This window comes from Monodelphis domestica, chromosome 1, assembly GCF_027887165.1.
Source record: "Monodelphis domestica isolate mMonDom1 chromosome 1, mMonDom1.pri, whole genome shotgun sequence".
Classification (NCBI taxonomy): domain Eukaryota; kingdom Metazoa; phylum Chordata; class Mammalia; order Didelphimorphia; family Didelphidae; genus Monodelphis; species Monodelphis domestica.
In genome coordinates, this window is record NC_077227.1 from 499,400,618 (window position 1) to 499,472,706 (window position 72,089).

The 72,089-nt window shown below is 37.8% G+C and overlaps 1 long non-coding RNA gene across 1 annotated transcript; it reads left to right on the top strand.

The window, feature by feature from the left end:
• The first annotated feature begins 2,597 nt into the window (after positions 1 to 2,597).
• On the top strand, positions 2,598 to 35,189 carry LOC103101459 (uncharacterized). Its single transcript, XR_001626901.2, has 3 exons — positions 2,598 to 2,772; positions 18,606 to 18,755; positions 34,711 to 35,189. It is a non-coding gene; the product is annotated as an uncharacterized LOC103101459 (long non-coding RNA).
• The last annotated feature ends 36,900 nt before the right edge of the window (positions 35,190 to 72,089 follow it).

The following is a 72,089-nucleotide window of genomic DNA, read 5'->3' on the forward strand; positions in this document are numbered from 1 at the left end:
GAGAATCAGAGGTAGTTGGTCTGGGTCCTTCCCCAAAGTGGAATAAACTCACCAATTGGAAAAGGGAGGCAGGAGGCAGCTGGAGTGTGGTGGCTCAACCAGGGAATGAGGTAGTAATTTGAAATATAAATAGAAAATGGAATAATTGGGGTTTGAACCCATGTTCCCTGAATTCAATGCAATGTTCTTTCTATAGCACCTCAATGACAACATAGTAGGCATTCAATAATATAAGCTCATCAAATTGAACAAAAAATTTTGTACATTTTTCCTACTATTCCAAAGAGAAACAAGTCTGTTTGTTTCTGTTTGTGCCTGATAAGTCTAAAATGTTAAGTCTTTGACTTTAAATATCCTGTTTCAGATATGAAGGATCTTTATTTATTATCTAACAGGGGTTATCAGGGGAGGCCTCTTGATCTTCTGAATTGAGGTGTTTTCTATAAAACTGAGCCTCCATGGTTCCAGCCTATGCAGGGAGAAGAGGAAGAAGTTCCATACCATGGAGTTCAAAGGAAGCCAGACCTGTACTCAGGACCATTTCATGAACAAGCTCTTCCAGTGACACTGTGGCCCCTTGTCAAAGAGCATGCTTGACCTGAAACTCCTGGTTGGTTCCTTGGTGCCAGTGTGTATGTGTCTGTGTTGGGGAGGAGATGGAGGGATGGTGCTAAAAAAGATTGGTAAATCAGTCAGGAGAGAGGCACTCCCTCCACAGGCTTCAACTGAGAAAGAATATCTGCTCTCAAACTCCCTTCCTTCCTCACCTTGGAGCATGGAACTTGGGCAACCTTTTCTTCAGGAGATACAATAGAATGGTAGGCTTTAAGGTACCATCAGTGAAGTGTAATATAACAAGCATTAGATGTGGAGAATTTGAATCATGACCCTCTTTACTATCTATCTGTGTTTTTGTCTCTGGATTTAATCTTCTTTAATTTTTTAATTTTAATTTTTTGAAATTTTTATTTAGTCAATTTAGAATATTTTTCCCTGGTTACAAGAATCATGTTCTTTCCCTCCCCTCTCCCCACCCCCTCCTGTAGCCAGCATGCAATTCCATTGGGTCCTTGATCAAAACCTATTTCCATTGGATTTCATCTTTTTTTTTAATTTAATTAATTTATTTTAAGAACCACTGGACTAAATCTTACCTTCTCTGGACCTCAGTTTCACCATCTTTGAAATAAGGGGGTATGGTTTAACTATGTATAAGCTATTATCCACATCTAAATCCTACAATCTCCCAAATTTCAAAGTACAATAAAAATTAAAAAAACAGGAAAACAGAGGAGCAAGTTTTTCTATTAGACATCACTAGATACTGCTTCAATCTCATCCCCTCCCCCAAATCAGACAGCTGAGTGGTTGGTTGTTCCATAGATAATAATAATTATACCTTAACATTTGCTTTTTTTTTTTTAAAGCACTCTCACAAACAATAAACCAAACACATTTCCACTTTTCAACTGGTAGTTTGGATCCTCTGTGGACACAATGTGAGACAATGGAAACTAGTCTAGTCATCAGAGGAGAAAAGCAATCAGTGACAGGCCTGGATATAACCAATAGTGCTGAGACTGGGCCAGATCCTTATCTCCTTGGACCTCAACACCCTGCCCCCACCCGAGCACACACCGAGTAAGGGAATGAATGAGCTCCTTTGAAAAGTCTAAGCCCTGAGGTGTTCATTACAGTGAGGCACATCCTAAAGCTTGTACATCTGTATCTATTTTTAAATAGATGGACTGGCTCTTCCTTTCTTAAGGCCCCCTCATTTTTAAAAAAGGTGGAACATGAGGACCATATCTATTCTGAAGTTTTCTGATTCTATGGTTTATTTTTGAAAACGATAGCAAATTGGAATGTAAAATTCCTGCAAAGGCATCGGATAAAAAAAGGATACTGAAGAATACATTTCTCCAGAGAGAATGTTTTATTTCAACCAGCCACAGAGGAGATGCCTAACCAGCTGTTTTCCAAGATGTCATTAACTTAACAGAGAGAGAGTTATAAGTTTTAAGAAACCGTTTGTGTTTAAGATCGAAAAAAAGGGAGTCTTTAGCAACTGTCTAGATAATTACATTTGGACACAAATTGCTCCCACCTTTAATCTTACTCCTACTTATGGGGTGAAGTATAAAGGGGAGAGACCTAAGCATAGAGAAATCAGATACAGATTTGAAGCCTGTGCCACTTACTAGCTACATGTCTCTGGTCAAGTCCTCTTCCCTGGATAAACCTGTTTCTTTAGCTATAAAATGAAGACATTAGTCTGGGTGATTTGTCAAATCCCTTCCAGTCCCAGAACCTATGATCTCAAGTGTTTTCTACCTGGGTTGGAAGGCAATCAGATTCATCATACTATGTCAATGGAGCAATAAACATTTAATGAGCACTTCCTGTATGGCAGACTCTATGTAAGCCCTGAGATACAAAGAGAACATGCTGCCTGCTCTCAAGGACCTCACATGCTAATGGGAGATAACACACAAACAACTAAGTGAATACAAGATAGTATACTATGCGAATAGGAGGGAATTTCAGAAAGTGGGTGGGGAGGAGGGGGAGGAAAGGCCTCTTCTACAAGGTGGAGAATTCAGCTGTGTGGAAGCAAGTCAGGAAAGTGAAGAGGCAGAGATGAGAAGGGCGAGAGCATTGCAGCCATGGAGGAGAGCCAGTGAAAAAGTCCTGTGTGAGGAATCCCAAGAAGGCCAGTGTAGTGGATTGTAGGGTGCATGGAGGGAACTGAAGTGTAAGAAGACTGGAAAGGTAAGAAGGACCCCGTTTGGGAGGGGCTTTAAATGCCAAATAAAGGAATTTATATTTGATGGATAGGTAATAGGGAACCACTGCAGTTTAATTAGGAGGATCCAATCTGAATTTTAGGAAAACCATTTTGGCAACTGAATGGAAGATGAGTTTGAGTGGGGAGAGATTAGCAGCAGGGAGACCACTCAGGGGACTATTGCAATAGTCTAGGAGAGAGGACATGAGGACCTGAACTAAGGTGATAACTATGTTAGTGAAAAGTAGAGCTCCTCAGATTTAAATCATTTTTAAATTTTTTTTAATATTTTAATAGTTTAAAAAAGGAAATAATAGAATCTTGATACCAGCAGTTTAGAAAAGCCCAAGAATGGGAGGAAAATGGGGAATCCTGACTCATGCTTAATAGTCAGACAAGTCTGAAAACTTTCTGGGCCTCAGTTTCCCCATCTATAAAATGAAGGCATTGGATTAAATGACCTCTAAGGTTTCTCCCACCTCTAAATCTGTGATCCCAGGAACAACAACAGGGAACCTTTGAAACACTGAAGTGTGAATGATTGATCCTCTGAGCAGGGGGCAAACGGTTTTATTTGGTAACCCGATTCCACCTCTTGTCCTACAGGGAGGAGAAGCTGAGATGATTTCCCAACTGATGATTATTAACTAATCAATCTGAGGCAAGAGCAGAGAATTTAGCTGAAGCCTTTCTGAGAAGACTTGGCCTTTTCTTTCCTTTTGGCCTCATTCTGGATGGCCCTTTGGTTTTGTTTGCTTTTTTTTTTTTTAGAGAAAGCCTGTCTCCTGCTTTCCCTAGCCTAGGTGTTAATGTAAAATTCCTTAATGAAATCTGACCTGTCGCACATGTATTGCATCACATTGAAGCTATTTTTACTTGGCACTGTGAGTCACAGGGGCATAATATTCCAGTGCTCAGTGTGGCTGAGAAAACAGGGGGGTACAGTGAGGGCAGTGGGTGTGCAGGCATTACTTTGTCTCTGCCTCTGTCTCTCAGTCTCTCTGTCTGTCTCTGTCTCTATCTCTCTTATCTCTCTCTCAGTCTCTCTCTCCCCCTTAGGTGGCCTTCTCTGAGTAAGTTACCACCCAGGCCTTCCCCGTGGACCTCGCTGTTCCTTGTTTGCCAGCTTCCTCGACCTGTTCTGTAGCAAACACAGCATGAAGTGGGGCCACTGGTCCCATTGTGTTCAGAAAATGGGTTTTTGTAGTGCTCCTTTGCTCATTTTGAAATGATTACAATCACAGCTCAGTCTCCAATAAATCTCTGAATCCCAGCAGATTAGACAATGCCCTAAATACAATCCAAATTTATCTACAGTAACGCAACAGGAAGGCTCCAAGGATGATGCAAATGAGTTTCTTAGCTGCTATTGGATTCTAAGCAGATGTGGCAAGAAGTAGGGAACAAAATGTTTGTCTTTTTCATCTACTTTTCTTTTTGAGTGAGGGCCCCACTCTTTCGGTATACCCTCCTTGTTCTCTTTATTAGAAAGCTCGTTTCCCCTGTCATGTTCACATACACACACTTTTTTTGCATAATATTAAGCAATCACCTTTGAGTCACCCGCAACCTGGTATGCACCAGACTCAAGCAACACTTTTTCCTTATTAAAAAAAAAGGAAATAATAGAATCTTGATACCAGCTGACATAAGGTATAAAGTGCCAAAGAGCTTCTTTTCTTTTTTCCTATTTCTTTTTGAAAAGGTATATGATACAGAGATTTAGAGAGCAAATCATCCCTGCTATGTGCACAGAAACTGAGCCACCCTAGAAATGCCATTTTATTCATGACATTGTGCAATTTACAACTTCCTGTATTTTATTCGGAGCTTGTCATATTGGCTTCTTAACTACTGGGAGGGAAGGAGAGGGGGAGGGCTCATTTATTATTCAAAAACTGATGAGAGGTTTCTACTGAAGCTTTTTTTTTTTAACTCTTTATTTGGACTCCTAACTCTTTCAAAAAATAATGATTTACTGTGCCAGTTAGACATGAAACATGTCCCTGCAGTGGATGTAAAGCACAGGAATATGGGGTCCACTCTTTAGAAAATAACATGACATTTTGCCCTTCCCTAATGTACATATCATATAACATCCTGTATCATGGTTAAAACTGTGTTGGTGTTTTATATTACTCCTAGACTGATGGCTTCATGAAGGCAGGAAGTATGACTTATCTAAGCTTTGTTTCTCCCACAGCACCCATCACTACTATTTATAGTGTCCTTCTAGTGGCATCACTTAATAGATCTTAGAAAATAGGCCCCTGTGTTGGTGGGATTGGTGAAAGACAACTGAATTTTTTAAAACTCTTAAACTTGGGAGAATTATAAAATAAAGGACCACAGAACTTGCTGTATTATATTATAATATAATTACAATAATAACATATAGTACTCAAAAGGTTTATATCAGTGTTTGTTCTATCTTTTTGGGGGGGGGGGGAGTGAATTTAGAGCAGCAGGTAAATGGCTCCAAGAAGTTTACCAGCCCATACCAAAGCATCTCAGTCTTCCCCCCAATTCTCCCCCCACAACATTTGTCCAAATGTTAACTGTAATTAAAGCCAAGTTCTGAACCCAAAATGACTCCAGAGGAACTTCATTACCATTCAAAAGGAGAGGTGTGTCAATTGTTTAGCTCACCCAAGGCAGAACAAGTGAAGGCAACAGTAGGGTGTAACAGGAAGTATGGTGAGTGGTCTGGGAACAAGAAGATTTTGATTCTAGTAGTGGCATTGTGTGTTATTTTCTGTCTATAGGCCTTAGTCTCCTATCTCAGCTCATTAACTCTAATTTAAGTTTCTGATATCAAATATCTGATAAGTGAGTCTAACAGTAATGGACTAACCTTAAATCTTCAAAGCATTTATTAGGAACACTCATCCAAAATAATAAAAAGTGTGTGTGTGTGTGTGTGTGTGTGTGTTTAAAAAAAAAAAAACTGCCTCCACTAATTACTATGTGGCACAATGTATAGAATGATGGCCCTGAAGTAAGGAAGATTTGAGTTCAAATATAACTTCAGGTACTTCTCAGCTGTGTGACCCTGAGCAAGTCATTTAACTTGGACTTCAGTTTCTTCATCTGTAAAATGACGATGATAATAACAGCATCTCCATTCCTGGATTATTTTGAAGATCAAATGAGGCAATTGTAAAGCACTTAGCGCAATGCTTGGCTCATAGAAGGTGCCTAATAAAGGTTTGTTTCTTCCCTGACTTCTCCTTTCACTATCTTCTGAACCCTTTATAATATTCTTCCAAAATTATTACTCAATTGAAACTGCTCTCTCAAAATTTATGCAGCCAAGGAACTATTAATTGGCAAATCTAATAATCTCTTCTTAGTGTTTTTTTCTTCTTGCTCTCTCTGCTGCATTTAACATTATTGGCCACCTTTGCCTCCAGCATATTCTCTCCTCTGTAGCTTTTTGTGGCCCCACTCTCTAGCCTGGGCTAGGGCTTTTTTCCCCTTCTACCTGAATGTTTCTTCTCAGTCTCCTTTGCTGCCGCATCAACCATATCATGCACCCAGTATCTCTGGATGCTGTCTGAGGCTGTCTTTCTATGTTCTTTCGATGTACTTTCTCTCTTCATCAAGTCTCATGAGGCTAATTATCAGTTCTACATAGAAGATTCCTAGATGTTAACTTTCAGCCCCAGCTTCAACTCTGCATATTAATCCTTCATTACCAATTGTCTATTCTGACTTTTGTTTTAACCCTTACCTTCTGGCTGTATATTGGTTCCAAGTCAGAAGAGCTGTAAGGGCCAGGCAATGGGGGTTAAGTTACTTGCCCAGGGAAGTGTCTGAGGTCAGATTTGAACCTAGGACCAGTTCTCAATCCACTGAATCACCCAGCCACTCCCTATTCTCTCACTTTTAAGTAAAAATCCTGGAGACCTCTCAAACTTAACATGTCTATATAACATAACTCATTATACTTCTACAGCATCAGTCACATCAGAGGCCTTCTATCTTAACATAGCCATCTCCTTACTTTGGACTCTCATCACCTCTAATCTGTATAGTCATTTTTCAGCCTTGTCGGACTCTTGAGGAGGCCATTTGGGGTTCTCTGGCAAAAATACTGGAACCATTTCCTTTTCTAATTGATTTTACAGATGAGGAAATTGAGGCAAACAAGATTTAATGACTTGCACAGAGTGACCCCGTTAGCAAATGTCTAAGGCTAGATTTGAACTCGGGGAGATGAGTCTTTTTCCTGACTCTAAACCTGACACTCTATCTACTGTAGCACCTAGTTTGTTTGTTTTTTAACCTAAACTATAGCAATGGCTTGGCTCAAGACTTTCCTCACTCCCACCCATCATCCAAGCTGCCAAAGTGCTTTTCCTTAAATGTAAATTTGACCAGGTCATTACTTGATATATTCCATTGGTTCCCTATTGCCTCTAGGAAAAAAAAAATATATATATATATATACATATATATATATATAATCCTCTGTTTAGTTTTTAAAGCCCTCCACAACCTAATCTCATTTTATCTTTGTAGGCTAATGATATACATTGGACCCCTTCCTGTACTCTACAGTCCAGCCAAGGGGATCTTTCTGCTTCTCACACCCAGCACTCCGCTTTCCATCTTTGCACTCACTGGCCCCCTTGTCTGGAATGTACTCCTTCCTCCCTTCAACTCCATAGAATCCCGCTTTCCTACATGACCCAACTCAAATACCATCTATATAAAATCTTTCCTGTTCCTGCCCCCAACTGCTAGTGCTCTCCTGCCCTAAATATCTTATATTTAGCTACTTTGTAATTAGTTCTATTTCTTCTGTATTCTTTTCATATGTATAACTTATATTAGCCACTTTTGTTGTAAGGAAAGTAGTGAGATTTTGCAGGGAAGTGGCATGAGACCAGCAGGAAGATTCTAGAACTTTGGAAGGTGTTTAGGCTGGGAGAGAAAGACAGTTGGGTCTCTGGAAAAAAACTTTCTGGAGGTAAGAGCTGTAGTTTTTCTTGGAGTCTATCCTTTTTCCCTGGTTTCCTGAGTTTCAGTTTTGCTGTTTCACATTGAGGCTATCCCTGGTGAACATGCTCCAGCTACAATATCATGAAATCAAGTCTGAATCCTTTTGGATCTAAGACATTCCCTGGCCTTAGCAAATCCTTCCACAGACCCTTTTCCTTAATTCTATCTAAAGGGGATATAAGTGAGAGTTAGTTAAGATAGGGATTGTAAATTTGGGTTAGGGAGAAGTAGAGTAGAGAATTTCTAAGAAGAAATCTCTTTATATGGATTATTAGATCTGGTGGGGATAGAGTAAATTAGATTAGAAAACCCCAAATTCCCTTTCCACCTTTCCTTTATGTATTAAATCCACCTCTCCAATTTTTATATATTTTGCTTGTGTTTATTAGCTAAGGATCTGGCTCTGCCAGCCCTGAGTTTGGCTATCCTTCCCCAAACCAGCTTACTGGCTCTAACCATCACACATGAACCTAAAAGTTAAGTCAGATATTTAGAAGTAGCATATTAACTATTTCACCTTGTAATTATTTGTTCTGTGTTACTTTCATATGTATGTTATATGCCTTCAATAGAATAAAATCTCTTTGAGAGTAAATGTTGCCTCATTCTTTTTCATTTCCTCAGTGTCTAACAGAATGTCACATGTTCTGTTGTTTGGTCATTTCAATCATGTCCAACTCTTCATGACCCCATTTGGGGCTTTCTTGGCAAAGATACTAGAGTGGTTTGCCATTTTACAGATGAGGAAACAGGGGTAAGTGATTTGTCTAAAGTCATGCAGGGTCATGTAAGTATCTAAAGCTAGATTTGAACTCAGATCTGATACTCTATGTACTGTGCCACCTAGCTGCCCCACCTATAATGTAGTAGGTGCTTAATAAATGTTTCTTGATTGATTGATTGATTGATTGATTGACTCATGACCCCCCCAAATATGTTAAATTTTAGTAGTAACCAGAAGCAATAGTTAAAAATAAAAGCATTTGACGAAATAATGAGAAAAGCAATGAGAGAACATTTCTTACATAAAATTGAGGTACACTCTGACATAAGAACCATCATATGTTGGGTTCACACATTCAGGCACAGATTTAACAACCACATGTAGCCAAGAAACTCTTCCCTGAGGATGGCTTTTGCAACTTATAGTCATAGAGCGTTACCTATAGTACTGAGGCATTTAGTGTTACACTGTTGATATGTGTCAGAGGTGGATTTTCCTGACTCCCAGGTCAACCCTCAATCAATCAACAAGCATAAATTAAGCTCTTTGTGTGTGTCTGACTCTTTCTCTATCTCTTTCTCCCTCCTTGTGATATAGAATGAAAATGCTTTCATCAACAAGAGAAAAAAAAACCAATTAATTCAGTATGCAACTAAAAAAACCCTAAAAAACAAGAAATATATAGCTTACATATGGAAATGCATATATATATATGTATATATATATATATTCTGTAATGATAAACTGATAGATAGGCAGACAGACAAGCAGAGAGAGAGAGAGAGAGAGAGAGAGAGAGAGAGAGAGAGAGAGTTATCTTTTAGAGAGACTAACTCAGTGGGTCATTAGTCCAACTGCATAGCATAACTTGAGCTCTATGTATTATTTATCTACTTTGTTCTTCCAGAATGCTTGACTAGGTCAATGGGATAATTTTAAAAGAAGGCAAATAATAGCAGTATATTGCATTTCTACAACTCTTTGTGATTATCAGTTACATTGCCTCCATTATTTTGTTTGATCCTTACAACAACCCTGTGGCAAAATGATTTCATTTTTTTAGATAAACCGATAAACCCTACTGCAAAGGAGATAAACCGTACTGAACTTCATTTCTAAGAACCATGATGAAATGAAAATAACTAGCCAAGGTTTTCCAGGCAGCATGGTAAAATAAAAGAATTGCTGGATTTTAAAGTCAGAAGGCCTAAGTTTGATTCTGGGCTATATTACTTAAAACCTAAAGTGACCTTGGGCAAATTATTCAACCTCTCTGGGCCTCAGTTTACTCTTTTTTAAATAGGGGAATTTAACTAATTTTGAAGTTCCCTTCTAACTGAAATCTATGAGCTTAAGCTAAAAAATGGTAGTATTTGAACACAGGTCTTCTGCTTCCAAGTTAGATGTTCTTTTGTCACTGCCTCTTTTCATTATTGCTATTATAGGATTTTGTAAGGTCATCTGAATCTTTGGTTCTACTTTTGTAACTAATAAATTCAGTTGTACATTCCATTTAAGTGTAAAGTTGTAAGGATAATATTAGAAAAATAAGTATTATTTTATTAGTTTGGGGATAAAAAGTAGAATGCTGGTGTGAGAAAGAATTGGAGTTTGAGGCAGAGCTGAGAGAGCATGTTGACTTCAGATGGTGACAGTTATAACCATTTTTCTATGTCAATTACTCTCTCTGGCAGTTGGCAGAGATACACACACTCAGAGACTCTCTTTTAACGCTGGAGGAGGTAACATCTTTGCCTCTCTTTCTGAGGGAAAGATCTGAAGGAGCTTAGTGTTTTCCTTTCCCAACTTAAGAAACACTATTGAATATCTATTGTAGTTTTTAAAGATTGTTTAACTCTGAGAAGACCAAAGAAAAACCTTGTCTTTGGTTTGGATTCTGAGTCTTAACAGACTCAGAGTTCGGACTTGTTTCTTATTGAGACACAACCAGCTAGCCTTTGCTATTTTATAATTTGAAGGTGAAGTTAAGACATATAAGGATAATAGTGGTAGTTTTTACTTAGATAGTATAAAATTAGGTTAGTCAGATCAGGGAGGATTAGTGTACCTGTGAAACATGAGAAGTAGTTCCTTGTGGAACCAGGGAGTTTATTTGGGTGGATTTAGAATTAGAAATCCTTCTTTATCCTTATATATTTCAATAAATATTTAATTTTTATAATGAGAGTCTCTTTAGCATCCTAATGAAAATGACAAAGAGATTTTTAAAACATGGGAAATTAGTGCAGGAGAAATCAATGAAGAATTAGAGAATAAGGAACAGAAACAAGTGTTGAGTTTTCCTGATCCTAGTATGTTAGCTCCTGTGATACCTGTCCATTCTCCAGAAAATAGCACAGAACCCCATGTAACCCTAAAAATTGGAACACAAGTTTATGATTGTCTCTTAGATACAGGTACTGCAAAATCTGTGTTGTAGAAATCCCCTGAAGAGCTCAAAGTAGTGGTTAAATGGAAATTGTGGGTGTGATGGGTGTCTATTAGATTATGCACTCCATATGATAAAACCTGGGAATTCAGTTTAGATAAAAAAAACTTTAAATATTAAATGTATTAGAGAAAGAAATCTGGCTGCATTGCTTGCATGTGAAAGCAACAGCAGGAGAACTAATCTGTACATCAGACAACATGGCTGCAATCAAAAAGATATCAGAAGAAGAAATTATTCAAGAAGAATGAAATAAAAACAGATTAAGATCAAGACAAAGGAGAAGAAAACAGAAGAAACATAGATGACAGCAAAAAAGACAATTGAACTGTAACAAACACATTGCAGAAAAATAATCAACATAAAAAAGATTCTTGACTTTGGCGTAAGAAGACTTGGGTTCAAATATCAGCTCTGCTAACTATAACTATGTAATCATTGACAAGATGTACTTGGTTTCCTCATCTGTAAAATGGAAATAACTATTCTTCCTACCTCACAAGTAGGAAAGTGATTTGAAAACCTCAAATGCTAGAGAAATAGGATTATTATTTATTTATTATCTATTTGTTTATTGTTATTTCTCCCAAATAACAGAAAATAGATCATCTCTAACAATCCAAATAGGGTTTGAATGATTCTCAAATAAAAGTGAGGGTAATTGTTTAGCCATTTGAAATGCACAGTGACCAAAAATAATTATTTAACTTGTAAACATTCTATAAAAGAACAAGAGGGACTTTTATTCAAAGTATCCAAGTGTCCTTTTTACATAATAGCCCTTTGTACTTTGAAATGTACATATGTCCATAAAACAGAATTGAACAAGAACAGTTCTAAGGAGTTTCAATTCCATGTTTCCTCTGTAGCAGGGTTGTTAAATTATCATCATTGTTGTTGTTATTATTACTGCAATTTTGCTCATTTAGCTGCTCCCAAAGAAAAAAGTGAATTCTTTTGTTTTAACTCGTCCTCAAACAATCCAAGGGAAGAGGAAGACTTTTTTCTTCTTTCCTTTTTTTTTCTTTTAAACCAAATACAACCTGACCAGAGACTTGAATTCACCACTGGGTAGTAAGCCTCCATTGATGAAGTGAGTTTTCCTTGAAAAGCCCCCAAAAATAAGCTGGCAGGAAGAAAGGATTAGACAAAGGGGATTCAACTTGATTGAAACCTGCTTTCCTAACAGGCAGGAAAACGCCCAAGAACAAAATGTGGGCTTTTAAATCATTATCAGTTATATTTACTACTCCTAAGCTAGCGCTAAAACAACCTCTGACCTTACTTTACAGGATTTCCTTCCTGCCCTGGCTCCTGAATTGTCAGATTAATTAACAAAGAAACTGATTTGTGTATAAACCACATTTCTACATATATGTCCCTTCGTGTTTACAAAATGCTTTCCTTGGAACAACATTATAAGTCAAGAATTACTATCTCCTTTTAGAGATAAGGAAACTAAGGTTCACAGAAAACCACATTTACCTAAATGGGAAATGGCGTATCCCAGGCTCATCATGTTTTCCACCTTCTTCTCTAGTGCTTTCCACAACAGAGGAGGCTATCTCTTCCACTAGCTGTAACTGTTGAAATTAAGTTATCCATTATTTACACATAAAACTAGATTTACCCTTCAGATGAAGTCACAGATTATCAGAGTTGGAGGGGAACCTTCCAATTTAATCCCTACATTTTACATTGGAGGAAACTGAGGCCCAGAGGGGAAAAGAGATTTTCTCAAAATCAGAGTGAGTTATTTGGCTGAGCCAGAGGAAAGAACTAGCCTTTCTGGTTCAGCCCAGTTCTCTTCCACCAAATTCAAATTCATATGTCCCTCCCTTTTCATTCTTTCTCCATAGATGCTTTTCTTTTTAATTATCTTTTTTTGAATTTTTGAACCTTAACATGAACAGAACATTTCCACACACACAATAGCCCTCCAAAAGAGGATTATAATGGTGTCATAAATTTCACCTTCATAATACTTCCTTAAAAACACATGTGGGGGGCAACTGGGTGGCTTAGTGGATTGAGTGCCAGGCCTAGAGACAGAAGGTCCTAGGTTCAAATCTGGTCTCAGACCAGCTGTGTGATCCTGGGCAAGTCACTTAACACCCATTGCCTAGCCCTTACCATTATTCTGCCTTAAAACTAATACACAGTGTTGATTTTAAGATGGAAGGTAAGAATTAAAAAAAAAAGAAAAGAAAAAAACATATGTGATAAGTCTGGACATTAATTTTAAAACCATCCTGCTTGTCTTTGCTTCCCTTTGAAATTCCTTCTGTGCATCTGGTTTTCTTTTACTCTATTATATCCAGAGGAAAAAAAGTTGGGAGCCTGAAAAAAGTTGGGCTTTAGGGAGAGGGAGTAACCAGAGAAAGGAATGTCTAAGAGAATTAATCAAATGAACTTAGCCTGGCTAATGTTTGTGAAAATGAGGCATTCTGCCCTTTCAGAAACTTGGTGGGGCATCACTGCTCCCTAAGAGTGGTGAAGTTTGCTGCTAGAAATTCAGTATGTATTTGAGAAAAAAAAAAAGTTGCCCAACTGGTTTTGTTATTTCAGCTGGTTACAGCCAAGAGAGGCAAACAAAGCCTTATCACTTCAATTAAGTCTAACTCTGACATGATTTTCAAGTAAATATTTATAATTGTAGAAGATGTTCCATTGTTAGTGGTCTAGGAGACCCCTAACTGCCTTTGAGGGGATGAATCACAGACGTCTGCAGATGCATAGTATACTGCAAATAAAGAATCTGTAAAATCAGAGACCCTCTAAATTACCTTCCAGCTTCAAATCTCTGACCCCAGTAACAACAATCCTTTTTCCAGAGTTTTATTAATTTTTTTAACCTTATTTCTGCCTTGGAATCAATATTATATATTGGTTCCAAGGCAGAAGAGTGAGAAGGGGTAAGGAATGGAAATTAAAGTGACTTGCCCAGGATCACACAGCTAGGAAGTCTCTGAGACCAAATTCGAACCCAGGATCTCCCTTCTCTACACCTGGCTCTCAATCCACTGAGCCACCTAGTCAACCCTCCCCCCCCCCCCCCAAAGAGTTTTGGAATTTACAAAGCATTTGCCTCACAATAATCTTTACAGGTAGGCTATATTGTTATTCTAACTTTATAAGTAAGGAGACTGAGTTATCTGGAGAGCTCCAATGTTAATAGAATCTTCTCCGTGGAGGAGTCTTTAGAAACAGAAACAGAATAGCACAGCTGGAAGAGACCTTTTACTTGTAACAAAGAATGTCAAAATTGAAAGACCTTAGAAGTTAAGGCTAGGAGGGACCTTAGAACCCAAAACATTCTAACTAGAAGGGTTGTTAGTGGTCAGCCAGTTCAACTCTTTCATTTTGCAAAAGAAGAAAGTGATTTCCTTGCAAGATTATAACTGAATAAAGAAATATTCTTTCTTTGGTTTCTAAATGGAATAGGAGTTCTGTTCTTTAACATGTCCAGAAAGGCAAAAAATGCCCTAAGGCATATTTCCTCCTTCCTTTTTCTTTTTTTTCCCTTTCTCTCGTTCCTCCTTTCTTCCTTCCTTTTCTTCAGTCACTTTCTCTTTCTTCCTTTGTCCCTTTCTTCCTTCCTCCCTCCTTTTCTCTTTCTTTTTCTCCCCTCTTTTTTCCTTTCCTTTTCATTAAGGAAGTAGATTGCCAGCCCCAAAACTTCTTTCTGCTCCAATGATATGAACAAATACAGAAGGAAGTCAAGTCAAACTTTACTCAGCTTCTTTTGTTCTCCCAACAGGCATTTAGGAAAACAAAACAAGCTCACTATTGATTGTTTTTGTAGGCAGTTCTCAGGCTAAGAGGGCAGAAATCCCAGCTTTCTAAGTGTCAAAGAAGTGGCATAATCAGGTCTCCTGGAGAAAAGGGAGCAAACCCAGTGGTTAGTCAAAAGAGTGTTTTCCTGGGACATTGCAACCTTAGAGTCACCAAGCAAGCACTCTGCTCCCCTAATTGTTGTTCTCTGAGACAGCAGCTGCTGAATTTCAGCCACCAATACAGACATAATCAGAAAAGATGAAATAATGTTCTCCAAGTACACAATAGCTAAGCCTGCATCAGGGCTGCCTGGTGCACTAATTCATGCCCAAGAAAAAATAACAGTAATGATTAATTAAAGGTGCAGTATGCACCAGACTGAATGGAGACAACTTATCAGTTTGATCTAAAGATAGTGCTTTAAAAATCACATATAATTAAGCCCTTAAAATGAATGAGGCTGCTTAAACTTTATCATCAACATGGAGGAGGATTATATCCTTGGGTCTTACCAACAGCTTTGGGGAAAACTGAACAGTTTTCCAAACCAGAGGTACCCGCTGATCTTGCTCCCACACCTGCGGGCTTGAATCTGCCACACCTATTCTAGTCACTCAGGAAAAGGAGCCCTGAACTCAATAACTAAAGGAAAACAAAATGAACATGCATAGCAAATATGTACAGGTGTGTCCTGGAGATAGAGTTCAAGAGCTGAGTTTTTGCTTTTTTGTAACTGGCTTTAAGAGAAAAAAAAGGAGGCAAAAAAAGAGAAATAAAAAAGGGAGGGGAAGGAAGGAAGGAAGGAAGGAAGGAAGGAAGGAAGGAAGGAAGGAAGGAAGGAAGGAAGGAAGGAAGGAAGGAAGGAAGGAAGGAAGGAAGGAAGGAAGGAAGGAAGGAAGGAAGGAAGGAAGGAAGGAAGGAAGGAAGGAAAAAGATGAGGAGAGAGAGATGCATGCTCACATCCCAACCTGATTTTCCTTCATTGGCTATTATTACTCTATAGTAGGTAAAAGGCCAAATCTAGGTAGGAACAGTAAACAGTGAGCATAATGAACAGTGAGCATAACCTCCCAGGTTATGAAAGCTTGACATTTCCAGAAATTGAGCTGTATTTGTAAAGTTGTGTATTTGTCAGAACACGTTTGCTACATTATCTCTACTTCCTCCCTCCTTAGCAATATTAAAAATTGCTTCTGTGACTGTAATTGTTGCTAGTATTACTGAGCAAACAGTGGATAAAAGGAGACTTTAAGGTTACAAAAGCCAACCTTAATTCACGCTTTGGCTGATATTTATTAAAATGCTTGTTTACATGTCTACACTCTGCTGAAAGCCTTAGCCATGTTGACTATTATAGAGGAATGGTTTCCCCCTTGAGCTATGTTCAGTCTGAGAAAGTGATTTGATTTTAATTGGAGAGAGGAGAGAGAAGGACAGACAAAGAGACAGATAGACACACACATACACACATACACACATACACACACACACACACACACACACACACACACACATACTCCTCAACAGAGACTTATTTCAGTGACTCTAGGGCTTATTTTAGGACTAAATTTCTTTATTCTTCCCCTATTGTATTATCTACCAATATTTAGAAATAGAGAGCATTAGAGCTAGGAGCATTCATTAAGCATCTACTACATGCTAGATAATATTCCAAGAGATGATTTAGAAAAATCCTGTCATTTTTCAGAGGAGGTAACTAAAACCAGAAAAAAATAAGTGACTTGGCCAAGGCCACATAGTTGGCAGAGCCAATAACACCTAATTATATCATACTACATTAGTATAAAAGGCATTCCCTACTGGCCCATCTGAATAGAGAGAGGGAATTCAGCCAATTAAAAAAATTTTTTCTGTAGTCATTCTAGGGTCTTAGGTTGTACCCGTGTGCAAGCAACAGCTGATCAAGTGAGCAGAATGACAGTTGGAGCAAGAAAATGGGCAAACCTGTTTGTTCATTGGACTTCTTTGGGCTTTCTTGGGACAATACCAATTATGTACTTTTTACATTATGAAAAAGAAAAAATGAGGTTTCACATGATATTCCAGGAGTAGGAATTTCTAATGTAGATTAAGCCCCCAAACTTGAAGTCTAGAGGCCTGAATTCTCCCTCCCTAGATACCACCCTTAGTTTCTTCTCTGGAACTACTAATTCATTGTATGACCTTGAACAAAAAAGTTCCAGTCTTTGGGTCTCAGTTTCTTCTTCTATAAAATGGAGAGGTTGGCCAAGATGGTCTTTTTGAGCTCTCGTAGTATAAGATTCTAAATTCCTTAATTATGATTTCTGGGAATAAAAACTGACTATAAAAATTACATTCTCCTTAAAGATTTCCTGATTGAATCAAGTCAGAGCAACAGGATTATTTCCTTATGAGCACAATGGACAGAATATTAATTTCTGTGTTCCTACATTAAAAATTAATTGAATGGAGGATTTCTTAAGGTCCTGGAAGAAATGTGCAATAGTATTATTTTTATTAGTGGTACTATTAATAAAAGAGGACAGTATGTGGCACAGTGTGGTTAGAATGCCAGACCAGGAGTCAGAAAGACTTGACTTTAAATCCAGCCTCACATACTAGCTATGGTCCTAGGCAAGTCACTTAACCCTGTTTGCCTCAGTTTCTTGTTCTACCAAATGAGCTGGAGAAGGAAATGGAAACCTTTCTGGTATCTTTGCTAAGAAAACCCTAAATGGGGTCACAAAAAGTCAGATACAACTGAAAGGATTAAACAACAAATAGATAAAGGACAGAGTAATAAAAACGTTATCTCCTGTGATCATATTACATGCATAATGCATTTCATCCATATGTTTCCAAGGAGAACAATGCTATGGTGTGAGATGGAAGTTTTTTCTTCTTTGAGGTCAGACTAATTTCAGGACATGTGTACATTTCCAAGTGAGTGATTCCTAAAAATCTCTCTCATGAATTGATAGTAAAATGATAATAATGATAATGATATGTCTATATAAGAAGTTTAAATCACTTGAGGAAAATCAGAAAAATAAGAAAAGGGGAAAATTTGGATATTAAAGTACAGAATTAAGAAAGAATATCTAGGATTATCTAAAAAAAATTGCAAAAGACTTTAGAGGCCTTCCAGTCTAGCCCTCTTAATAGGTAATGTTTGGCACATTAGTTGCTAGATGGCACAATAGTTAGGAGACTAAACCTGAAATCAGGAAGATTCATCTCTGTGAGTTCAAATCTAGCCTTAGACATTTACTCACTGTGTGACATTGGGCAAGTCACTTAACCCTATTTGCCTCAAACTTCAACTGTCAAATGAACTGGAGAAGGAAATGGCAAACCATTCCAGTATCTTTGCCAAGAAAACCCCAAACAGAGTCATAAAGAGTCAGACACAATGGATAACAAATTAAATATATAATACATATTACATGTATTATCTCATCTGAGCCTCACAAAACAATTCTGTGGAGTAGGTATTCATTTTATAAATGAGGAAACTGAGACTCAGGTAGGGTTAAGTGATTTGACCAGGGTTACATAAGAAATAAGCAATATTTGAACCCAGGTCCTCTTCTTCCAAGGATAACGCTCTCCCCACACCATATTTTTAACATTACTTCAATTCAATGAACACTTTCTGTCTGCCATGTACAGGGATCTGTTCTGGGTTATAAGCATACTCAAAAACGTGTCACACTGATTCTACTTTCAAGGAATTTACAAAGTAAAAGGAGGAATGACAGGGATACATGTAAAGATAATATAAGGGAGACATAATAATTAACCCAAATGCAACAGAGGGATCCAGACAAAATACCTAAGACATTTAAGGACAAAGGGATTATTTTCATCTCACATAGGGAAAAAGTGAGAAAACCAGGGGAGGCTTCCTGGAAGAAGTGGTATCCAAGCTTTGCCTTGAAGGAAAAGACTTCAAAAACTAGAAATAAGAAGGGATGTCCAATGGGGATTGATATGAGGCATAGGAGAACTGCATGAATAAAAGTCAGGTAAGTGGAGAAGGTAAATCAAGAATGAGAAATAAAGGATTGACCTATTGTCTGCAACAGAGTAAACAAAAAGAGATTAATATTGAGCAAAAGTTGGACAAAATGTTTCTGCTGTTACCCCTTTTTCCCAACTGCTTTTTTCTACCCCGCCTTTGCCTCATCTCCACCCCTCCTCTTTTTTCACCACCGAGAGCCCTGGATTCTTTATTTCATTTCCTTGTTTTATATGTGAATGGATGCTTTTTCCTGACACATTTGAGATTTCCAAAATCTTTCAGAAAGTTCTCTTTCCTAAGAATGAATGGTCAAGAGGAAAGAAAGGCCAGGACATAGGAACTGAGAACCAGATGACCTAGATTTTAGCTCTGACTAGCTGTGTGTCCTTGGGGAAACCAATTCACCTCTCTGGATTTCTGTTTCCTTAAATAAAAGGATTACAATGGTTCATATTGGAATTGTTTCCTAGATCTATTTCCTAATTCCTGTTTTCTAATATTCCATTTACGAAGATTTCTTCTAGCTATGTCTTAGATTCCATGATCTTAAAGTTCTGTCTGGAGGCCAAAAATATTTAAGATTCCTTTGTCTTTACTTCTCAATGTTTAATGTTTTTAAGAGGAGTAATTTCATTGAAAGGCAGAACAGTATAAGGGATAGAGACTGGAAAGCAGGGAGAGCTGGGTGTAAATCCTGTCATTGACACTAACTAGCTATATGACTGGGCAAATCATTTAACATCTCTAAGCCTCCCTATGGCTTATCTGTTAATAGCTGGGTGGGTTTCCATCTGCATAATTTCTCCTTCATTGAGTAGGAACTTCTTCCACTAGGTAATCACAGCCCTTAGTAGATTATCTCCCTGGGTCACTTGGGTTGAAAAAACTCATCAACCTTCTGGTGATTCCATTTATTAGCACTCTGTTCCTCTTGAAATTACTTTGTGTTGTTATTGTTTAATTGTTTTTCAGATGTGGACTCTTCCTGACCCCATTTGGGATTTTCTTGGCAAAGATCATAGAATGGTTTGCCATTTCTTTCTCTAGCTCATTTTACAGATGAGGAAACTGAGGCAAGCAGGGTTAAGCTCCAGGCCACACAGTAAATATCTGAGACTAGATATACTTTGTTTATACTTGTATTCTTTAATTACTTATTTACATATTATAATCCCTGGAAAGATACTTAATTTTGTCTTTGTGTCCTGGTGTCTAGCAGAGTGCCATGTGCCATGCCCAAAGTGGGAAGGCACCTTAGATATCATTTAATACAAATCTCTCATTCATTATATGAGGAAAATGTGACCTAGAGGTGTTCCATGACTTGCCTAAGAATATACTGGTGGAGCTGGCTGCCAGATACAAAGTTCTTTTCACCAGACCACATTTTTTCCATGAGACTTTTCCCAGCCTCTCCCCCTGCTCTAAACTCTTACCCCTCTCCCACCCCTTGGCATCATCATCATCTGTGCCCATCAACAAACCAAAATCCTCTGTTTGAGAACAAGACCTGAAAATATCAGTAAATCTTCTGTAAAATGTTCCTGCCTACTCAAAAGAAAGAGCTGCTATGGTTTGTCGGTTAACATTGCTGCCTAAAATAGCATTGAATTTGAGTCACACCTAGCTTGCTCTTGAAGAGACACCTTTCTTGAAAATAGACTCCTAGAATGTTGCATCTGGAGGAACTTAAAATACAGAACATCAAATGTTAGAGCTGGAAGGAAACTGACGTTATGTCAGAGCTGAAATGGCTTTTCAATACAGAATATAGAATATTAGAACTGAAAGGATCTTGAGAACACAGACCATGGAATGTTAGAGCCAAAAAGGTCTTTAGACTATAGACCATAATATGTTAGGGCCAAAAGGGTCCTGGGAACATTGGGCATAGAATTTTAGAGCCAAAAGAGTCCTTAGAACATAAACCATACAATATTGAAGCCAAAGGGATCTTAGATCATGACTATTCAATATTAGAGCTAAAGGGGTCCTTAGAACATACGACTATAGGATGTTAGAACCAAAAGGGGTCCTTAGAGAACATATGACTACACAATGTTAGAGCCAAAGGAGTCCTTAGAACATAAGATATAGGATTGTAGAGCCAAAGAGGTCCTTAGAACAAAAGATATAGAATTGTAGAGCCAAAGGGGGTCCTTAGAACATAAGATATAGGATTGTAGAGCCAAATGGGGTTCTTAGAACATAGACCAGAAGACTTTAAGAGTTGGAAACCTTTTAACACAGTACATATGATGTCAGAGCTAGGAGAGCCTTAGAAAACATCAAATCAAATCAGCTCTTTTTACAGACAATGAACCTGAGGCTCAGAGAAGGGAAGCAGCTTGATAAGCACATACTTTTCTCTAGTTAACGTATAGATCTTTTTTTTTTCCTTAGCGCTCTCTCCACTTCTGTTCCCTGAAAGACAGGAAACAGAAATGCTTCTGGAGAAGCTAAAACATTCTGAGGTCTCTAGTTTGGCAGGTTTTCTCCTTAACTGCTGGGTTCCAGAACCTACCAGTTAGCCCACAGTTCCTGGCATCCATTTGCATTTGTATAACTCTCTAAGGTTTTTACACAGCTTTCCAGACATTATCTCAGTTGATCATTTAAAAGTCAAACCTGTGGGGCTCTCTGGATGACCTTTGGCTAGATGCTCCTCTTAGAATGAATGGATCACAAACTTCCTCAGGCAGTATGGGCAGAAAAACCTTTGAAAATGACATAATCAATTTCCATTTTAAGGCTGAGAAGGGGGGAAAACTGAACGCCTCCCTCCTCTTAGAGGGGTGGGAAACAAAATGGTTCTATTTTTTAAGGGACTCTTTGCAGTTCCATGTAGGACTGTTTTAACCTTCCTGGCCATGTCAGGGTGGGGCCGCTGCTAAATTTTATCCAGTTATTACTGTGCTGCTGATCCCTGATTAAGATTTCCTAGCCAGCAATTTATTTTAGTGCTTTGGGGAAGAAGTGAGTTTCTCTCTGCCACTCTATCATTTATATTATAACTTGATCCCCTGAAGGAAATACCTTTCACATCACAATTAAGACAAGGCTTAAAGTGAAAAGTTTACCATATTAGTAAGGGTATGAAACACTGAGCTAGATTTGCTTCAGAAGCCACCGCTTTGACTGATGGCCAATAATGGATTGCATTTTAGACTTTGCCCAGATCTGCTTTTTTTCTGTAACCTTCTTCTGCTTATCACCTATAAGGAGTTTTCTTGTTTTGTGCACTTGGGTTTTTCTTTCGGTTTCCTTTTACAGTTGGCGTAAGGGGAAAAAAATAGTTTCATTTCTCTAAAGGACTTGTTGAACATTAAAAAGGTGGGGAAAACCAAGAACTGTACATTGTAAATTTCCTTATGATGGTCACTTAGGCTATATACTGGGATAAAAGCATTCTTAGCAATGAGACGAAAATGCCTCAAATCCCCTTTTTTTCCCACTTTGCCAGTAAAGCCCTTTCTCAGTTCCCCAAAGTGGCATATACCTAATTAGTTGTGCCCTAAAAATAGAAATGCACAAGCAGACATGCCCACAAAACAAATAACAACAGCCAAGTCCAGTAATTCTTCACAAGCCTATGACAGGAAACACTTGAGATCCTAGGCTCCATGCCTGGCAAATTAAAAGATTTAACACTTGCTAGGTTAATCTCTCAGGTTTTTGTGACTGTGCTCATTGAAAAAAAAATCAGAGGTAAAAAAGCCCTCAGAACACAAGTCTGGGCTGATTTTTGTCAGTGTGTCTGACTGAAATTTTTTATTGAAGACAAGGAATTCCTACCTCTGCCTGATAAGGATCTGTGAAGGATTTAGAGAAAAAGATGTCACTTCTCTCCTCCCACCCCAAAACCCCTTTTACTGACATTTTAAAAATACCAGTTTCTTTATGTTACATAAGTGTAATTCACTTTAAATTCCTTCCCTCTGTTCCTGGGTCTACATAGACAAAGTAAAGGAATTATTCACTGAATAACCTATACTACTATACTCTTCAAATTATCATGTATAAATTTGAAGAGAGGCAGCTGTTATAAAAGATAATAGCATCAGGCTTTAAATCAAGAACTGGTTTTGAGTCAGGCTTCTCACACCTGTTGTCTATTTGAGCCTCAGTTTCTTTATCTGAAAAATGGGATTAAAAAAAAAAAACTCCTACCTTCCATCTTTGAATTAATACCATGTATTGGTTCCAAGGCAGAAGAGAGGTAAAGTCTAGGCAATGGGGGTCAAGTGACTTGCCCAGGGTCACATTTGAACCCAAAACCTTCCATCTCTAGACCTGGCTCTCAATCCACTGGGCCACCCACCTGCCCCTGAAAAATAGGAATGTTAATATCTGTAGTACCTCCCTTCTAGGGTTTTCTGCATGATTAAATAAGATGATTGATAAGGATCTTTTTGTAAACTCCAAAATACTAAAAAATATTAGTCATTATGATTAAGTTAAAACTCTTTAATAGGGTTTAAGTTCCTTTAGGGCAAGTGTTCTTCACCTGGGATTCATAGACCCCTTAGATTTCAGAGGGTTCATGAACCTGATGGGGAGGGCGGGGGGGAAGGAATCTTTATGTTTACTTATCTCTAGCTTAAGTTTAACATTTGCTTCAATTTTAAATGTAGCCAACCAAGTGTTATCTGGATAAGTAGTTCATAGATTTCACCAGAGTGCCAAGGGGGCCATGACATATAAAAGTATAAAAGAGAGGTTAAGAATCCCTAAATTGGGGCAAGGATTATTTCTGATTTTCTCTTTATATTCCTAGAGCCTGGTCCAATGCCTCACACAGAAAGACAGGTACCTAATATCTACTTATTGAAAAGATATTGCATTAGGGAATGAATTCCCTGGGGCCTAGCATAATGTCTCACACTTTTTTCTTTTTCTTTTTTTTCAGTCCAGATCTATGATTTAATTGGTATAGGAAACTCCTAAAGGAAAAATCCCTCTATCAACACAAATTGCAACTAGCCTATAACTTGTGGCAATAGAGTTGAAGTGCCTTGTCCACAATGGCACAACCACTTACTTTTCAGGGCAGAACTTGTTCACAGGCCATCCTGATTCTGAGGATTCCTGCTGTCTACCACACCACCCTCTCTCTCACTCTTGCACATAATAACAATTGGATGAATGCTGCATTTCATTTGTAGAGACCAGCTGAGGTAGCATGCTTCAGGTGCAAAAAACTTCATTCCAGGGACTTTTTCATGGGTTATTGGGAAAATTATTTGACTGTGCCTTTATATCCTAAAGTAAAAGACACTGCCAGTTAGTGCAGTGAGAAAGGACATCTCCAGCCTAAAAGAAAGAGAGAGATGCCATAAAAATGAACTTCTAAAGGTCAGGGATTTTGGATCCACGTGTCTTGGCCTCTGCAGTAACCAAATCTAGCCACAAAGCAAAGGTCACTGGATAGTGAAATAGATGGATCATTGGATTTGCAAACTCAGAAAGAACTGAGTTCAAATCCCATTTCTGAAACCTACTAGCTGAGTAATGTTGGGCAAATCACTTCCAACTTCTCTCAGCCTCAGTAACCCCAACGGTATAAAGAGAATTAAAAAGTAATACCTCCTTGTGTTGTTAGGTGGATTACATTTTATACATACTCATATATATAAATATGTAAGTATATATGCACTTAATTGACTAAATACATGTAGGTGCATGTTATTATTATATTAATCATACCTAACCTAATTAATTATATTATTCTATAGATCATACTTAATGCAATTAATTATATTATTCTATAGATCATACTTGATATAATTATTATAATATACCAATCATATTTAATATAATTAATTATTATATTATACTGATTGTACCTAATATAATTAATTATATTATTTTAATATTATACATCATATATATGAACTATATATATGAACATATATTCATATGCATATATTGGGTAGGTACCTATCTGTAGGGCACTGGATTGGGCTCTAGAAAGGTAAAGACAAAATCAAAAACAATCCTAGTCCTGATTCATAGGCTCTTAACCTTCATTTCATATGTCCTGGTCCCTTTGGTCATCTGGTGAAACTATGGACTCCTTAGAATAAGGCTCAGTTGCCTACATTCATAATATATGTATTTTTTAAAATTTTTCTTTATTTTATTCCAGTAACAACTTTACACATAAGTTTTCCAAGGTCACATGATTCATGTTGTCTCCTTCCCTTCTTCCCTCTCCTCTCCCAGAGTTGACAAGCAATTCCACTGGGTTACACAAGTATTATCACCCAAAATCTATTTTCTTATTATTCATTTTTGTATAGTCTTTTAAAAACCCAAACCCCAAGACATATACCCATAAAACAAGTGATAAATTATGTTTTTTCCTGTTTCTACTCCCACAGTTCTTTCTTTAGATGCAGATATATGCATGTATATACCATGTTTTGCAAACTTTAAAGCAGTAAACAGATATTAGCCATTATTCACTGTAGAGCATACTACTCAGTTTGCACATGTGTGTGTGGGCACACGTAGACATGTGCACACACCAGTCAATATGCTCATAATGAAAAGAGAGTGTGGTTTAGGATGCAGACTCCACAAGTCTGGCCTGTGACAGATGAATTCGGAAAGATTCCACACCCAGAACAAGATCACATTTTCCCCCCAGCATGTGGCAAACACCTGTGACCTATTGGCCTGGCCCAGTGTTCCAGTGTGGGAGATAGAACCTCACTCTTAACCTCAGGGCCTTCCTCTTCTTCTGTGACCTTCTTTTGAAAAAAAGAAAAAGGAAAAAAAAATCCTGTTATCTGGGACTTGGCTTCTCGGTGAGATTCCAACCGTAATAATTGTAAAATCTTTTTTTTTTTTAATGAAGACGTAAAGACATAAAATCTATTCTAGATTTCTTTCAGGGTGGGCATAAGGTGATGAATCTGGAGAAGCAAGTGAGCAAACAAATAATCAAATGAAAAAGCTAACCACAGAGGCTGAGGCAGCAGAGAAGGGCAGGAGGATGTTGTATATATTTAGGTTACAGGGTATTTTTAGAGCTACTTGGTGAGTTTAGACATGGTAATGAGTTTCCAAACATGGGGGATCTGAAGAGGAGAGAAGAATATCGATGAGAACTTATGGAGGAAATCAGGTAAAAGACAGAGGAAATGGAAATGTTTCTTTTGTTCTTTCTGGTTCCATGGAGATTTTCACCTAGTGAAAGGAGGATTTGAAATGAAAGCAAAAACCTTCTCCTTCCCTTATACAAAGCCAAGGTCTGCCTGCACCTGGGATATTGTGTAGGTTCTGGTCTCCATACCACCGAACAGAGTTGGAGAAGGTCCAGAAAAAGCCACTAAAAAGATCAAAGGGATTCGGGGTTGGTGGAGGGCGGTAGTATGGAGAGGACAGAGAGACTACTTACTAGATGAGAACAGACTAAAAAATCTCTTCCCTTTGGAAAAAGAGAAACTCAAAGAGAAAGGTTGCAATCAAAGTTCCTCATATTGGAAAAGCTTATCTATATATAGTGTGAAGGAAGGATAAAGTTAATTTGGAGGGTGGGCAATGTGATAAAGGATGGAAAGGTTTGCAAATTTAATTTACCCCCAAATCCTATCCCAACAGTAGCTAGGTGGAATAGTGGATAAAGGACCAGTCTGGAAGCAGGAAGATTTATCTACCCGAATTCAAATCTGGTCTCAGACACTTACTAGCTGTGTGACCCTGGGCAAGTCACTTAACCCTGGTAGCCTCAGTTTCCTCATCTGTCAAATGAGCTGGGGAAGGAAATGACAAACCACTTCAGGATCTTTGTCAAAAAAAAAAAAACCCAAATGGGGTCACCAAGAGTTTGACATGATTGAAAAACCACTGAACAACTATATTAAATCACATAATGGGTAGAAAGCTGACCTGGGAATGTGGAAGATTCAAGTCTCACTTCTAATATATGCTAGCAATGTGACCCTGGGTAAGTCACTTAACCCCCATTGCCTAGCCCTTAGGGCTCTTCTGCCTTAAAACTAATACACAGTACTGATTCTAAGACAGAAGGTAAGGGTTTAAAAAAATAAAAGGAAGATGAGTTCAGATCAACCTTCAGACACGTTAGTATGTGCCCTAAGTAATTTAACCTCTGTTTGCCCCAGTTTCCTCATCTATAAAATAAGACTCACCTACCTCTCAGGGTTGTTATGAGAATCAAATGAGATAATAATTGTAAAGCTCTTAACACCGTGTCTGACACATAATAGACACTATATCAATGTTAGTTATTATTATTATAAAAAAACAAATTAATTGCATTGGTAGGAGTTCCCTAGACCATGAAGCCAGGAGGTTGTAGGTGTAAGGGTTGGGTGAGGAGGAGCAATGTATGATGTGAACATCAATTTTATTCACCAAGTCCCACACTAAAAGTAGTGGAAAGAAGATTAGAGATGGAGACTTGGGTTCAAGGCCTTGTTGTCAGTTACTGGCCCAGTGACCTTAGGGAAGCCATTTAGTCTTTTTGAGTCTTACTTTCCTCATCTGTAATAGAGGGATAAAAATATCCAGAAATAAGCATTTCAACAAGAATTTATTCTCAAAGGTGTATTAATTTTCTCTCCTTAGAACACTGTTATGAAGAAAGTTAATGCTTTGTACAAGTAGGCAGAAGCAGGAAAAATAAATTTAATTGTGTTAACGATGATGCAAAGGGAAATAATATTTTTAAAATCCAGAATTATGATCAATGTGGTGGCCAACTGTGACTTCAGAGGATTCATACTGAAACTTGCTTCCCATTTCTTTTGAAAGACAGAAAGGGGTAGAATCAAACATACATTTCCAGACAGCCAAAGTGTTGATTGGGGTAGCTAGGTAGTGTAGTATATAGAGCACTGGGTCTGATGTCAGAGAGACCTGAGTTCAACTCCTGCCTCAGACACTTACTAGCTATGGTGACCCTGGGCAAGTCACTTAATCAAGTTTGCCTATTTCCTCGTTTGTCAAGTGAGATAGAGAAGGAAATGGCAAACCACTTCAGTATCTTTGCCAAAAAAAAGTCCAAATGGGGTCAAGAAGAGACTGAAACAAATGAACAACAAAAGTATTGCTTTGTTTGGTTTGAATGTGTTTGTTATGATGTAGGAATCTGGCAACTAGGTGGCTTTATTTGAAAGTAAAACTTGGAGACAGGAGGTCTCAGGTTCAAATATGGCCTCAGACAAGTCACTTAACCCCAATTCCCAACCCTTACAACTCTTCCACCTTGGAACTGTTTTGTTGTTCTTTTAACTAAAAATAAAAAGAGTTCATGATGGGGGGGGTCACTAGTAAATAATAGTGAATTAAATAAATTTTAAGGCATCATAATATTTTTTAAAAGTACAGTGCTTTTAAAGCCCTCTAGAAATGAAATCCTATTAAATAAAAAGTACCTTGTGGATCTAAAAGGAGTGCATTAGGCAAAATAAAATCAAGCAGCAGTGATGATGTAGTAGAAAGAATATTGGATTTCTGAGACAGAGGCTATGAGTATGTAGTGAAGTTTTATTGTTTACAGCCTGTGAGACATTGGACAAGTCACTTATAATATATACAATAATTTATATATTATAGTTTATAATAATACACATCATCATCATTATATAAATCAGACTTGAGACTTACAAAGCACTTTCCTCCTAATACCCTGATGGGCTAGGTAGTATATATTTTATTCTCTACATTTTATAGATAAAAGAAGCTCAGAAAAATCAGATTATTTGCCCAAAGTTAAATGGCCAATAAGGGAAATTCACATCCAGATTCTCTGACATGACACATTTCCTTCCACCTATTCCTACTCCTCCCAAAGAAACATACCAATGAACAAAATCTTTGCTGGGTCTTGGTTTCCTCACCTGTACAATGAAGAAGTTAGATTAGGCCAGGGTAGGCAAATTATTGGCACATTTATCAAGTTGGCACTTGGGTTGCTGCTCCGTTCCCCCTCTTCCCAGGGCCCAAGGACATTTGTTGCATGCCCCACCCCTCTGTCCAGCTGCCCAAAGCTCTCTGGGATAATGTGGGGGGCTTAGGCAGGTTGAAGTTGAAGTTTGGGCCCACAATTTAAAAACCTTTGCCAACACTGGATTAGGCAATCTCTAGCTAGGTCCCTTCCAGCTCTAAGTCCTATAATCATATGATACCAAAATGGAAATTAAATAAGTGAAAAAGCATATTTAAGTTCCTACTAGGTGCCAAGCATTGTGCTAAGCAATGAGAGGACACATTCAAAAATTAACCCAGGTCCTGCCTTCAAAGTGCCTGCATTCTGGGAATTAGTAGCCAAAGAGAATATTGGGGCTTAGGACAGTTAGATCACAGCGGGGATGGAGTGGAGAGGCAAATGCTACCTTCCCCAGTCAGTAGACAAAAGATGAAAAATCTAACTGAGTTTAAAACAAGGTTTAGACAAATGCATGGATGAAAGGTCCATGTAACAAGTGAGAGGCTAAGGGAAATTAAGATGGTCTGTCATCTACGGCTAAAGGCTGCAGGTTCTAAAATTCCTTCCAATTCTAAAATCCAATAAGTTTACAATGATAGATTTGACAGAGGAAAGAGAAAAAGAGGAAGAACGAGAGAAAGAGAACCAGAAAGAGAAGGCAACAAGGGCAGAAGGAAGAAGAGGAAGGGAGATGATAGAGATAGTAATAGAAGAAAGAGATAGCAATAGAGAGATGATAGGCAGAAATAGATAGTTAGATATGCACATAGATATATGACCATGTGGTTACATATATCACACACACATTCTTTTATTCAATTCAGAGAAAATGAGAGCTTTGTTTGGGAAGACAGTGAGATTCTAGTACACACATGGCATTAAACCTACCCAATCAAGCTTCATTTAGCTAGAAAGAATCCTTCCTTCCCTTTCCTGAAGGATCCATTCAGGTATTAGCTCCTCCATGAAACTTTCCTTGATCTGCACCCACTTCCCAGATGAAAATATTCTTTCCCTTCCTCAAATTTTCAGAAACCATTTTGAATCTTCCTTTCACAGCTCCCTTAGCCCAAGGTCCTTCTCTCAGGTCTTATCATACATTATAGTTATCAGAGTAGTTTCCTACCACTCCCTCCCCTTCCCACCTCCAAATAGAATACATTCTCCAAGAGGGCAGAAATGGTATCATTTTTAAATCTTTGCATCCTGAGTGGTTTGAACTTAGTGGGCATTTAAAAAAAAATTGTTTTGCAAATTGAATTGAAATGCAGTGCTAATTTTTTTTTTTAAAGGATGAATTTGGAGTAACCTTTACATATTTTAAAGCTTTGCCACTACTTAGTCAGAGGCTGATTTCTTCACTTCTCTATCATATTAGCATATTATCATAATGTATCTTGAGCAATAGATAGTGTTAGATACTTCTGTGGACACAATATCTAGACAATGTAGTGAACTATAAAATGTAGTTTTGTTTGTTATTTTGTCCTTTGTGACTCTTGGTGAACCCCATTTGGGGTCTTAATGGAAAGATGCTGGAATGGCTTCCCATTTTCTTCTCCAGTTCATTTTACAGATGAGGAAACTGTAAAGATTAAAATTTAGGGAAACTGAGGTAGGTAAAATTAGTTTCTCTCTGCAAGGAGTATTATATTTTTATGAGGTTTATTCAAGATTAAGGATTAAAGAAAATACAGAATAAGAAAACACGTGTCTAGGCCACAGAGAGGCCTAGACACAACCTCACCTACATTATGAAAAGAGCCACGTCTGCTCCAAAACAGAAGTCCAAAAGACCACAAAAGCCTTTGCAATCAGGTTAAATCCCTTCTCGATCTCAGCCCACCTGAGAATTCAGTGAGATTGCAAAGCATTTTGGGGAAGTGGAGCAAGAGGATTGTGGGGATTGAAGTCCAGAGTTCAAATCCATTTTTTACAAAACTGAGGCAAACGGAGTTAAATGACTTGCCCAGGGTCACATGGCTAGTAAGTGTCAGAGGTTAGATTTGGAGTCAAATCTTCCTGCCTCTAGGCTTGGCACACTATCTATTCTACAACCTGGCTGCTCCAAATGTGGTTTAACTTCCACTGTAATAAAGTCCTCAAAATAAATACATATCATGAAAAAAAAAAGCACTGGATTTGGAGCCAGAGACCTAGGTGCAAATCTTGATCAAACTTCTTGTTTCTTTAAGGTCCTTTCTCTTTAAATCTATCATCCCATGATTTACATGTCAGGATCATACAGTGACTTTAGGTTATTTATTAGTTCTCAAACTCTACTGCATTCAAGTTCCATGTTTTCTCTGCATTGTAACAAATAATGCCAATGGAGTCAGCCAAGTGGCTCAGTGGATTGAGAGTCAGGCCTAGAGACTGGAGGTCCTGGGTTTAGATCTGACTTCAGACACTTCCCAGCTGTGTGACCTTGGGCAAGTCACTTAACCCCCATTGCCTAGCCCTTGCTCATCTTCTGTCTTACAATCAATACATAGGACTGATTCTAAGATGGACAATAAAACTTTAAAATATATATATTTTTTAAATAAATAAATAAATTGTAACAGTGGATAGTAGTACACAGACAGTGAATATGATAATAGTAGTAGTTCACATTTCCCTAGAGAGTTATGAGTTCTAAAATACTTTCCTCACAAACACATATACACATACACCCACATAAAAACCGACCTGTGAGATAGTATGAATGTTATTGTCCTCATCTTGCAAGTAAGAAAACTGAGGCACAGATTGTAGTGACTTGTTCATTGGTAGCAATGTGATAGTATAATAATTAGACTTCTGTAGCACCTACACTGTGCCAGGCACCATGCTAAGCACTTTACATTTATTATCTCATTTGATCCTCACAACCACTCTGGGAGGTAGGATTATTAGAATCCCCATTTTATAGCTGAAGAAACTAAGGCAAAAAGAAATTAAATGACTTGCCTACGATCATACAGGTAGCATGTGTCTGGATTTGAATTCAGATCTTCTTGATTCCAGGCCAAGTGTTCTATCTATCTGGCCATATAGTAGAAGAGCTCCAGACCCCGAATCAGAAAGCCATGGGTCCTAATCCTCCATTCCATTATTTGCTGGATTTGTGACTGTGGAGACGTTACTTAAGCTCCCTTTGCCTCAGTTTCTTCATTTGTAAAATGAGGGTAATGTTTGTATTATCTGCCCCCACAGGGTTGAAGCAAGAAAAATGCTTCACCAGTTGTAGTGCTTTAGTCATCTTACCTGGTATTGTTGTGTAGTGTAATCTGTACACTCACTAATGATTGTTCCTCATCACGTCTTAAATCTACTAAAAGTACTCTTTGCTGTTGTGCCTCTGCATGCACACTCTGAGCCCACAGTCATGGGACTTATTATTACAGACACATCATCATCAATAACCTTTTATTAAGCACTGACCTTGTCTAACGGTATTAAATCTTAAAGGTACAAAAAGAAGCAAAAGGCAGCCTCAAGGAATTTATGATTTAATTCTGGGAGGGAGATGACATGCAAACAAATATATATAAAACAAACCACATAGGAGAAATAATTGAAAGAGGGAAGGTCCTAGAATTAAGAGGGATTGGGGAAGGCTTCCTGTAGAAGGTGGGATTTCAGTTAGAATTTAATAAGGAAGCCTATAGACAGAATTGAGGAGGGAGAGTATTCCAGACTGGGGGATTGGGGGGAGGGGGCAGACAGACAGAGAAAATGGTCAAAGCAGGGGGCAGCTGGGAGGCTCAGTGGATTGAGAGCCAGGCCTAGAGATGGAAGGTCCTGGGGTCCTAGATGTCCTTAGACACTTCCCAGCTGTGTGACCCTGGACAAGTCACTTGACCCCCATTGCCTAGCTCTTACCACTCTTCTGCCTTAGAACTGATACACAGTCTTGAATCTAAGATAGAAGGAAAGAGACAGAGAGAAACAAAGATAGAGAAAGAAGGAAGGAAGGAAAGAAGGAAGGAAGGAAGGAAGGAAGGAAGGAAGGAAGGAAGGAAGGAAGGAAGGAAGGAAGGAAGGAAGGAAGGAAGGAAGGAAGGAAGGAAGGAAGGAAGGAAGGAAGGAAGGAAGGAAGGAAGGAAGGAAGGAAGGAAGGAAGGAAGGAAGGAAGGAAGGAAGGAAAAGTAGGAGGGGAATAGGTTATAAAGAGCTTTGAAAGCCAAACAGAGGATTTTGTATTTCATCCTGGAGGCAATAGGAAGCCACTGAAGCTTACTGAATATTGGGGTGACATTTTCAGACCTGTGCTTTTGGAAAATCATTTTAGTGACCAATCAGAGGAAGGACTGGATTGGGGAGAGACTTAAGGCAGGCAAACCCTCACCAGGTTATTGCAATGCTCCAGAAGGGAGGTGCCAAGAGCCTACACCTGAGTGGTGGCAGTGTCAAAAGAGAGAGGGGAGGCATATTTAAGAGATGTTTCAAAGGTTCAATCAATAGGCCTTGAAAACAGATTGAATTTTGGGGGAGGGGCTGTCAGAGATAGTGAGGAATCCAGGATCACTCCTAGATTGTGAGCCCAAGTACTAGGAGGATGCTGTTGCCCTCTATAGTTCAGGGAAGGTGGAGGGTCTAGGACAGGGCTTAGGAAGAAAGATAATGTTAGCACACACTTATACACATAAAGATAGCATACATATGTATATGCATATGTGCATTCATATATAAACATGACTGCATATACACTTGTATGTATACATGTAGGAGTATGCTAGTGTCAGGTCAAACTGGTTCTCAAGATCAATTATTGAATTTTTATTGTGAGTATTTATGTCTCAGAAATTGCCAAATACTACAAATCAGGGCTTAATTTATTTGTTGTTTTTGGTTTGGTCTTTTTTTTTTTGGTCTAGACTTAAGAAAGTAATGGAGGGGAGCAGCTAGGTGGCTTGTTTGCTTGAGAGCCAGCCCTAGAAATGGGCAATCCTGGGTTCAAATCTGGCCCCAGACACTTCCCAGCTGTGTGACCCTGGACTAGTCACTTAACCCCCATTGCCTAGCCCTTACCACTCTTCTGCCTTGGAACCAATACACAGTATTGATTTCTTCTTTTTTTTTTAATCCCTTACCTTCCATCTTAGAACACAGTTGGGAAGTATCTGAGGCCAGATTTGAATCTAGGACCTCCCATCTCTAGGCCTGGCTCTCAATCCACTGAGATACCCAGCTGCCCCCCACAGTTTTGATTTCTAAGATGGTAGATAAGAGTTAAAAAAAAAAAGTAATGGAGAAAATGGAAGATGTTAATAATATAGATTAAACTTTGAAACATTTCCAACATTTCAAAGATAATTTCTCCTTGGGAGAGCTGGTTGTTAAACATTTACCAGCATACACATGTATATATGCCTATTTGTGCATACATATAGATACATGTATGCATATACACATATTTGTTATTCTTCAGATGTCGCCATCATGTCTGACTCTTCATTACCCAATTTTGTTTTGTTTTGTTTTGTTTTGTTTTAACAAAGATACTAGAGTGGTTTGGCATTTCCTTCTCCAGCTCATCTTTCAAGATGAGGAATTGAGGCAAACAGGGTTAAGTGACTTGGCCAGGGTCACTCAGTTAGGAAGTGTAGATTTGAACCCAGAACCCCCTGTCTCCAGGCCTGGCTCTCAATCCACTAAGGAACCTAGCAGCTCCAATACGTAGTCTTCTGAGTTCACATGCATGTGACAAGGATCTTATTTATATAATGATCTCATTTCTATTTAAGTTTGATACCAATGCCCTGCACTACTCTAGAAAATGTTGAAGACTCCACATACAGCACACACACACACATACATGTATATACATCCAAACATATAGTACATATGTGTATGCAATTAAATGTATACATGTGTATAGATTTGTACATTTTCCCCCTTTGTTCTGTGAAAGATATTATATTTAGGACCCCCAAGGGACTTGGAGTTGGGAATGGGGGAAACATGTAACATTTCTTGCATTTTCTATGATAATTTCTATCTTCTTTCCTAGTTACTCATGAAAGCCAGAAGTGTGGCCAGTGTCTGAACATTAAGGCCCACGAGATGATGAATCATGTCCTCCGAGAGGTCATTCCAAGTTCTGTAGTGAGCAGTGAAGAACTTTGTCCTACTTGCTCAATTGCTCTACTTTTAAAAAGAAGCTTCATAGCATTTGTAGATTGAGTGTTTTTTAAAAGATTCTTGGATGAAGGAAGAAATGCAGTTACTTGTCTGTGATTGTTAGGGTCTAAACGCCAGACACTTAAATTAATCTGTTGTATATAGAGATGGTTTCATGTTAGTTTGTGAATGCAAGTATGAGTGTGTGCATACAGGTGTGTGTGTGTGTGTAGCCAAATATACACACGCATATATTCATTAGAACTGCATTCGATTGTCCTGCCCACCATCATTCTGCAATAACTTTATTAATACATCATAACTAAACCCAAATTAAAAGTTGTGAAAACTTGGTGTGATACTTTTCAGCCAATCATTTGTTTTGGTATTTATGCTATTGTTTCTTTGAAATCAATGGCCCCTGGAATTGGGAGGACCTGGGTTCAAATATGGCTTCAACCACTTTCTAGTCATGTGACAATGGACAAATCACAACCCTGATTGCCTGGCCCTTGCTGTTCTTTTTTCTTAGAATTGATTCTAAACAGAAGGTAAGAATTTAAGAGAACAGAAAAGGAAAGGAAAGAAGACAAAAGAAAAGAAATCAATGACCCATATAATACTTTCATATTGCATGATGGTTTTTATAGAACCTATTGATGGTATTGGGTATGGATTACTGATTAGTAGATGATAGGGAAATAGATGATTGATAGACAGATGGAAATAAATATGCGTGTGTACATATGTATATATTAATGTGCTTTAAGTATATATACACGTGGATGATTACATATGTATAAGTTGCACAGAGACAAAGTATTCCTATATAGTAACAAGATTATCACATGGACTATGGCTTGTTATGTCATATATCTGCATGCATACACATGCCCCCCCTTCCCCTTCAGCATCACACACACACACACACACACACACACACACACACACACACACACACACAGGAAATTAGCAAAGGATCCAGGCTAACTAGACATCCACAAAGCTCCCACAGAAACATAGCAACCAAACATTCAAAGATGAAAAGCTAGATGAGAGTATTTCATCAGGAACAAAGTTAAGGTTATTTTTCACTTTAACTGCCACATGCAGGGGGAGAGGTGGTTTTATTTGTTGAATGACAGAATTCTTGTTTCCTTTTCCTCCCTCTTACTTCCTTAATTCCATAATATAGAAATATTCTAGGGAAAAGATCTTTGCTTGCTTTATTAAAATGTTGGAAGAGATGTGTGTGTGTGTGTGTGTGTGTGTGCATGTGTGTGTGTGTGTGTGTGTGTGTGTGTGTGTGTGTGTGTGTGTGTGTAATCACAAGCCAAAAAAAATTCTCCCTAACAAAAGGAGAAAAAAAATCTTCGGCTGGTATCTGTTCCCAGACTATAAACATATTCAGCAACTTCCCGACCACATCATAAAATGCTCTCCTCCTCTCCATGTTCTCCCCACAGTTCATATGATTCATTTATAAATTGTGGAGAATCCTATTCTGTTAGTTAATGGATGCAGCCCTAAGACTCCTAGTTTCTGGAGAAGTCCACAAAAGCTTTCCTTTGTTGGGTGAACTAGCTCTGGTAGGCTTTTCACTGGGAACTGAATGGGTGTGTTCCATTTAGCTGCCGTTGGATTTTCAGTGCAAGAAATTGAAAGATGATACACTGATAGAGATCAGAGAGAGAGATGTTACCTCAGACACCAGCAAAGTATAAGCTGGCCTTATAAACAGGAAAGCACCAACCACAGTATTCTCAAACCATGAAATACAAGTAGGAGCTTGTGAACTGAAACCCAAACTGAGTCCAAGAATCAAACAATGGTCATTTTTTGCTCAAGAAGGTGACAGTCTCTAATTTTCCTACAACTGGTTTGGCTCAGAGAGCCCTGTTTCTTTCTAGTGGGTATAGATAGGACCCAAATAAATGGATATATAGGTCTTCTCCCTCTGCTCCCCAGCCCCCATGCATCTCATAGCTTCTGCCTATGAAATACGATTAGGTCATGTGTTTGGCTCTCTGTGCCACATTTTGCCTATGTCTAAAAGTAGGCAACTGGTTTTCATAAGTACCTTCTGATTTGCTCAAACTCTTGCACCTTCTGATTTGCCCAGACAAAGACCAGAAACTGAAATCCAGCTGAATTACCCGGTTGTATTTATTAACAAAGTGGCACTCAGCCAAAATGCTGAGCACGTCAGGACTATAACCTGTTCAGACATAATGGCTGCCTTTGTAAGAATATCTCTACATTTCTGCAACTCTACCCCCACCAGTTTGTTCAATGAACCAGAAATCATTTCTATTTCTTTGCAACCAGAAAGAAGAGATCAGTAATAAGCCAGGTGTGCATTTCTTTTGTAGCTTTTAAAACAGAATAACACAAAATATATAGCTATCTTCATTCTTCCATCAAAAATGACTCTGAGTCCCCTATATTGACCAGAAAATAAAGTACTCGACAATAACAGATTGAATGATACAGGACAGACATGTAGGTGAATTGTTTTTCAAAGTAGATTTTACTCAAGGAACTATATAATTTGATCCCATTCGATGCAATTGATGCCCTCAAAACTTAATGATGTACTCATTCCTGTTCTAGGCACCATGGAGGATATGTGAGAAGTCTAAAACACTACCAAGGGGTTAGCTAGGGGGTTTAGTAGATAGAGAGCCAGGCCTAGAGACAAGTTTCAAATCTGGTCTCAGACACTTCCCAGCTGTGTGACCCTGGGCAAGTCACTTAACCTCCATTGCCTAGCCCTTACCACTCTTCTGTCTTGGAACCAATACATAATATTAATTCTAAGACAGAAGGTAAGGGCTTTAAAAAAACCAAAACACTATTGCTATTTTTCTTAAGGGCTCATAGTCTAGTTGGAAAAATAACATACATATACACACAACACACTAAGAGCAAAATAATGACAGATGACAGTGTGAATAAGTCCTACAGTAATTAAAATGATATGGATGCTACGAGTTCAGAGAGAGGTGCCCAGCTCCTGTCCATTAGTATCTATAATACATCACTTCTGATAATTAAATAAACTTCAACATCTGTGGTATGACATATTCCACCATTTGTCTTGGTTTGAATTCACGATCCTCAAGAACAGAAACCAATGGAGTTTGATGCATCTGTCACACAAGAGATTTAGCCATTTAAAATAAGGTAAATGACCTCCCACGTGTGTACCACATATATACAACTCTGGACTTCAGCTCCTTCATCTAAGAAGTGAGGATTTCAAGGGCCTTCCAGCTGTAACATCTGGGTTCTAAGATGTCCCTTAGGTATGCTATTGTGCAGTCCATGTTGTCAGGTGCCCTCAGCTCTGCTTTTCCATATTCTATATATGTCTATATAATAGTTTCTATATTCTATATAGAATTTCTATATAATATTTTCTATATTCTATGTAGAATATTCTATATCTTTTTATATTATATAGCCTATATTCTAAGGTCCCTTTCAGCTCAAGTATTCTATGTTTTCTGTTCTACATTCCCTTTCAGCTCAGACATTCTATGTTTTAAAATCCCTCTTATTTCTACCCCCATAGGACTCTGTGACCTAAAGTCAGTCTATGTGCTGCACAGGTCCAGATGAGGGGCAATCTAAGAGCACTGGGCCAAGCTATAAAGGCTAAATGACTTGTAAAACTATTTCATAAGATTGTCAAATTTGTAGGCTTTGCTGAGAGTCTTAGAATCTTCTGAGATACTCAAGTGTGGATACTTGTCTGCAGGGAATTTAGGGATCATGGCAGCCAGACAGGTGTTGCTGGAGCCACCTTTCCAAGGTGAAGACCTTGCCACAATGATTTGCTTAATCAACTCTCTTTTCATTCCTTCATTCCACAAACATTAAGTGTATAATGTATAAGACCTCTCATGTTGGGCATTAGGGAAGATACAGAAATTAGACTTTCCTGCCCTAATGGATTTTATGGGAGGAAAAGATACTAGTTAGGTGATATAGTGAACAGAATGTTGAACATGAAGCTGGTAATATATGAGTTTAAATCCTATCTCACATGATCATCCTGGGCAAGTCCCTAAATATCTCTTAACCTCACTTCTGTCATCTGTAAAATGAAGATAATAGCATCAATCTCATAGGGTTGTGGTAACCAGGTGGCAACGGAGGCTAGAACCCTCAGCCTGGAATCAGGAAGATTCATTTTCATGATTACAAATCTAGTCTTGGACATTTACTAGCTGTGTCATTCTGGGCAAGTCACTTAATCCTGTTTGCCTTAATTTCCTCATTTGTAAAATGAACTAAAGAAGGAAATGGTCAACCAAGCCAGTATCTTTGCCAAGGGAACCCTAAATAGGGTCACAAAGAGTTAAAAATCGCTGAAACAGATGAACAAGAATATAGGGTTATTGTTTGGCTAAAAAAATATAATCCTTACTTTACCTTAAAACACAACATAAATGCTAGATCAGTGATGGTGAACCTTTTAGAGGGGTGGGTGATGTGAGAAATGTCTTCAAGGGCGAGTGGAGAAGAGTAGGGGAGCAGCCAGAGCTTCCCTCTGGCTTCCTAATAATGAACTCTGGCAAACTCTGTGCTGGGGCAATAGTGAATGTGCCCACAGAGAGGGCTCTGAGTGCCCTCTTTGGTATGCATGCCATAGGTTCACCACCATGGGCCTAGGTGATTTGTGACATCTAATAAGTGTCAAAGGTGAGATTCATACGAAGGACTTCTTAACTCTAAACAGCACATTCCTTTATTCACTACATGAGGCTGCCTGTCATATGCTGAAGAATTTCATAGGATCATAGATTTAGAATGGAAAAAGACCTTAGAGATCTTCTCATCCAGTGATTTCACTTTGCAGATAAGGAAACTGAGACCCAAAATGCCACAGTATCTTGCTCAAGGTCTTATAGGCAGTAAATGGCAGCTGAGAATTGAGCCCAATTATCTGATTATAAAACAGCATCCTTCCTATTGTTGTCATGTTATCTTATATATACATAAACAAATGTATGCTGTCACATACTGAATACATATATTTGGACATACATAGGCATTGTCTTACAAGTTTACATACACACCCCACGACCTTTCTCTGTATTTGGATGTTGATTATGTTTGTACCCGTCACAAAATCTCACCAGTGCATTATATATAAAACCTGCTTTGGCACCTTTTCAATTAAAGCTGATGACTAGAAATCCAGAAGTTAGACTGTTTGCAGAACGACATCATAGAAACAGACTCTTTGATGCTGCCAGCCCTGGAGTGAACGTTTTTCATCTCTTAGTACAGTATGTGGTTGCCAAGCATAGGATTAATTGCCACAATCTATTTCTGGTTCTCTCTGTCTCCTTTAGCTGTGAACTCTGACAACACAAGCAGCCTTGATGATCCTGTAGGTAGCAAAAAGAATGCTTTGAATTTACATAGCACAGGGAAGAGCTCAAAGCGAGGAGGTGAATGATTTGTCCATAGTCCTCTGGCACAGGAAGGGTTAGCACATGGAAGTTGCACATGTCCTTATTTCCAGACTAATCCTCTTTCCCCGTGAAACCACTAAAGGCATGTCAGTGGGAGATGACAGAAAAGTCCTGTCAGTTTCTTGCAATGAGTGACATAAAGAAGGGGGTAGAGAAAGAATTGGGAAGGCTTGGGGGCAAAGTAAAAGGCTCTTCTCCCTCTTGCTCATATCATCATAGAAGGTAGAATTGGGAGGGCGTTCTATAGTAAGTCTACACTTTGTCTTCTTTTAATTAAGCTGAACAGTGATCCTAGAGCCACTGCCAGGTTCTCTTTATATATATCACTATCGCATCGATTTCTATATATGAGTATCCTATGAATCTCTAACATAGTATCCTGTAAAAATCTGATACCTAGGTGGAACAGCCCATGGAATTCTTTTTTTTTTCCCTAACTCTTATCTTTGTTCTTGGAATCAATTTTAAGTATTGGTTCCAAGGCAGAAGAGTGGTAAGAGCTAGGCAATGGATGTTAAGTGACTTGCCCAGGGTCAGGCTGTTAGGAAGTGTCTTGGACCAACTTTGAACCCAGGACCTCTTGTCTCCATGCCTGACTCTCTACCCACCTAGCTTCCCTAGCTTATGGAATTATTTTTATTTAAGCCTTACCTTCCATCTTAGAATCAATACTATGTATTGGTTCCAAGGCAGAAGAGGAATAAGAGCTTGGTAATGGGGGTTAAGTGACTTGCCCAGGGTCACACAGCTAGGAAGTGTCTGAGTTCAGATTTGAAGCCAAGACCTTCCATCTCCAGGTCTGGCTCTCTATCCAATGAGCCACCTACCTACCCCAACCCATAGAATTTTTCTTTTTCTAAACCCTTACCTTCCATCTTAGAATCAATATTATATATTAGTTTCAAGACAGAAGAGCGATATAGGCTAAGCAATAGGGTTAAGAGACTTGCCCAGGGAACCCATAGAATTCTAAGCCTGAAGTGGAAAGAGCCAAGTTCAAATTTGATCTCATATATTTATTAGCTATTTGATTCTGAACAAGTCATTTAATATCTGTATCACCTTCCTTATCTGTAAAATAGGGATAATGATATTACCTACCTCACAGGTTTATGTGGGGATTAAATATGATAATAATTTTAAAGAGCCTGCTATATAGCAAACACTATATAACTGTGAGTTATGATTATTATTTTGAGACAAAATCAATCACGAATTTATTAAGTGCCTATTATGTTAAGAACAGAATGACAAAAGTTAAACATCCCCTGCCCTTGAAGAAGGATTATAGTCTAGCCTTGGTAAGAAATGTAGGCATAATTGCTGGTGGAGTTGTGAATTGATCCAATCTTTCTGTAGGGCAATTTGGAACTATGCCCAAGGGCACTAAAAGACTGTCTGCCCTTTGATCCAGCCATAGCACTGCTGGGTTTGTACCCCAAAGAGATAATAAGGAAAAAGACCTGTACAAGAATATTCATAGCTGCGCTCTTTGTGGTGGCCAAAAATTGGAAAATGAGGGGATGCCCTTAGATTGGGGAATGGCTGAACAAATTGTGGTATATGTTGGTAATGGAATACTATTGTGCTCAAAGGAATAATAAATTGGAGGAATTCCATGTGAACTGGAGCAACCTCCAGGAATTGATGCAGAGTGAAAGGAGCAGAACCAGGAGAACATTGTACACAGAGACTGATACACTGTGGCACAATCAAATGCAATAGACTTCTCTAGTAGTAGCAATGCAATGATCCAGAATAATTCAGAGGGATTTATGAGAAAGAACACTATCCACATTCAGAGGAAGAACTGTAGGAGCAGAAACACAGAAGAAAAACAATTGCTTGATCACATGGGTCAAGGAGGATATGATTGGGGACGTAGACTCTAAATGATCACCCTAGTGCAAACATCAACAATATAAAAATAGGTTTTGATCAAGGACACATGTAAAACCCAGTGGAATTGCTTATTGGCTATGGGAGGGGTTTGGGGGTGAGAAGGGAAAGAACATGATTCTTGTAACCAGGGGAAAATATTCTAAATTGACTAAATAAAATTTTCAAAAAAAGAAATGTAGGCATAAACAGTATAGATGCAAGACAACGAGCAGGAGGGAGGTGGGAGACCAGGCACTAGCAGCTAGCAGCTGAAATTAAGAAAGACTTCATTAGTTGAGTATTGAAGGAAACTAGGAAATCAATGAGGTCAAAGTGAGGAGGAAGTGTATTCCAGGCATGGGAAACAACAAGAGTATAGACACTAAGATAGAAGATAAGATTACATGCGAAACAGTAAAATCAAAATTTTAAAAGCCCATTGAGTTAGACAGTAGTATTATACTGGAAGAGCATTAATATATCCCCTGATGACCACAACCCACAGTGATATGGGAACAACTCATAGGATAATAGGAGAAGTGGGGAGAAGTACTAGCAGCTGGTAGGATAAGGAAAGCCTTGTACTCTATTACATATAACATTGTGTTGTATTGTATTTGGTTTTGTCCATGCCTTATTTTCCCAACTTCTTCAGTGCAAATGTATGTTTTATTTATCTCTGTATTCCCAGGGCCTCCCTCAGTGGCTCATAGAAATAATAAACATTTATTTAATACTTCTTGGTCCATATTTTATTTCTAAATATATGTTTCTTTGACTATTTATAATATCTGAATTCATGGCATAATGAAAAGGAAAAGACATTTCTTGGATGGAAAATTCCCTCCAGGCAGAGGACACTCCAACATTGAAACCTCCAGGAGTCCGTCAATAGTAATTCATGTTGCATTATATTAGTAATAAGGCAGCCTGGTGGTAATTGGTACAGTATGTAGAGAGTTTTTTAGGTAGAATAACTTTTAAAATGAACTTTGCAAAATGTCATGGGGCACAAAGAGAAGCCTAGATAGATAGATAGATAGATATTAAATGTTAATCAATTAATAGTTATTAAATTAATTTAAATTAAATATATAAATTTTTAAACCAATTACATGCAATAAATTTCCACATAAGTTTTCCTAAGTTTTATGATTGAACTTATCTCCCTCCCTCCCTCCCTCCCTTCCCTTCCCCCTCTCAGTGCTGCAGGTGATTAAATCTGGGTCATATGTGTATTATCATGCAAAACATATTTCCAAATTGTTCATTTTTGTTAGTGAGTAATCTTATAAAACTACAACCCCAAAACATAAATCCAAATAAACAATTGAAAAATAATCATCTGCTTTCATCTGCATTCTAATTCCAACAGTTCTTTCTCTGGAGAGAAAGGTCCAAATTTAGTGGAAAACTCATCTACAAAGATAAGAAGTGAATGTAATCCCCTCTCCGGACAGGAAACCAGTGACATCACATGGTAAAACTGCAGGAAGTTGTCATTGTTTGCTAAATTATGTGAGAAACTAAGATCTCTCCAGACTTGGAGAAATGTAGACAGCTATGGAAATGGACAAGAAACAAAGAATTCTGGATATGGAGTTAGCACACCAGCATTCAAGTCCTGGCTAGGTCCTGGCTACCTAAGTGATCCTCAACAAGCTAACATCTCTGAGCCATGGTTTCCTCATCTGCCAAATGAAGGAATTGGACTTGATTCCCTCTAAGGTCTCTTGCAGCTCTTAATTTCTAATAAAATCTTTGTAATCTATGAATCATACAATTCAGCCAAGCAAACATTTATTAAATTCCTTATTTGTGAGGCTCTGAGCATACAAAGATGAAAGTCAGTCCCTCTTCTCAAGGAATTCACATTCTATGAAGCGGTAGAGAAGGGAACATATACATAAAGAATCATGATACAAGAGAAAATCTGATGAAAGCAAAGAATAGGTCCAGGAAAAGCATTCTGGGCATGTGTGAGGAGGGAGAGATCACTTTCTGTTGAGTATTTCAGGGAACTCTTCATGGAAAGGAAAGGTCCTGAAATCCTTGAAAGAACTGAAGGATTTCTGCAATGGTTATGTGAAGGGAGGTGCCCAGGCCAGAAGTAACCTTTAGGAATTGATCATGACAGGTAGGATGAGAACAAGGAACAAATTGAAGTTTAATTTGATTGGAATAAATGAAGCAAGAAAAGGCATAATATGAAATCTGATTAGAAAGGAAGCCTTTTATTTATTTTATTTTTACAGGCTAAGAATTTTATGTTATCCTAATACGCGAAGGGAGCTGTAGTACTATAGAATTTTGAGCCAGGGAATAACCTGGTTACATAGATCCATTAGAAAAATTGATTTGGTAGTTGTGTGAAGATTAGATTGGAGAGGAGAAAGACTAGATTCAATGAGACCAGTTAGTAATTATGACCATAGTCCACTAAGAGGCAAGGAGGAATCTAAGGAGTATCAGGGGAATACCAAGAAGGTAATGGATCCAAAAGATATTGGAGGCATAATGTCAATAGTCCACCATATATTATTAAAGAAATCTTCAGATTAGAACTCTAAACTCAGAAAAAAAATCACTCTTGGTGACCTTTTCAGAGACAAAATGACAACTAACAAAGTTTACTTTACTATAATCCTTTAAGGATTACAAAATGTTTTCTTCCTAAGGACATCATGCAAGTATTCTGATCTCCACTTTACAGATGAGTAGACTGAAGTTCAAGGAATTAAGTAACTTGCCCCAGATCACACAGCTAGTTAATAAAGAAGTAGGAACTCAAAACCAGGCCTTCTGTGTCCAAATCACTATATCACACTGGCCAAGGTGGATGATGGACTTGAGTCAGTGTAGCTTTTCTGATATTTTGTCACTTTCTTTGATTGCCCAAATTTGCTTTGTTTGATTGGGTGTCTACACCTTCTCATGTTCTCTTCAGTGTATTCTCCCTTCCCCAGGGCTTCTCATCCTACTTCAAACCTAACTTTGTATAAATCCCCTCTATTTGAATAACTGTCCCAACACCGTTATCTTCACATCTAGATAATATTTCCCAAGACAGGCAAGGCTCAGGGATTCCAAGACCAGTTTGAAATGAGCCCATTGAAACTGCACCCTGGTCCTTCTGAAAGTACCCAGGGAGTATCCTGGAAGGAGCAGCTAAATCCTGCTAGGGCTCCAAACTTAGTTATTGCATAACCAACAGCAAAGAAAAGCTGTGAGTAGCTGAGTAAGTAAGGAGTTAACAACCCTCCTGGGGCATCCTGCAGCTGCTGCTAGCAATCCCATAATTAGGCATAATTAAACAACAGTTTCTTGAGGTGATGTTGGAAACTTAATTGGCTACAAACACCTGAGCGTCCATAGAGTGGGGTATATAACCCAGCAGCAGGAGGGCTGAGGAAAGGGAAGAGAAATCAGAGTGAGGGGATGGGAGAGTCCAATGGCATGTGGGGTTTTTGTTCCCTTCTCTCATCACAAAAGTTTATTTGATGCTATTCTCTTTCCAGGGATTTGGCACATGTCTTGGGCAAAGTTGCTAGACTTGTAGATTTAAAATGTCACAAAAGCAGGTGAGGTAAGGTGGAATAGTCAAAAGAAAGAGGTGGGGTAGAAAAAATAGCTATGACTGTCGAAGAAATCGGAGGATTTAGACCTGAAAGAAGTCTTAGAAATCATTTAGTCCAGAGGTCAGTAAACTATGGCCCAAGGGCCAAGTCTGGTGACGAGCCATACAAAAACAGGAAAGAGATTTGGCCTGCAGGCTGGTCTTTGCTGAATCCCTAATCTAGCCCAACTCCTTTACCTTGCAGAAGAGGAAACAAAGACCCAGAGAAGGTAAACCACTTGTCTAAGTCCACACAGAAGGTGGCAAAGCTAGAATCTGAACTTGAGTCTGTATTTGGTGTGCTTTTTCTTCCTCCATGATGTTCTGAGGCTGACAGAAAATTGTGCAGGTAAATTCTTTCATGTTTTCCTTGTTCATCTATAGGGGAGATGACCCTGTATCTCACCTTGAATTGTATTTATAAGTCATGGATGTGAATGACAAATCTTCCTTTGGAGATTCCCAACTCTTTAAAATCCTTGTTCCCCTTGGCTTCCCCCCCTCCCCCTTTAAACACTTACCTTTCATCTTAGAATCAATATTGTGCTTTGGTTCCAAGGTAGAATATTCATAAGGGCTGGGCAATGGGGCTTAAGTGAATTGCCCAGGATCACACAGCTAAGGAAATATCTGATGTCATATTTGAACCCAAGACCTCCCATCATCAATTAGAATTTATTCAAAGTATCTAATGTATTTCAATAGGATAATGTAGTTATTTACCAAATATTCCATGTATACCCTGGGAATACTCTAGGTTGGAACTCTCTGACATACTGAGAACTCATCTTTGTGTAGGGATAGATGATAGCGTGATTTGTCCATTTTTCATCCACTCTAATCTTTTTATACTATACAGGAAAATCATCATTAGCCTATATCTCTGTTTCTTCTGAACTAGAAAGCTAAAGTTCAAGTTCCATGTCTTTAGGCCCTCAATGTATACTGAATTTACATTATATAAATAACTCTTTAGACAGTAATCCATGAGTAATGTTAATAGCTCATTTATATAGCACCTTAAAGTTTATAAGTACTTGACCCTTGATCTTCACAAAAGCCCTGTAACGTAGGTGTTATTATTATCACTGGTATATGGAGTGCTCAGAGAGAACTAACACCTTTGGTCTGAGGGCTTGCTGAGCTCTTTTCAGGGCTGCCCATCCACCTTTGGTGTCTGCCTGTCACCCAACTCTCACCTGTGGCTCCAAGAAGCTGTACCTTGTGCAGGGGTCACACCCTGCTAAAACCCTCTCAGCAAACTGGTTAAAGGCAACCAACAGGTCTCAAAGCAGTCAGTGAATTAGGGGGAAATTCCCCCAAGCATGTTAAGACTCCTCCCAGCAATATGGAAAGATGAGAACAATTTGTTCCAAAGGTCATAAAGGTAAGCACTTAGAGCTTGGTCAGATATCAGAGATACCAAGGTCATCCATTGCATTCTGGGCCATCCCCCATAGTCCTGACTTTTATCTTACCCCTGGACTTAGATGACTCTGGGGAAAAAGAGTAAGGCTGACAACTTTGTGCAACTCTGCCTCACTTAAATCTAATTCACTTACAAGTCAAGACATCAACCTGTTCTAACTGTGGTCCTCTTTGAAAATGAAGAATGAACAACTATAACATCATTATCATCTTCATCCTCATTTTGCAGGTGAGGAAATAAGTTGGGGGGTTAAGTGTCTTGCCTAGGATCACACACCTAGGAAGTATCTGTGGCAGGATTTGAACTTGGGTCTTCCTGAGTCCAAGGCCAGCTCTCTACGTACTAGGCCAATGTCATGCTTAGGACCAATAGATAAGTGTCAAACACTAACGGGATCCATGCATGCTCAGATTCAATTGTCTATGTAAAGAGCAAGTGTCTTAGCACAGAGCAAGGCATCAGAGAACAACAGATATTTTTAGTACTAAGGGTAAAGAATCTATTATATTCCTCATTAATCTCTGCAAAGAACTTAAATGATCATAAATATACCTGAAGATCCAAGTTATATAAACTTGGAATTGAAGGGTCTTAGACTATCTAGTCCAAAATTCTGATTAAGTTAAAGATTCTCTTTAAAACATTCTTCCAAAGTGATCATGAACCTCTGCTTAACTATCTACAGTAACATGGAGTTCACTGTGATCTTTCAAGGCAACATACTTCATTTACAGTCAGATTGTATTTTTTTTTCTTGTGCTAAAATTTGTTTCCTTTTAACTTCCACTTTTTAGTTCCAGTTTTATTCTGTTGGGCCTACATTAAAAAAAAATATAATCCCTCTTCACAGAACAATCCTTCAAATATCTAACAACCATAATCATGTTTCCTTGAGGTCTTTTTTGTTCTAAGTAGCTATCTAACTTCCCTTAAAAGGAAACACAAAATTGAATTATTTTCTTAATTTCTAGGACATTGATTGGAAAGAACCTAAGAAATCAGCCAGTCCAATTTCCTCATTTCATAAAAGGAGCCTACAGAGGCAAAATAACTTGCCTAGTTAGTGGCAAAGCTAGAGGTATTGATAATTCAATTTGAGAGGATACTTTATGATTACTAAGCTTGATGTATATTTCTTGTTCTTCACAACCATGATAGGTAATTGAAATAACATCTCCGTTTTGCAGGTAGGTAAATGGGTTCAGAGTTTAAATGATTTGCCAAAGGTAACATAGAAAGTGACAAGACTTAAGCCAAACTTTGTGGCTCCTAATCCAAGTATTAGGCTGATAGGACCATAAAATTAGACCTTGAAGAGATATTAGAGATCATTTCGTCTGACTCACTAAAGAGAAGGAAACTGAGGCTCAAAGAGATTGGTTAAATCTCTATAAATCAATCAAGTGGCAGAAATAGAATTCAGACCTGGGCTCCAAATCTAGCAAGATTTCTTTCCAACGGTCTTTAATATATTCAAAACTTTGATTTAATTATTGCAGCACTTGTAACATTCAGATATTTAATTTGGCCATGAGAGAATTCTCTTCTTCCCATTCTTCTCACTTCACCCTCTGGTTTTGTTGACCAAAATTTACAGCATTGTCCTAATTCCAGTAGAATAAACTACATCAATTAACCAATAATTAGATTTCTATGATCAGTAGGCAAAAATAAATATTGCCATAATATCTAGAAGAGTTAGAAAAAGTAGAGCCAATCAACTAGCAACACTTAGCTTGTACCTGATGTTGAAGCCCGATAGAGGTAAGTTGTTGGCACCTCCAGAGAAAAGCAAGCTGGAGCCTGACCCAACTGTACCTGAATCCTAAAGTTATCTCTGGGAGCAAAGCTATTAGCCTCAGTATGGGAGCACTCCAGCCTTACAAGATCCTTTCAATACCACCTGGATGATATTTCTTATCTTATCATAGACCCCTGTACCTGTGTGTAATGTCTCAAATACTTTGGGAATTCAAAAGTAAGTCCATTTATTACTCTGAACATTGGAAATTTTTTTTTAAAAGTTACCAGACTGAGAGTTTGCAATTCTTAATTTACTATGCCACAAATCTACTCTGAAGCCCTAATCTCCTAACACCTGGGACACTGTTGATCAATAAGAATAAATGGTTTTGTGACACTTCCCAGCTGTGTGACCCTGGGCAAGTCACTTGACCCCCATTGCCTAGCCCTTACCACTCTTCTGCCTTGGAGCCAATACATAGTATTGACTCCAAGATGGAAGGTAAGGGTTTAAAAAAAAAAGAATAAATGGTTTTTCTGGAGATGGACATAACACAAGTCATTCTTCAAACACTATTATCTGTTGCTGTGTATAGTGTTCTCTTGGTTCCACTCATTTCACTCTCCATAATATTATATAGGTTTTTCCAGATTTTCTCAAAATTAACCATCACCATAACAATCATATGTCATAACTTGGTTAGTCATTTCCTAATTGATAGGCATCCCTTCAATTTCCAGTTCCTTGCCGTCACAAGAAAACTGCTTTATCTATTTCAGAACATATAGGTTCTTCTCCTTTTTCCCTGACCTCCTTGGGAAATTAACCTAATAATAGTGGTGTTGCTGTGGTTAAAAGGTATGTAGTACACAGATTTGTAACTATTAGCATAATTCCAGATTGATCTCCAAAAAGAAATGGTTGCATCAATTCCACCAACAGTGGCATTTAGTGTCCTCATTTTTCCATATCCCCTCCAACAATTGTCATTTGGATCTTTTATCATTTTAGCCTTCTGATACGTGTGAGGTATCTCATTGTTTTGATTTGTAGTTCTCTAATTGATAATGATTCAGAATATGTTTTCATGATTATAGTTTTGATTTCATCCCAAATCTGTTTATGTCTTTTAACCATTCATCCAGAAAATAGAAATAAGTATGACTTAGTTTTATATATACATATATCTTTTTGTCAAATGATGCCTTCTCTATTGGGGAGAGGGGGGAGGGAGTTAACTGAGTATTTTAATGTAACAAAAATTAATTTAAAAAAATAATAAATACTTGTTGAATGAATGAATGAAATATGGTAGAGTAGAAAGGTAGCAAGATTTGATATCCAAAATACATGGATTTGAATCCTATCCCTGACGCTTATTTACTAAATGACTAGGGACTAATGTTTCACCTCCTTCCTTATTCTCTTTTATAAAGTGAGAATATTATTAGCAGGATTACTGTAAGGAAAGGATTCCTATATACCTCAAAGTGCTGAGGGGCTGCTGGTAGTATTATTGATTGTTAAGCCTTTAGAATCTTAGTACTATATCTGCACAGCCATAGTGGGGGTTCATTTATCTCAATTGTAGTCCACTTAGAGTTCTTTAAGCCTGTTATCTAAAAGCCACTCTAACAGAGCTCACTGGGTTTAACAGTCAAAGAGAACTGCATTCCTACTGTTTTGAGCCCTCATTACTGAGACCAGATTCTATAGTTAGAGAAAAAGACACATCCTGCCCTCTCCCCCGCCTTTCCCCCACCCCCATCTATCTTGTACTTCCTCCAGAGCATGCCTTTGGTGTATGGTTTTTGGAGACCCCTTGCTTTCAAATGAAACCATCAATGGAGGTTGTTTCTAGAATCTTAAAGCTGTAGGGGACCTCAGAGATCGTCTCCCCTAGTCTTATTTTACAAGAGAGGATAACAATGCCCAGAGATGGGACAAGACTTGCTCAGGGTCATACTCGGTTCATGCAAAAGCCAAGGTTGAGATTAATAATATTAAAAGCTCACCATGCCTAAAAGTCACATGGGGGGGTGGGGTAGCTGAGTAGCTCAGTGGATTGAGAGTCAGGCCTACATGGGAGGTCCTAGGTTCAAATCTGACCTCGCTGGGGCACTTCCCAGCTGTGTGACTCTGGGCAAGTCACTTAACCCCCATTGCCTAACCCTTATCACTCTTCTGCCTTAGAACCAATACATAGTATTGATTCCAAGATGGAAGGTAAGGGTTTAAAAAAATCAATCAATAAAAATAAATGTCACATTTTTTATAGGTAGCCTTTCCCCCCTTTTTTGGGGATTTTACCTTCCATAAAAAGACCACAAAATATTTGGTGATCTTTTGCACATTTAATGTCATCTATCATTCTGGAACATCTAAATTGATCTCTTGAGGCAGCAAGGCAACACAGTGGAAAGAGAAGCAGGTCTGGAGTTGGGAGGATCTGGGTTCAAATATGATGAGATACTTCCCAACTGTGTACCCTTGCAAATGTCACTTAACCCAAATTATCTGGCCTTTGTCACTCTCCTGTCTTAGTACTGACACTAAAACAGAAGTTAAGGGTTTTGAAAAAATTAGTAATCAATAAATTGACTTCTCAAATAAAATCATGTAGGGGCCTGGTTTAAGTACCTTGTCCTTTATATGGGCCCCTGAATCAGGCCATTTGCCAACAACAAACATCTTAGGCTCTGGTGGTTAACCACATAAGATTTGGAATTGGAAAACTGCTATTCAAAGAAAGCATAAAAAAAAGAAAAGAAACCCCCCAAAACTAATTAAAACTAAAGCCTAGATCTTCCATTTAACTTGGAGAAGTCTTTTCTTCATCCTGGGTCTGATTCTTTAGCTACAAACTAATAGGTTAGGGCTGCATGATTTCTAGGATCCCTCCTAACTCAAACTGCCTCCTATGGCTGGCTTAAACTCATTAATCCTCCCTTTCCCAGTGGATTCCATCTTTCATGGGGAGGCTAGGTTTACCTTTCCAGGTGGCCTTATTTGCATATAGGACAACCAGATGGCACAGTGTACCTGGAGTCAAGAAGACCCAAGTTCAAATTTGACCCCAGAAACTTACTAGCTGTGTGACCCTGGGCAAGTCACTTAACCTTGTTTCCCTCAGTTCCTCATCTATAAAATGAGCTGAAGAAGAAACTGGAGAACCACCCCAATATCTTTACCAAGAAAACCCCAATGCAGTCACCAAGAGTAGGAAATGATTGAAACGACTGAACAACAACAAATATTTGCATCTTTCAGTAAAACTGGGTAGAGCCAAGGCCAGGCAGCTGAGGGTGTAACAATAAGTGTTGAGGAAAAAAAAGCAAGACTGACCTCATAAAATTAGTTCGAAGGCTTTGATTTCAACCCAGCTGAAACTGCATGCACCATAGCACATCCAACTGTCTGTTTTCTGTTCTTCTACAGCTGCACTCTTACTCCATTTAAGATGTCCATCCAACTTTATCAGAGCTAAAGTATGCTATCCAGTAAGCTGAGTTATTTAACTAAGACCTCTGAGCCTTTCCCCCCCAAAATGGGGATATGATTAAAGGAGAAAAAAATCAAAACCAGGAATGAATAAACAAGATTTCGTTCTTTAAGAAAGGATAACATCTAAATTGTACATGTAAAGGAATGGCTGTATTTTCAGACTAATTAGCATTCAGGGATCCTAGATATTCAGTCATCAATAGGGCAGAAAGTGACACATAAGAACATTATATTCTAGCAGATCTCTCCCTCCCTAAGAGCCAATGTATCAAATGGAATCCGTCCTATGATAACATTTAAAGAACATTTAACTTTCTAATTGCTTTATCATCATCTAGGGAGCAGCCTCGTATGATTTAAAGAATCCTAGCCTTAAAGTCAGGAGAAAGTGGTTGGAATCCTGCCTTCTCTACTGACTAGCAGTATAACTACAGACAAGGCACAACCTCTCTGAGCCTGTTTGTTCATCTATGAAATAAGGATAATAACACCTATTTCACAAAGCGATAAATAAGAGCAAAACAGATAATGTACATAAATGTCAGCTACTATCATGTTATCAGGTGGGGGTTTGGTCTCATCAAGATCTCCAGAAAGATGTCAGAATCTTCTAGACTTAAAGATGCAGTGAGGCAGTGTAGTAGATAGAATGTCTGACTTGGAGTTAGGAAGACCGGCATCCAAAACCTTGCCTCAGACAGTTGTCTCAGACACCTATTTGCTGTATGACCCTGAGCAAGTCACTTGCCTCAAGACTCAATTTCCTCATCTGTAAAATGGGGGTTATAATAGCACTTACCTCACAGAGTTGGTGTGAGGATCAGATGAGATATTTAAAGCCCTGTTCCTGTCTTTTGAACTTTAAAACCATGCTGCTTCTACTGTTGCTTCATCCTGGTACTTCCTCTCAGTGCCTGGATCTTCTACTATCCCTGTAGCCTACTCACCCTGGAATATCTCCTCCCAAGGCCTGCTCCCTTTCTCCCATTGTTAAGTTCCTCCTGGAGCAGAGAGACCTTACTTCATGCCCTCTCAGACATATTCTTGACTTTCTGGCCTCTAAAATCATGTCCCCTAAGTGTGAGTACTTTCCCCCCCATATCCTGCTTTTCAGCACCCTTTTGTGTGTTATCTTCCCCATTAGAACATAAGCACTTTGAGGCCAGGGAATGTCCTTTTTGTTTGTATCTTCATCAATTAGCATAATGTCTAACACATATATCCATAAGGAATATTTCCTTCATTTTTTGAAAACCTTTAAGTACTATATACACATTATTAATAATAAAATTTGACTTTTCTATAAGACTCATGGATACTTCAATTTTTTAAAAAAACATGTTTTTATTGATATTTTCTGTTTCTTCTCTCATTGAATTTATCCTATTCTTCCTTCTTTCCTTCCCAGAGAACCATCCCATATGACAAATTGTATTTTTTAAAGAAGAAAAAAAAATCATAACTGATTAGCATCTTGAAAAAGTCTGAAAACACATGCAATCTATAAAATCTGCAGACCTCCCACCTTCACAAAGGGATAGCTTTGGGGTATCTTCTCATATCTCTTCATTCAAGTCTCATTTGATTTTTATAATTTTGTTATTCTTTTTTTTGGGGGGGTAGTTGTCCTTTACATTTACATTATTGTAGTTCTATGTGGGTTGTTATCTTGTCTCAGTTTACTTCACTTTAGGACAGTTCATACATATCTAAGTTCTCAGTATTCCTCTTATATATCATTTTTACAGAGGAGCAGTATCCATTATAGTTATGTACCATAATTTCTTTGGCCATTCTTTAGTTGATGGTTATCTACTTTATTTCAAATTCTTAGATATCACAAAAAATATAAACAAAACAATGCTGTTATAAATTTTTGAATATATGTGAATTTTCTTATTTCTCAAGAAATAGGCTCAGTAATGGAGTCTCTAATTCAAAAGGTATGGACATTTTATTCACTTTATTTGCATAATTCCGAATCATTTTTCCAAAATGGTTGTAACATGTCACAGTTCTACTAGTGTTATATTAGTGTACCTATCCTACTACCCCATTGACTGTTGTCATTTTTGCCAATTTTTAGGGTTTGATGTAGAACCTCAGATTTGTTTTCATTTGCATTTCTCTATCAGTTAGGGGAACATTCTTTCATATATTTGTTAATATTTTGAATTATTTTTGATAACTTTTCATTCATATCCTTTGACCATTTATCTACTGGAGAATTGGTTTATAATTGACTGGAACTGGCTATTAGTTTATGTATATGTGTGTATATGCATATGAACATATGTAAATGTTTATGTATCTTGGCTGTAAAACTACTCCCTTTCTTATGCTGGATGCATTAGTATCTGTGCAAAAGTTTTTCAGTTTCAACTAATAAAAATTATCTCTTATCTTTTTAAATTTCCCTTATTTCTTGTTTGCTTAGGAATACATGGCCAACCCAAAGATATAAAAAGTATATGATTTGCTTCTCTTCTTTTTTAAGAATGATTTTTAATATTAAAGTTGCATATCCATTTAGAATGTAATGTGGAATATAGAGTAAAGTATTTCTCTAAGTCTAATTTTTGCTAAACTGCTTTCCAGTTTATCCATAAATTTTTAATCAAATGGGAAGTTTGTCCCTAGGCAATTTGTGTTTTCTACTTGATCAAAAACTGGGCTGTTGAGTTCTATTGTTTCAGAATCTCCCTTGTCTAATCTATTCCAATGATCTACATTTCTGTTCTTCAGCTAATATCAGTTGGTTTTGATGATTGCTGCTTTATAATATAGTTCAAAGTCTAAAAGAACAATTTTCCTCCTTTTATCCTTATTTTTTTCATCATTTTCTCTGATGTTTTAAATCTTTTGTATTTCCAAACTAATTTTGTTATTATATTATCAAGTTCTGTCAAATATTCCCTTGGTAATTTGATTAGTTTGGGTTAAAAGTATAAATTAATTTTGGTACTTGTGCCATTTTTTTAGTTTATTGGCACAGCCTAGCCATAGACACTGAATATTTCTCCAGTTACTTAAATTGTTCTTTATTTCTTTTAAGATCATAGTTGACATTTCAAGGTATTCTTCAGCTGTATTTCTCAAAATAGGGTCTAGTAACTATGTATCTTCTTTTCAAAGAGGTAGCAGACGTGATGTCAGGAGGCATCTGTGTTCTTCCACCAAAGATGTTTCCTAGCTATGTAGCACTGTTCTTACTTTGTAGCCCTACACAGTCTAAGATGTTTACTAAACTGTGTAACCCTATCTATAAAATAGGAATAATAATACCTATACTACTTACATCAGGTTGTAATGAACTTCCAAACACTATGGAAATGTGACTATTATTTACTACTCTGGTTTGTGTCTTCCGGTTTGGAAAGAAGAAAACAAGCATTTATTAACTACTTGCTTATTCTGTGCTAGGCACTGTGCCAAGCATTGGGAATTTATATAAAAAGAAAGCTGGACCCAGGTTTCAGGAAGCTTACAATCTAATGGGGGAAGAAAACATATAAAAAGGAATTGGAGTGAGTAAGAAGGTAAAGGTACCATGCACAGGAATTTGTGCTGAAGTTTAGAATTGAAAAAGGAATGAATGTTGCTTGTGCTGAGCCTCTCCACAAAACAGAGACATAACAGAAGGATGATGCATCTCCCTCTCCTTTTCAGAAATGGGAGAAGTTAGGATATGAGATATTATATATATTATCAGATATGGCAGGTGTATTGGTTTGTTTTACTGAACTGCTTCTTCTTAAACTTACTTTTCTCACTGGAGCAGTGAGATAGGAGAAATGTATTCAGAAACAAAGGTGATTTTAAACTCAAAGCTATACAAGTTTGTTTTTAAATGAAAGGAATGGATTAGATGGCCTCCAAGTTCCTTAGCTTAAAAACCCCACAATTTCAGACAGTGAAAATGAAGGAGAAAGGAACAAGCTATCTCTGTGAGGGGGGGAAAGCCAAAATATTCCAGTGATCTGAATAAAAAGAAACATGATTTCCAAAGTAAGAATAATCAGATTCTAAATTAAAGGCAAGACTTAACAATAGTTGCCCAAACTTTAACCTGGATTCAAAAAGCATTTTTGGCAGAAATAATTTTGGGACCTTCTGTTTTATAGCTGGGATGATACACTTTCTCTCTCCTACTGAAAAGTGAGTCATGATATTGAAACTAAATGAAGAAGGAAATGGAGTACTTTGCTCCTTGTACTGGGCCAGTAATTCACCTCTGGGTCCCTCCCTAAGTACACTTACTTGATTCAGCTTCTTCTGGAGCCAAAGGGAATACAATTCATTAACATTTATGAGAAACACTTGGAAAACATAAAAATCTATTAAACCAAGCCAGATTGTAGGAGATATTTTGATTTTTTATGGATTAAACCCAACTCATTATTTCTCTAGTTCAAAATGGGGAGGCAGTAAGGCACAGTGAAAAGAGAACTGTAAGGGGAATTAGAAGACCTGGGTTTGAATCCCAGGTCTGCCTGTATTCTTGGACAAGTCATTTCACTTCTAATAAAACTGAGAGGTTTAAATGACATGATATCCCAGGTCCATTCCAATTCTACATCTGTTACTACCTTTACTAAAGTCTTTATCATAATTTGGAGATGCCCTTAGGTTTACAGAGTTTATGCGAAGACAGCACAAGCTCCAGCATGACCTACCAAGTTAAAATGGCTTCCCTTACAGGCTTGGCAGAAGAACAATCTGCATCTGCTGTTGGATCACCTGACTAAACGTGAAGTTTCCCTCTAGAATATTAACCATGAGCTGATAAAGTTTGGAGCTTTTTGTTTTGTTTTGGCCCCAGAAACTCATTAAATCACCAACCAAGGCAGGGAGGGGTTCTAATGTGCATCTGTGTAGGGAGCACCCACACCAGTGAAATCATAGATTCTTCAATAATGAGTTGACCTCGGGAAGATCAGAAATTAAGATCTCAGCTTCAGAAGGAGGCAGGTGATTCATAGTCTCTCTCTCAAACCATAATGGAGTGTGATACCCAATAAGGAAGCCATGAATTTGGTGTTTATATGAACAAAGGCTTGGGACACATAGAAACTCCCTCAAAATATCCACCTTTTTGGACCTTAAGATCCAAAAGGCTCTTCCCCAAACAATTACTGAACAATGCTCTATAAAACTAGATCCTGAAAGATCTAGACCCCACAGATAGCCCTGAGATATTCTGGAAATTGGAAGGGAGAGCAAGGAAGTGCCCACATCCTGTTTGTTTGTTTTCCTAGGACTCTTTGACCAGGGACAGGAACTAGCTGCCTCCCCTATCACATTTTGAAATAAAAAATTAGAGAAGACACATATGCAATTCACATAGACATCTTAGTATCCCTTGTATTGAAACTAACCATGTGTTTATGGAAAGACTGTTCAATGGGAAGTTTCCAAGGACATGAAAGTTAGCTTTCCCCTCTTAAATGGTAAAATAAAATCCTCTGTGAGAACAAGGGAAATAAAAATGTCTGGAAAGTATCTTACTCTGCCTTTTGAGTTGAGAACTCATCGTTAAAGCCAGAAACTCCATTACACTGACAAAATTAGTCATTTGTTTGCTTCATCTTCTGGAAGTGGGGGACCAGGAAGAATGATCTTTTCTTCTTACCCTTTTCATTTAAACCATGTTTCATGAATGAAACCAAAGAGTTCATCACATCTTAGGATTTGTTGTTGGGGGTTTTTTTCCCCTGAAAAAGCAATGATCTTGGTGAATGAAAAAATCACCTTTCAAATGGGAAAGTACTGAATGTTTTGTTTTGTTTTCTAGGAGAGGCATACACCCACTAAGAATATGGAAATAAGAGGAGTGTCTGTAACTGCATGAATAAAGTCCCTTTTCTGAAAATCCTACTACATACATCATAGCTAAATATAATTGACCCACAATCCAACAGCCACCTTACTCAAGAGCACAACTGTACCTTATCAAAGTCAGAAGGAAGTCATTAATTATTAGCCTCTGGATAAACCTGTTCCATAAAGCACAACAGCAACGACAGTGTTCATAATGTACCAGAGGACCAGGTAGGTAGGTGAGCTTCCTGACCTGGAAGTCAAGCTTACCTAGTGCAAATAAATCTGATCAGGAATGATCCTTGAAAATCTATTATGAATTGCTCAAGGGCAGGGATTCTTCCTACTATGCTTTGTAGATACTTAATAAATGTCTGTGGAATTGAGCTGTATATAGTTGGTTGTAATAAGTTTTTTGAATTTCACATATCTTAATAATATATATCTTAATATTTCACATATCCTAATAATAATATTAATAAAACATGTTTTGCATAATACAGGTATAACCCAGATTGAATTACCTGTCAGGACTGGTATGGGGAAGGGAAAGGAAGTGAGGGAGGGAGATAAGTTTAATCATAAAAATTAGGAAAGTTTGTGTTGAAATTTGTTATTACATGTCCTTCTGTATTATCTTGATTGAATCTTTGTAGCATAAAGTAGGTAAGGATTCTTTACCTGGACTTGGGGAACTTAATTTCTTTTGTTTTAATTTCAACAAGTGTATTTGAACATAATTGGTTTCCTTTATAATCCTGTGAAAAAACATCATTCTGAAATAGGGTCCATTAGTGTTTCACCACATTGCCAAAAAGGACAGTGACCCCAAAAGAGTTAAGAACCTCTGATTTAAGGATATAGCCAGAAATTCTTTCTTTGGATTCCAGATGGCACAAATAACAGGCAGGTAGAAAGGTCCAAGTTCATAGCTATAGCAAAGAGAAAACACCTTAATCAAACTCAGAACAAGCTAGACTGTTTACAGGTTCAGAATTAGGCTGTAATATGTATCTTTAAAGCAGCAAGAGGCCATGGTAAAGCTAAACCCAAGCACAGTACCTGGCACATAATAGACATTTAACAAAGGATTTCTGCTTAATTTATTGCTTGCTCAAAATACATAGCAAAGGAATACATAAGTTAAAGCCTAAAGCCTACTCGGCACATAAGCACAAAATGGCTTATTTGTGTTCATTTAAGGAAGAATAATTTTTTAGCCCAATTCATACACTCTAATTGCTGGAGGAGGTCTCAAAGACCATCTACTCCAACTAAGCAAGAAGTAATTATTCCCTCTGTCATAGACTCCCCCATGGTCATCCCACCTCCCTTTCAAGTTGTCTAGAATGCAACTTGCAAAATAATGGGCAGAGAAAAGTATAGTGATAGGGATCTGGGCTTTCCTTTGTTATAAGGAACTTCAGGATGAGAAAAGACTTTCTAAAAATGAAGGTCAGCACTTTTGCTGCATGCAAGAGAGTTGACCATAGCACTGAGAGATTCTGAGACTTCCCCAGTATCACATATCTAGTGTGTATCAGAAGTGGGACTTGAATCCACATTTTCTTCCTGGCTCCCGTATATCCACAATACCTTGCTACCAGGAGGACATCTCTGGGCCTAAAAAGCATAACTTTGTAGGTTTCACCAATGTATACTTTAAATTGATTTATCATTCTTTATTAATCACAAACATGGGGGAGAATATGGCTTAGGGTGCTTAACTCAGAAAAGTGTCACATATCACAAGAGATATATGAAAGATCCAAGTTCACAGCTAATGGCAAAGAGAAAACACCTTAATCAAACTCAGAACAGGCTGGCCTATTTACAGAGTCAGGGTTTGTTGTTTGTGTGTGTGTGTGTTTTTAACTTAAGTGGTGGGGAGACTAGACACGTAAAGATAGAAATGCCAATAGCAAAAACCTGTCAATAATTTTTTTTTTTAAATACACAAAAGAGAGGGGCCGCTGTGTGGCTCAGTGGATTGAGAGCCAGGCCCAGAGACAGAAGGTCTTGGGTTCAAATTTGACCTCAGCTCCTAGCTGTGTGACCCTGGGCAAGTCACTTGACTCCCCATTGCCTAGCCCTTACCACTCTTCTGTCTTAAAACCAATACACAGTATTGATTCTAAGATGAAAGGTAAAGTTTTTACCAAAAAGAATAAACAAAAGACAATAGAATGATGTTCATAAGGATGTTGTCATGTTAAATTTTGTAGTTTTTAAAAAAGAAATAATCTATACATAATAGAGATTCTATTTCATATAAAATCCCTTTTCTGTTCTTTGTATATAAAATGTTCTTTTTTTGTTTAAGTTTATAATTTTTAAAAATCATATGGAGTTTAAATTCATCACAGTAACTCTTTAGGATATGCGGTACAAACATGCTTAATTCCATTTTACAAAAGAAAGGAACCAAGGTTCAAAAAGATGTAGTGATTAGCTTTTTATCATTTATGTAGGAAGCAGTAGAACAAACATCAAACCCCTTTCTTTGGTCTCCAAGTCCAGTAATCTGTGTATTACAACACAATCGATCCTTAAAAATTATTGGTGTTGCACTAAAGTCCCTCTTCTCCCCAGTTTTACCACTCAAATTCTTTTTTGTTAATTTAACTTAAATTTTTTCTCAAGGTTGAAGAGAATTTTTTTAACATTTTTTATTATGTACAACACACTTTTATACTGGTCTTTGTTATAAGAGCACACTTATACATAACCAAAACCCCAAAATAAAACCATAAATACGCTGATATGAAAGACAATTCTAACAGTTCTTTCCCTAGAGGTGGAGAGCATTCCCAGTCATAAGTCTTTCAGAATTGTCCCAGATCAGTGCATTGCTGGGAGAAGTCAATCATCTAATATTGCTGTTATTGTGTACAGTGTTCTCCCCGTTCTATTTATTTCACTCCACATCATCTCCTGCAGATCTTTCCAGCTTTTTCTGAAATTATCTTGCTTATTATTTCTTATAGCACAAAATTATTCCATTACTAATATGTATCACAATTTGTTCAGCTCTTCCCCAATTGATGAACAATCCCTTAATTTCCCATTCTTTGCCACTACAAAAAGAGCTGCTATAATATTTTTGTACAAGTAAGTCCGTTCCCCTTTTTTATTATTATCTCTTTGGCATACAGATCCAGTAGTGGCCCGATCAAATACACCTCAAATTCTTACCATATAATCCTTTATTCTCTCTCAGCTGTCTCTCAAAGATGGCCTTTTTCTTTCAAGGAAAAAGGTCCACCAAAGCCAACCATTCTCTTGTGCCTTTGTGCCCTTGGTCCCATATCCCTATTCCTTCCTCCCCACAAACACACATTTATCCTTTTCTTTTTTTTTTAATTCTTACCATCTATCTTAGAATCAATATTGTATATTGGTTCTAAGTTAGAAGAGTGGTGAGGACTAGGCAATGGGGGTTAAGTGACTTGCAAGAAATACATTTTTTTCCATCATCCCTCCTCCTCAACCTTCAATCCTTCTTTATCCTTCCCTGCTGCCTGCACACATATTCAGATCATCCCCTACCTCAAAAAAACAAACAAACAAAAAAAAAACCGCCTCTTCCTAGTTTTCCCCTACTTGTTTAGCTATCTTATCTCTCCTCTCTTTCAAAGACAAGCTCCTAGAAAAAGTGATCTCCACCCTTTGCTTCCACTTACTCACTTCTCCAAGACTTTCAAACTAAAGGTTGACCTTGCCACAAAGCTAAAACTGCTCTCTCCAAAGTTTCCAGCAGCCTCTTAATTGCTAAATCCATTGGCCTGTTCTCAAGCTTTGACCTTTTCAGTTTCTGGACTTTTTGGTTCTGTTGATCCTTCCCTCATCCTAGACACACTCTCTTCTTAGATTTTTTTTTTTAGTGACAAGTGCTTTCATCATCATCATCATCATAGCTAGCATTTACAAAGTAATTTAAAGTTTGCAAAGGAAATAAAAAGAGACTAGAATTTTACTAATTTTTTTTAGCTATGCCTATTTCATAACTATGACCTACTTTGGTGTAATGTGATACAAAAATCTTTTCAAATGAGAAAAATATTGTACTACATGATCCATATCTCTGAAGTAGGATTCATTCATAAAACATCAGAACTGGAATATGCTTTAGAATATGGACAAAGGAACCTTAGAGTTACAAGGGCATTTTTAGAGGTCATCCTCATCAGTCTATAAATGGTGTCTCCCATATTGGATTAGGAGCTCCTACAAGGACAGGGATTGGCTTTTGCATTTTAATGTATCCCTGTGCCTGGCAGGCCTGTAATGTCTATAATAATAGCTTATGGGGAGGCTCAGGCGGTAGATCTCTTGAGCTTAGAAGTTTTGAGCTATAGTAAGGTTAAACAAATCGTGTCCAAATTAAATTCAGCATGAAGAAGGTGAGCCACTGAGAATGAGGGAGGAGTGGGAGTGGGTGGGGCACCAGAATGCCTAAAATTGTTTGGTTTGAAAACAGAGAAGATTGGTAACACCTTAATTGAAAGAGAGAGACAAGTGGACTTTAAAAAGTGAAAAATAGTCTCAGACATTTCCTAGTTGTGTGACCCTGGACAAATCACCCAACCCTTACTGCTCTTCTGCCCTGGAACCAATATACAGTATTGATTCTAAGCCAGAAGGTGAGTAAAAAAAAAAGAAAGAAAGAAAAGGAATAAGCAGTTATCTAAGGGGGTGAGGGGGAAATGACTAGCTGACGCAAGTAATCCTTGAGCTTATGTCTTTTGAATCTGACCCCACAATTTTTTCCATCATACCATGAAGAAAAAGGGGGGGAGGGGAGAAAGATTGCCTTAAAAAGAAAAGAAAAAAGCAACCTCCAACAGCAATTTAAACTTTAGTTCTGTCTTTCATGTTTTTATTTCCAAAAAGGAAATGTAAAATTAGTGCCAGTGTAGTGATTTTGTGTGACCATTTTCTAGCTAGTATAATGCAGTTTACTTTTGAAATCTTTCTGTTTATATTTTGTGGCAATTTGGGCAATTAAAGTCAAAGAGATGTGAGACACATAAACTCCAAATACAGAAGTAAATATTTTTTTAAGAGGACATCCTGTAACTCTTGGCTCAGTCTCTTCATCTAGAGCACGTTGGTTTCCAAAAGAAATGTCTAAATTCTTTTTTGGTAATGTGAAAATTAAGTGGAGAACAGAGAAGGCCAAGAAAGTTGCTGCTGCCTCTGATTATCAGTGGGTACTTTTCTCAGGGAAAAAAAGATCTATTGATTTCAGGAATCAGGAAATCTGAGAAGTATGAGGCTCTGAGTAAAAAGAATTTGTGTCTAAATTATATGTAATCTGAGCCAAACTACTCTAGCTCTCGTCTTCAGAAACAGTCACAATTTGAAGGAGAAACTAAAGAAAATTTGATGGATGCTGCCTATATCCTACAGATGCAAATATTTCCAATTCTTGACTTCCAGATTTTTAATGATATAGGAATATTCTTCTAGCCATACCTATGATCAAAGTCTCTTGAATCATTTATTCCTAAAGCATTAGAACTGGAAAGAATTTTAGAAAATGGGTTAAAGGACATTACTGTTACAAGTCATCTTAGAAAAGAAAATGTTGGAGCCTAATAGAACCTGAGATGCATAGAATGTTGGAGCCGAAGAATCTTAGAATGTAGAATGTTAGCCTTAGAAAGAAAATAAGTTCATAATCTATTACAACTAAAAGGGACCTTGGAAGATAGAGGTTCAGAGCTAGAGCCAGAAGAGACCTTAAATCATTTTTTTCTATTTTCTCCTCCCACTTACCACTAAAGGCAAGAAAGGGAAAGTGACTTCTCCAGATTCAGAAAGCAAATAATCATTTAGGTAGCACAATGAAAATATAACCCCAGTTATCACAGAGCCCATATTCTAATGGGGGGCAGCTAAGTGGCAGTGTCCATAGAGTCCTGGGCCAAGTCATCTTCCTGAGTTAAAATCTGTCATCAGACACTTAACAGTTGTGTGACCCTGGTTCCACCAAGTTATTATCATTATTTTTTAACTCTGCCTCAAAAAAAGAAAAAAAAATTATAGGAAATATCACACAAACTGGGATCATAATAAATATATACAGTAGAAGTGGATGTTAATCTCAGAAGGAAAATATTAGCAATATGTAGAGGAGGGGAAAAGAGAAGGGGGAGGAAGAAACTAGAAAGGGTTTTCAGTAGAATGTGGGATTTGAACTGAGTCCCCAGGGAGGACTGGAAAATTGATAGTCAAAAGGCAGGAGGGGCAGCTCCTAAAAAAAAGTATTTAAGGAATGGAGTATCCTGGAGGAAGAACTGTAAGTAGACCCCTATTGCTGAATCTTGGCAAACAAGCAGTGACAAGATTGAGGACCTGGTGTAAAATCTGTCCAGGTCCTCTGATTCCAATGTGTAATATGCCCAAATGGTCCTTGTATGTTGACGCAACTCTACTGCCATTGTTTCCACCACAATAGCTTTTGTTTTCTAACATGTCAGCTATAGATATTGACTATAGTGCAAGAGTAAATGGCTTCATTTGATGGTCCTTGCACATACTTCAACGTTCTGTGATTTAATGTCTAAGGTGCTCCCTTGGCCCTCCACACATTAGTGTAAATGGCCTTGAATTAGACCAAAGTTTGAATATAATCTTAGATACTTACTAGTTATGTGACTCTGGGAAAGTCACTTATCCCTGTTTGCCTCAGTTTCCTTATCTGTAAAATGAGCTGGAGAAGGAAATGGCAAACCACTCCAGTATCTTTGAAAAGAAAACAACCACCACCACCACCACCAAATGGGGTCATGACTAAAAATCAATTGAACAACAACAAAAGGATCTCTTCAATAGGTAAAGCCTTAAAAAACTCAGGGTCATTCTTATGTCACAATAAGACACTGAAACACATTAATGGAAAAACTCACATATAGCAGATACTTAATAAATGTTTATTGAATTGAGTTGAACACTAAATATTTAATAAGTATAATGTATTAGTAGGCAACTCACCAACTTGAAGGCATTGAAAAAAGAAACAAGAAACCTCCCACAGCAGAAAGATGAGGGGCTACTAATACAGAATATTATATACACAATTAAATTCAGTTTCTGTTTTGGAAGATTTTATTTAATTTTTTTCTTTGTTACAAGAGAAAATTCAGTCTAGAGGTGGTAAATGGGAAATGACTGTGATATAAAGACAAAATGCAACAATAAAAATATTTAAAGAAAAGCATAATGGACAGAATGTCGGATGTAGAATGGGGAAGACCTGAGTTTCAAATCCTACCTCAGGTTCCTACTGGTTATATGCCCCAAGGTAAGCCACTTTGGTTTCTGGTCTCTCTGGTCCTCTGGTCCTCAATTTCCTTATCTGTTAAAATGAGGGGGTTTCACTTGATGGCCTCTTAAGATCTGTCTTCTAGTTCTAAATCATTGATCCTTTGAACTATAACCCTAAAAATAAAATAAAATAAACAAGATAACTAATCTGACAAATCGAATAAGCATCCTTCTAAAGCAAACCTTTTAAGGTATTTTAATATGACTTTATTGCATAACACATTTGTAGTTAGTTTTCATAAATCTGCATTTGTAGATGGAGAGCAGAATGGCTATTCATCAAAATGTACGACATAAATGGGACACTTTGATTGTACCTTAGTTTATTTTGGAAAAATAATATTTACTATTTAGAGAGGTTTTTACATTTTAATAACTCAGGGCCAGCTTTGCTTCTAAAATAGTCTTTCCTGCCAGTACTTGAAAACAATTTTCCACTTAGGAAATTAAATGAATGGTTTGTGGCCTTAACATTCAGGTTGATGGAAACATAGCTGTCAGTGTTTATCATCTCAGGGTTTCACTAGGACCACTGGGGGAAACCAAAATACCTCATGAAAGAATTAGTTGAGAGTTTAATACTGTGTCTTATCCATATAACATTTCCAATCATCTTCTCAGTACCCAAGGCCGACATGTCCTTATTTACAAAGTGAAGCAGTTTATTGCAAGGGTTGGTTCCATCAAGTTATTTTCCAACCCAATAATTTATACACTCTATTAAAAATCTAACTTGCTCAAGGACACACAGCAAATTAATATTAAAACCAGAACCCAGATCTCTTGACCGATAGGTTAAATGCACTTTCCATCAGCCCAGACTATCTCCTGTTTTTGTTGATTGCTTAATAAAGACTACCTCATCCCTACAAACCCTCCTCCCCCGCCCCCCAAGCCCTCATCTCCCCATAGAGTAGGCCTTTAGTAGTCTGTGGGAAATTTAGGGTTTTTTTCTAACCAAATGGGCTATTGACCTGAGAAAGGTTAATAGTGAAGCTTTTGTGATCAATGGGCCCCTAAATAAAGCATTTTGGACAATGATGTTTACTAGACTATGAGTTTCCTGAGGGTCAGAAATGATCTAATCTTTGTCTCTCTTAGTATTTAGCTGTGCTCAGCCCAGTAAGCTAATTAGTAAATGAAGATTGAATTGAGTTGATCTCAATGCTTCATCAGAGTTCACTGGGACCAAGTCAGTAATGTGTGGTGGGAGATGGAGTGATGACTACCACATTTGATTAGTCTGGCAGTTTGGGGAGGATAGAGTTTGGGACTGGAAGAAACACACAACATTTTCTTTCTTGGACTTAGCCAATACCTTCAAAAGTAATAACAGCTCACATTTATATAGCACTTCCTTCTTAACAAAGAACTTAATTTGAATTCGTTCGTGTAATTTTCACAAGAGACCTATGAAGTAGGTAGGACAATTTATCATTGTCCATTTTACAGATGTCAAAAAAAATGCGGCTCTTAAGCAATTTATATAACACCCTGGATAGAGTACTGGCCCTATAATCAGGAAGACCTGAGTTCAGATTCAGCCCCAGACATTTATTGACTGTGAGACTTTGAATAAATCATTTAACATCTGTCTTCCTCAGTTTCTGCATCTTTAAAATGGGGATAATAATATTACCTATCTCCTAGGATTATTGTGAAAATTGTTAACTATATTATGTTGTAAAAAATAATGAACAGGTTAATTTTTTTTTAAATTTGTAAAGACTTGCATGAAATAATGAAGAGTGAAATGAAAAGAACCAAAAGAGCATTATATACAGTTACAGAATTAATATTTGCAAAATAACTTGTGAAGGTCTACCTCTGGAAAGAACTAATAAATAGAAACATGAAAAAACATGAAAGATACAGTAAAAAAAAAATATATATATATATATATGTATTTGAGGTTGATGCCTTCTATCATGCAAGAAGGAGAATGAAGGGGTGAGATGCCTGAGAATTAAGTTTTGTTTTTCACAGTATAAATAAGGAAATTTTTAAAAATGAAGAGATATCCTATATAAATGTTCCACAGCAGCAGCAGCAGCAACAGCATTATTAGATTTGCTTGAGTTACACAAGTGGCAAAAGCTAAATTTGAACCCAGGTTTTCTGACTGGCAAGTCCAGTGCTCAAATTTCCAATGCACAAGAAGATACCTTCACTCTCTTAAAAAAGATGGCAGTTAGCACTTGCATTTAATCTCACCGTGCTGATTAAACTAATGAGTTACTCAGTCAGCTCAAATTTCTTAAGCACCTACTCTGTGTCCACCATTGTGCTAAATACTAGGGATATGAAGGAACACCAAAAACAAAAACAAAAATAGTCCCTGCTCTTAAGGGACTCACAGACTAATGATGGACACAATATGCCAACAACTATGTGCAATCAAGATATACGCAGGATACATTGGGGTAGCCTCAAAGGCAAGGCACTAAGATTAAGAAAGACTGAGAAAATCTCCTTGCAGAAGGTGGGACCTTAACTGAAACTTGATGGAAGCCAGGGAAAATAGGAGGCAGGAATGAAGAGGGGGAGCATTCCAGGCGTGGGAGTCAGCCAATAAAAACACTTGGAGTCAGGTTATGGAGTGCCATATGTAAGAATTTGTGAAGATTTAAAAAAAAAACTGATTTGATATGGGAATAATGGAGGATAAAAAGTTGAGGATGACATCTAGATTGTAAGTCAGAGTGACTGGGAAAATGGTGATTGATTTGAATAAAAACACAGCTAAGGGAACAACTAGGTGACTCAGTGGATAAAGAACCAGCCCTAGAGGGAGGAGGTCCTCAGTTCAAATTTGACCTCAGATACTTCCCGTCTATGTGACCCTAGATGAGTCACTTAACTGCCATGGCCTAGCCATTACCTCTCTTCTGTCTTGGAACCAATGCACAGTATTGATTCTAAAATGGAAAGTAAAGGTTCGGTTTGGTTTTAAAGACATAGTTGACATATATTTGGGGGAAGGGTAGATATGAGCTAGGAGAGATGTCAAATACAGTAGAAAATAGGGTGATAGGTTAAAGCACTAGGTCAAAGAAAATATGGTAAAATTGAATTGGGATAAATGGGAATTCTGGCATTGTGGCTCCAAATATCAGTTCAAAGAGTATAATTTGGAGAGGCATGTTTAGACACAATACATCTGAAAATACTCCAGGACTTTTAATGAACTGCAAGCTCAGTAGGAGTCAATAGTGTTATGGCAGCCAAGAAAATTAATGTGGTTAAAATAAAGGCACAACTTCCAGGAATAAAGAGATGATACTGTGTCCTGATCAAACCACATTTGAAATATTTTGTTCACTTCTAGGTCCCCCATTTTGGGAAGCTATACAGCAGCCAGATGAAGGCTACCAGAATGGTGAAGGTCTTCCAGAGATTGTGCAATATGAGGCACAGCTAAAAAAACTGGATATATTCCATCTGGAAAAGAGAGGACTTGTCAATGATTTTCCTAAAGCACAAGTCAGATTATATCACTCCTCCCTCCATTTAGTAACTTCAAAGACTCCTTTTTACCTCTAGGATTACCTAGAAAACTCTTTCCAATCTGGCCTCTGAACCTTTCTAGTCTTCTGATATTTTTATCCCTTCTATGCAAGCTATGATTCAGTGATAATGGCTTTCTTGCTTTGCCTCTAAACTCAATTTCCTGACTCATGCATTTGTCCTGGCTGGCTTTTTCTTCCCTATGCCCAAGATGCTTTCTTTCTTCACCCAGGCCTCCTGGCTTCCTTTAAATTTCAGCCCAATTCCCATCTCCTAATCCTGCTCACTTGCTAGTGCTTACCCTCGGAGATTACCTTTCATTTATACTAGTGCCTCTGGTATGCATGCTGCTCATCCATCTTTGGTGTCTACAAAATACTCAGCTGTGGCTCCTAGAAGCTGTAGCATGCACAGAGGCCACTTTCTAGGAAAAGTGCCTCAGCAGTTAGGTTAAGGCAAAGGGTAACTGATGGGCCTCCACCCTGTTGGTAAGTTAGAGAGTTGTCTTCCCTAAACATGTAAAGACTTTCCCTGGCATAATGGGCAGATGAGAACAATTAGTTACAATGGCTGTGAAGGCAATGGAAGCAGGTGCTATGCAATGCAGAGATTGGTCTGAAATGGAAGACTCCAAGGATATCCACTGCTTCTCCCAACTTAACTTTGTCTACTACTGGGCTTGAATGATTCTGGAAGAGAAGGTGAGTCCAAAAACTTTTGTGCAATTTTGCCTCCTTAAATCCAGTTCAAAGGTAAGTCAAGACATCAGCCATGATGTCATTTGTCTTATTTTGAAATGAAGTATGGTGGACAGCTGGGTGGCTCAGTGGATTGAGACCCAGGTCTGGAGTTGGGAGGACCTGGGTTCCTTCAAATTTGATCTTAGATCCTTCTTGGCTATGTGACCCTGGACAAGTCACTTAACCCCTATTGCCTAGCCCTAACAGTTCTTCTGCCTTGGAACCAATATCCTCTTGGTAAAAAAAAGAAACAAAGGATGGAGAACCACAATACACACACACACCACATAATCAGGTATGTACATATGCATATAGATTTTTATAAACATATACACATATAAAATGTGTGTGAATACATATATGTGCACATAGCTATTCTGATGTCACATCTCTCTCTTAAAATATGATCTCTTCATGGGGAGTGACTATGTTTTTGCCTTCCTTTGTATTCCCTAGTTCCTGTCATATAGTAAGTGCTTAATAAATGGTTTTTGATTGAATAATAATTTCTATCATAAGATATTTGAACAGCTGGGGCAGAGAGATTATATGTACATTTCATGGCCTGTGAACACAAAACTAGAAATCATGGGTAGAAATTTAAAGAAATACTTCCTAATAATTTAGCACTATTCAAAACTGAAATCAGCTGCCCAAGGAAATTATTGATTTTCCCCTCAACAAAGGTCTTGTTGGAAATCATGTCAAGAAGATTATTGTTCACAGGCACTTCCTAGCAGTGTGACCCTGGGCAAGTCACATAGACCAGATGGCCTAGCCCTTGGAGTGATCCTGTCTTAGAATTGATACTAAAACAATTGAAACAAAAAATAAAAAAAGATTCTTGTTCAGATATAAGTTATATCATGTGGTCTATGGCCTCAGGTTCTTTCCAATTCTGACATTTTGTTTTTTCTGAATCTGTGCTCTCTAAGTTTCCTTCCAACTCCAAAATTCTACATACTATGTTCTGAATTCCTCTGGCTCCATTATATAACATTCTGTGTTTCAACGTTGTATGATTTTGTCGCAGTTTTCCCTCTCCCTATCCCACCTTTAGAGATTTCACAATTCTGACCTAGTTGGATTTATCTACCTGACTACTGATGTCATGGAAAGATTTGGCTCTGGTTTGGGGGAGCAAAGCCTATTGAAGGTGACCTAAGGATATGATCATAAAGATTACGGAGAATGATAAGATTGCTTTCTTCTTTAAAGCTCAGTAAGCTTGCATCACTGAGGTAGCAAAGACCAAAAGGCCATCACCATTGGACTTGGAGTCAGGATTTCTAATTTAAATTATGCCTTTACCACTTACTAACTATATTACTCCGGGCAAGTTACTTCAACTCTCTGAGACTTACCAGTAAAATGAGGTTTCTTATACTCACCATTACACTGGATTTTTTCAGTGATCAAACAAGAAAATACACGTGAAATACTAAATGTGTGTTATTATCAAACTCCTTGCCAAAAATACTATTAAATTTTCCATTTAATCCCAATGATTCAAGGGCAAATAAGGAGATAGAGTGCTTTACCTATATGCTCTCAAGTGATCCTCCCAACAAGCTTGAATAATAAATACTACAGGTATTATCTGACTCTTACAGAAGAGGAAGAGGAAGGGCAACCTCAAAGTGGTTAAATGGCTTGCCTATAACACACAACTATTAAGTTTTTTAAGGATTTAAATCCAATTCTCTAAGTCAAGTCAATGTTATTACATTTTTGTTTACTAGGATGGGGTAATCTTAATTGACTGTAGGTAAAATCAGTTAGCCATTCAACAAACATTTATTAAGCACTTGCTATATGTCCCAAGCACTTTGCAAAATACTAGAAACACAAAGAAAAGTATAAACATGATTCTTGTTTTCAAAGAGTTCACATTATAATGGAGGAGACTGCATACTGATAACTACATATATGTATACATGCAGGCAGAATTTAAATAGGAAGTCATCTCAGGGGAAAAGCAGAGAGGAATGGGATGGGGGGGAAAGGAGGACTGACAAAGTCTTCCTATCAAAGGTAAGATTTGAGCCTCTAAAAGAAATCTAGGAGATAGAGATAAGAAGGTAGAGCATTCCAAGCATGAGAGACCATGTATAGGCATGGAGCCAGGGGACAGAGAATACTGTTTGAAGAACAAGTAGGTCAATGTATCTTAATCATAGGGAGTAAAGTGTGAGATGACTGGAAAG